The sequence below is a fragment of the Papaver somniferum genome, chromosome 8, assembly GCF_003573695.1.
Source record: "Papaver somniferum cultivar HN1 chromosome 8, ASM357369v1, whole genome shotgun sequence".
Taxonomy (NCBI): domain Eukaryota; kingdom Viridiplantae; phylum Streptophyta; class Magnoliopsida; order Ranunculales; family Papaveraceae; genus Papaver; species Papaver somniferum.
In genome coordinates this window covers 69,089,163-69,161,251 of record NC_039365.1, presented here as the reverse complement: position 1 = coordinate 69,161,251, position 72,089 = coordinate 69,089,163, and the positions used below count along the sequence as shown (strand labels likewise).

The window sequence follows — 72,089 nt, the reverse complement described above, 5'->3', positions numbered from 1 at the left end:
TCTACTGAGGAGCTTGGAGGAACTTCATCAACAAAAGGTATGTGACTAAAACTTATCTATCACTGAGAAGTATATTCCATTATATCTTCTAATGAGACTAAGTCGTATAGCTATATATACTTTTAAATTATACACATTTGATATTTCGAGTTGAGTTTAACTCGCTTATCTATTTCTCGAAATATGTGTTGGAAGCTTTTTTCTTTAGCTATGTTCATCATATTCTTGACGAGTTTAGTTGGAAACAATCTATTTGTTGGAAACTAAATATTATCTCAAAAGATGATCATGTGAAAATTACCTTGAACATCTTATATGATTTGTGTGAGACAGTCATTTGATGTTAGCTTGGGAAGTTTCGCATTGATCATTCGATCACTTGAAAATTACTCGAAGCTAATGGTTTGTGTGAGACAAACGTTGTCGTCTTCTAAGGATGTTTAAACGATTTAAATGAGAGTTTAGAACAATTACAAATGTCTGGATACGACACGGTATGCATACCTAGTATGCGAACTGTATTGTGATGATTCAGGTCCGGAACTCTTGTTTGCGTACCTGGTATGAGAACGGATTTACCTGAGAAGGTCTAAAACTCTTGTTCGCGTACGCAGTATAAGAACGGGTTTACCTGAGTTGGGTCCGTTACGGTTGTTCGCGAACCGGGTTTGCAAACGGCTTGACTATGCCAAGGTTCGTAGCGGCTGTTCGCGTGCCTGGCTGGTGAACACAGTGGTGAAGTTATAGAATCGGTTATGTATGATTCTCATACTCATGAACTAAAACATTTATGATCTAAGGAATGCAATCTTTGCAAACCGCATGAATTGATTCTGTATAAGTACTTTGTACGATTACGAATCAAACCGATTTCGATTCAATTTGTTCATATATATTTGTATCAGATATTGAACAATTGAACAACTCTATTTGAAACACAATTAGATTCATTTGATTATCTTTCATGATTGATCGATCTTCATATTTTATCTAGAAGTGTTAGATGAATATGGTTAAGACAAAAGTGTTCATATGACTAACTTTGGTTAACTGTTATTGAGCCAACCCAATATACACGTTTAGGTACGGTATCCCATACATATTTCCTGTGTTTGTAACAATCTAAGACCATCTAACGGTGGAGATTGATTGCTTTATTTTTAAGCAGACTTAGCTTGAATCTTAAATCAGGTTGTCATCTAACGGTGAATATTGAATGCTTTGTTACTAAGATATCTTAGCTTTGATTGAAAGCAACCCTGATTTGGAAGATATATAAGGGAGAATTATAGCAACCGGAAAACCTAATCCTCACACTTTTATGTGTTCCTAGTTGCGTACTTGAGTCGATTCTCCTTTAACCTAGGTTTTTCCAAAAACCATCATAGGTTAACGACTTGAAGACTTCATTGGGATTCATGAAGCCAGATCCAACTATTTTCTCTGCAGTTGCGTATTCTGATCTTACCTGTTTAATCGTATTAAGTTTTATCTTCTCTAAGATTTACTCGAGATTTATATCTGATAGGTAAGATATAAAAAGTAATCACAACAGCTCTTCGTCTCAGACTCTTGTGATTCCGAAATAACTTTTCAGGTTAATCAATTGGGTTATTGTGAGGTGACTGATATTTCTAGGCTGCTCTTCGGGAGTATAAGACCGGATTGTTAGTTGGTTCCTGTTCACCTTGATTTTATCAAAAGATGGAACAAAAATCGAATAAAGAATAAACATATCTATTGGAGACAAATTTGTTTATAAGTCTTTGACTTTGGATCGTAGAAACTCTTAGTTGTGGGTGAGATCATCTAAAGGAGTCAAGTGCGCAGAATCCGGCGTGGTTCTAAAGGTGTAGGGAATGCGACTGTACCTTAATCGGTGTGAGACTTTGTTAGGTATCAACTACATTCCAGTCCGAAGTTAACTTGTAGTAGGCTAGAGTCTGTAGCGGCTTAATACAGTGTGGTGTTCAAATATGGACTAGGTTCTGGGGTTTTTCTGCATTTGTGGTTTCCTCGTTAACAAAACTTCTAGTGTTTGTGTTATTTCTTTTCCGCATTATATTTTTATAATTGAAATATCACAGGTTGTGCGTAGTTCAGTCAGTGGCTAAATCCGCATTATCTTTTCCGCATTGGTCTTTGGTACCGTCCAAGTTATTTCTCATATCAATCAGGTTCGCAGATTTCTATCTGTTTGATTTGCTGATTGTATTGAGAAAGAGATAAAAAGAACTCAGTGATATAATTGCTGATTGAGTCTCGCTTTTAAGTTGGTGCTATCGGAATTACATTGGAGTTTAGTTCATACAGATTGTCGAACGAATTATTAGTTGTAGTTGTAGTTGTTATACCCCCGCTTTTTTTAGAAACAGTCACTTGGAATAAAGAAAACAACCAACATGACGAGATTTAAAGAAAATAAAGTGAGGCATCATGAATTAATTTCCAAAATATGAAAATATTTTCATATATGATGTGATAATATATTTTCAAAGATCGAATGATTTTTCGGAATTAAATGGACATTTCTCATAAAATGGAAAGTAAACCATATAAAGAATAATGGTTAACGTGGAAAGATTCTAGGACTTTGAATATAAACGATGACAGTACAAAGTGCCAAAGAACTAGAACTGTGAACCGATAACATAAATACCATTTTCAAAAAGGGATTGCGGCGCATCTTGTTGCTCGCTTGCCTGCTATGTAATTATTTTCTTATCAAAAAGCTGGACAAAAGTTAAATTAAACAAAAATTAGGTATTGTTAAAAATCTTGTGGTGAACAATGACAAAATATTGATAAAAATAAACCAACATAAACTGAATTGATGATGATAACAACTATAAATATGTTCACAAATACACTGTTTAGGTAGGAATTCGAGAGTGGGTCTGTATTTTCAAATTGAAAAGTCAGCATAGATGCAGGGAGATATTAACGGGGTTAGACGTATCATCCAGATGGGAAATCAAAAAATAAATACAAGATTTTTGGAAAGATAATATTGTCGTAAACCAATAAACTAATTAAGCAAAGGAGATACAATAATTTTAGTTTTGAATGAAAAAAATAAATCAAAAGAGAGTATATCAATCACTGATGCGATATAAGATCGATACAGATAAAACGCCCAATAAAAACAAATACCACCAACCTGTATATGTCTTGTTGGGGCTTAATATTTGTGAGTGAGTTATCAGTCAAAAAGAAAAAAATCATTAGCCAACCAATATTGATGTTGGAAACAAACCATGCAAAAATTTGAACTAAGATATGAGATTTTTGATCTCGAATAAAGATCAAAAAGAAATATTTGAACATGAATAAAATAAAAAGAATTTGATCAATCTTGGATATCCAAGATAGTAGTCTTTAAATACATATTAATTAATTTTTATTGACCAAATAACTATGCCGTATGAACAAGGCACAAATAGAAACAAAAGAATTGATAGAATATCACGCTTCACTGTGACATGCAAAAACACGTATCTTCTTTAACCGGGAACACAATAATGTTGCGATATATAGTAAGTAAAAGATTTTCCGAATAAAAACATTTACAAAATAAAATGAGTTTAAATAACCAATATGATGAAGAAAAATAAAAATGAGCCAATATGTAATTGTCTTCCGAGAAAAAAATGGAAAATATTTCCACAAATAAATTCGTTACCAGAACTTACAAGAATTTCGGAATTGAGTTTTGAATCTAATGTTCTTGATAAAACGAACATAAAAGAATCGAGACAAAAATAGAAACATTGTTGGTGAATCATAAATGATCAGATGTAGTGAACGGGCAAATCAATGTTCTTCACTGTTCACTTTATTAACAGACTACATGACCAATAGAAATTTTTTTTGCCAACGTTTAATATGATCAATTAGTTACTGAAATATATAAGCTCATGAAAATAGGAACGTAATGTAAATTGATGTTCCGATTCCGGAGAGGATCTAAAAGCAGATATATGTAGATCAGAAATAGTGAAATGAAAATATAGCCTTACAAGGATCTAACTTTTGAATTGCATCAGAGTCCATAAACGAAAGATGTATTGTTATAAACCTATTGTTGATATTATAGAAACCTACATAAAGGTCTTCCACATAAATAAAAGGCACAAGAATAATGAGTTTGAAGAGTTATTTGATGATAACTAGTCCGGAAAAATATTGATGAAAATGATAAATAAATAAAAAGTAGAAAGTGGAAGTAATATGGATCGAGGATTTCTGCTCTGATACCATCTTAAATTTTGATATGTAGATCAAAACTAAGAACTTGTTTGTTTGCAGCTGACTCGGCGTCTGAATCTGAGTCAACTCCTGACTCGGACCGAGTCAGCAGTCAGACCGTTTGTTTTCCATTTTGAGTCAGATCTGACTCGACCTCTGACTCAGACATAACCCCTGACTCGGACTCATTTGAGTCAGGCAACAAAATACCCCTGACTCATGGGACCAAACCACTGACTCACTTATTTCCGAGTCAGATGAGTCAGATCTGACTCAAAACAAACATATCGACTCAGATCCAGATGAGTCAGGTGATTTCACTCAGATCCAGATGATTCAGATCCAGACGACTCAGATGAGTCAGGAGTAAACAAACATGGTGTAAGATGAATATCATTTATGTTAGGAAATAACAATATTAAATCAATGATAAAAATGAAAAATCAAGAAAATAAATATACATACCAAAATCACAATGGAGACAATAACGTGGTTCGGTCAACTCGACCTACATCCACAGACAGAAACCCTGAAGGGTCAAATATATTATTGACCCTCAGAACATTCTTAGATAATTTTACAATTACATTTACACTCTTATCTATAGAGTCACGGACATTGTTAAACCTAATTAAGAAGATAATACAAAATCTAAATGATACGTAAGTTTTTAGGATACTATAAAGATTATCAGCAATATTCTTATCTTCCAATTTTTAATTATCTTTTATTCACGTACACTGCATGGACAACTTGGTGAGAGTTTTCTTTACGGTCACCTGAACTACTGAAATACGTGTTATATTCTGATAAGGTTTCCGATTTATCTACTTGTATGATTTGTTGATCTCAAATCTAATGAAATAGAAACAAGATGAAAATCTTGAGGTTGCTCCTCAATTGCTATCAAGAAGTATTTGGGAGATTGTACCTATTTATTCTCTCACGTTGATTTTCTTACCTGCTAATGTATTTGGCTCACTATAGTTTCAATTGATCTCTCATTTATGGATAAATCTCTTGCTTCTGGTGTTTATATAAAGCATATCGAGTGTTTGTGTTAGTACTTACTAGAATATGACCCGTGCCGTGGTGGGACTGAGAAATGGGATAGTATTAGCTCATATGACAACGGTCATGTACCTTTTTTTTTTTTTCTCTTTTTTCTGAAATATCTGTGAAAATATATTGATCCTGGAGTGCAGGTTCAAAACTAATCTAGCATATTCACCGCGGTTAGCCATGAACTAGTATAGTTATCTGCCATACTTTTGGTTGGGGTCGGGGGAATCTGTATCTTGCCATTTTCATCTTTATTTCACATGTAAAAACTTATATAATTATCATAGAAAATTTGTGAAGGTCGAAGAAGAAAACATGAAGTTGTGAACGGCAAGTCGTATGAGCAATATAATGTTGTCGGTTGTTTGTTGCCGCAACAACTGTTTTGCAATTACAAATTACATAAACATCACATGTAGTTGGAGATAGTTTAGATCATTCCTGTTTCCGCTTTTGTTTATTCCAGTTGGGCTTCTAAAGGAACATTTTAAGTTGACGATTACCTTGGAAAGAAATGTATGATGACCAAATTTTCTAGAATGAGGAAGTATGAGATTTAAGTTGATTAAGTTGAAAATAGGGTTTCCTCCCTTTAAAGTATGGTAGAGAAATTGATGGGTTCAATTCATGATCACACAAACCTTAACAGGGTTGAAGGTGCTAGATCAATTTTGAACTCGCATATTGGATGGTAACAAATGCCTAATCTTTTAATCACCTTGGAATTGGAATTGAAGATTAGGACATATGAACCATAGTCAAGGCAAAAATAATCTTTTAATTAATGTAGATTTCTCATTTCGTATAAACCAACTCCAGCACTTTACTAATTTGTGTAATTAGTGATATAGAAGAAAGCCACTCATCTGTTAGAAACAGGTATATCCACTTTTAAATTCAAATTCAGCAAAAAATTAAGCATAATTGCTGGAAGTATATATCCACTTTCAAGTACCCCTTCAGGATTCCAGAATGAAAGTATTTACTGCTCTATTCTGTAACTAATATGAACCATCATTTACTATACCTACCTAATAGCCACTTTAACTTAAATTTGACAACAACACCAAGAATGCTCTATACTTACCTTCAAGCATTCTGTCCATACCAACCAAAAGTATTAAGGGTATGTTAATGTACAAAGCACAGTTCCACGACATCTTACATATTGGATAATTTACAACTAAAGCACATTGTCTTAACATAATATTGCTAACCAACAATCAAAGGTCCAATAAGAAACCCACAATAATTCTGTAAAAACTCATGGATTTTTGAAGCATGTAAACATAAATTCGTCTCAGTTGAGTCCTTGTAGCTCAAAGTAGAGTGGCATTCTGCATAATCGAGTAAACTCAAATAATGGAGATAGAGTGTGTCTTTGCACTTCAATTTAGGTATAGGACGTCCACATCATTGATCTCCAAAATGGTCATGATAAATTTTTTACCGAACTTATGGCAGCAGCCTTAAGGGTATCTCTATGTGAACAAAGCAATCTTTCGAATTTTCTGGAAGAATCTGCATGTGTATAGGTTTATTAATCATAAGAGAAATTCAACTACAAAGTACAGAGTACTTGTTGGACTAATAGCTAGTAAATCAAAGATGGGATAGAAACTTACCTTTAGTAATAGGTTTTCCATTCTTTGGCCTCTGTAACCATAGAATTGTCCAAAAAGAAGCGGGAAATGGGAATTGCTTCTTGCACACTATATTACTCCACTTTTATCCAAGTAACAATTTTCCTTTTTCTACAAAATAATTACTTGATGATTCTAATCAACTAATCATTTAGATTGAAAGTAAACATTTGAGAGAGAGAGAGAGAGAGAGAGAGAGACGTTCGTTTATTGCTGTGTTGAAACAATCTTAGCCTGAGAAACAAATGAAGGTAAGGAAAGACCACAAAAAACACCGATATAACAAAGTAAAAAAATTCGATTGAATTCGAAAAAATCCCCCATATCTTTAAATCTTAAATTCAAGAACACATAAACATCATTGTGAGAGACTCTTACATGTTTCAAAGTTATACTATTGCACTAATGAGAGTGACACCTTTGTTTTTCCTGCTAAATCCAGTCAACTAAATGCTTCACATAGGCTGGAATGAAACAAAAATAGAGCTTACAAAATGTACCCGTAGGAACATCAATCTTTTCACCAGCTACAGAAAAAAAATAATCTAAGGATCAATCTTTTAACTGCTAATTATACCATGAGAAGGACGACATGTTGTCTGCCATCGCAATTTTGATTCTCCAATAACGTTCCAAGATATTCTTTTTGAAAAAAATAAATAATCAAGCCACATAAAATATACCGAAACTGTTATTAAAATGTGGCTAAAAATTGAATTAGGGAAACAAAAAGTTACTACAAATCAAAATTAGGCAAAAGAGAAATGATCAGAAACAGATTGATAAAATAAAACAGTAGGTAAGAGAAGAATCACCTTACTTTGGGCTTATCACAACATGACTTTGATCTAGCAGAACAAAAAACTTATATTCCTATCACCGTGACTAATCTTGACAAATTAAGCTTTAAGAAACATACTAAGATCCTCTCAAGTCTCTACCTTTTCTAGTGCTTCCATGCAGTTGACTGCGAATGTTAATAGCATTGAAGGATATATTTTGTGGTATAACGGATGAAGAATAAATATTTGATGATGCCATTTTAGGGAAGAATTTTAGGAGAAAAGTCACATTCAAGGCTTTATGAATGGAAATAGTAGTGATATAAACACCATTTAATGGGGAGATTCAGCTGGAAGAGGGCTTAAAATAGGGGTGCGTTTTCAGCAACACCATTCAATGGGGAGATTAAGGATCATTGGATGAGGGGTGAAAATAGGGGTGCATTTTCAGCCGAGATTTATCTTTTGCAATTCCAGGCACTTTAAGAAGAATATAAACTGTTGATTGCGAGAAAAAGTTGATTTAGAGTCGTCGGATTTTGAAAAACACATTTGTTTTTGTAAGATAGATGACACCATTTTAGGGAGAAATTTTAGGAGAAAAGTCACATTCAAGGATTTATGAATGGAAATAATAGTGATATAAACACCATTTAATGGGGAGATTCAGCTGGAAGAGGGCTTAAAATAGGGGTGTGTTTTCAGCAACACCATTCAATGGGGAGATTAAGGATCGTTGGATGAGGGATGAAAATAGGGGTGCATTTTCAGCCGAGATTTATCTTTGCAATTTCAGGCACTTTAAAAAGAATATAAACTGTTGATTGCGAGAAAAAACTGATTTGGAGTCGTCGGATTTTGAAAAACACATTTGTTTTTGTAAGATAATGAGAATCATAACTCTACCTAATGGTTTGACCCTATTTCATAGTTGACCAATAAATCAGCGACCCCAACTCAAAATTGAACGAACTAAAACATTACTAAAACTTGCGACCCAAATGTAAAATAACTCATCTTTATTCTAAGACAAGCAAGACACATGTGATTTTATAGTCTCATCACTAGTCTTCATCATTTTATCGGCCGTATCATTCTTGAAGAGATCATAAAATTCAACATATATATACAAATGTTGAATTGTTACAAAAATCAAAACCACAAATAAATATATTGATGGGTTTGATGTTAATTTGGTCACTTGCATAATTTGCACTTGTCGCTTCACTTTCCACTCTGAAGTCTAGGTTACCTTTATAAAAATACTCAAAAGCGTTCGACATTTTTAGGTTAGTTCTGCTGGTGTTTACAGGAAAGAAGATGTTGTCCGGAGATTTCATTGTTAAGGAGATGTTTGTTCAGTTAGTACAGTACTTAATTTAAAGGACGTTTTAGACATTCTGTCTTTTCAAGAGTCAATCCCTATATATATTTTATCTGTCTTTTCAAGAGTCAATCCCTATATATATTTTATCTGTCTTTTCGAGAGTCAATCCCTGAAATCCATAGTTTCCCTCTTATTAACAAGACTCGATTGTAGGCATGTTACCTGATTGTAGCAATGAACCCTAAGAAAATTTTGTCTGAGATTGGTGCTATCGTAGATGACAGTAAACAATGTTAGGAAGGATTTGACAAATTTAAGACCATTGTTAGACATCCTTATTGTGATGACATTTAGCAAAAATAATTACCAGGTAGATACTACAGCTACTGCGATTGAAAGGGTTCTGCAGCTGTCCGGCTAACACAACGAGGATACCACATTATGATGGCTGAAGCAATAGAAAGCCATGCAAATACACTCGCACTAAAACCAGTCATGCAAATACACTCACACTAAAACCAAATATATGTAAACAAACTGACCTGAAACCACAGCCACCAAGATACACTCAGACCAATAGCTGCACTAGGTAATCACAATTCCAACTTCATTATAAGTAACCAACAAGAGAAAACATCGAAAACAACTGTTTTGCTCACAGTAGCAGAGAAGGCAATGCAGTAGCAGACAAATTTACCACTACCCTGGGTTAAGAGTTTCATATGTAGTAATTCCTAACAAGAAAATGAAACAAAAAGAGGGAAACCAATAAACCATGGGTCATATCCATGTAGAACCCAACAAACAAGGAGTTGCTTTTGTATTCCCAGCTTTAACAACGTTTTATGACTATACTAATACATCCACAGGTAAAAAAAAATGCTACTGCTGTTGCTCACAGAAAGTGGAAGAGAAGTCATCCTCGTGTCTAGGAATAAAGAGTTTTTCTTTTTCTTTTTTAAAGTTACTTAGTACTACCTCTTAAGCACCATTTTGACTCTCAACTTCCACCTTCAAATTTTCAACTACATCGGCAACTGAGCAACACAATCTAGCTCCACATGCTAAAGACTTGACAACTCCATCAATCAATCTCAGGCTCAGCTCATCTTGAAACTCAGTATACAAAACCAGTTTCGAAAAATGTTCATCCAAAACCAACCCAAGATATTTCACGAGTTTTTTGAGAGAAGGAACCCAATCACAAGCTTTCAAACCCAGTTTCTTAGCAGCTTTAGGGCAAGGACATGCTTGAGGAAACTTTTCATATTTCTTCAACCATTTCCCTAAGTACTTAATCAAACTCAACATTTCCGTACCTCCCAATCTTGATAAACAATACGACAATGTCAACAGATCCAGATTTGAACTTGCAAACAAAGTTCAGATGAAGTAAACCCGTCATAAGCAATCATAAGTAATACCGAAGCTTCTTTTGCTAATAAAGATTTTTCATTTTGTTTCCCAATCTTCTCTATAGCTAAATTAGCTTGATTTTCCCAATCTTTTTTTACATTCATCATTGTATTGTGAGAACCTTTACCTTTGGGTGGGGTAAGAAAGTACTTGAAAACACTTACCAGATCACTAGATTGAATGTCCGAAATGTGTTTGATGCACAGACAAAGCAAATCTGATCTCCTTTTCTTCACTAAAATCTCAATCAAATCCAAACAAACAACTCCTTGAAAAATTAAGGCTTTTAGTACTTCCCATATCTCAATGAAGTTCCCATAATCAAACACAACACATCTTTACCGATAAAACCCCCTAACTTTTCTAGCATTAAACAAGAAGAAGTAGTCAAATCATCATCAGACTGATTCGTAACTAGAACAGAAACACCAACTTTTTCCATGATTTTCTTCAAAAATGAATTTAAAAACCCTAAGAACTCGTGTGTATCAAACGACAGAGGATTTTTCAGTTTCTTGTTCAATTTTTTGGTGAATTTGTAACCTGATTCAATGATTTCTGTATCGGCTTCTGAAATCTTCCATCCTTGAACGCGCTTGATAAGTTTGGCATCATCTGTTTTGTTTTTCTCGGGCTTCAAATCGGTTATAATTGAATTCCCGTTCAATATTATGGGGTATTTTGATTCAACTGATGATAAGTTTTCAGAATCAGCAGCAGCTCTTGTGATGAGTTCAAGTAACGACATCTCCAACCGAAATGAAGAACCCTGATTACAATTTCAAGTTTCGGGTGGAAGAAGGAAGAGCGAAGCTGGATACGGAAAACTGGGAGGAAAAAGATTTAGGGGTTTTGTGGGAAGGAACTTTGGAGTTGAGTTAGGGTTTTAGCAGTAGCCATTAAGACGTTGAGGAGGTTGGGCCCGATTTTGGAGTACTATCGTCCAACACCTAGACACGTTTTAGTCTCGAAAGCCCAAGCCCGGTCATAAGTACGGGAGACTCTGCTAAGAGAAATTTCCAGTTTGGTCCTAGGCCCATATAGTTATTTCTAATAGGGTCCGTCCATCCATATTAGTTGTTTAACTGGAGGTCCATAATTGTTCAAAATAAACGAAATGACTAAAATACTCTATGTTTCCATACGTGCGTGTCTACACGGTTCCCTGTTACCCTAATATCACCCGATCTTTTTCTTTCTCTTAACAAAAACCCAATCTCGTCTCTGTCTACTAAAGATGAACAAAATTATGAAAATCATCATAAAAATCTTATGATCATCAAAAATTGAAGAAATCCATGAGAACCATAAGAATTACTCTTTTTTTTTTCCTTCTAAATCATATGAATTTATTACCAAACTAAACCAAAAAGTTTTTTACAAGCTCAACTGTCTGGACAGGCCCAGAACAGAAACAAAATCAAACAAACAAATAAAAGGATACTTGACAATCAAAGCCCATAAACAATTAAGCCCACAAGGAGACCCCTTACATATTTTTCAAAATCTAAAATAAGATGTGTTTTCAGTTTCCATTTCTCCAAACAAAGCTGGCTTATAATCATAATACTCCCATTCTCCTCTTGCCATAAGTGCTCCTTTCTTTTCCATTTTTGTAGCAGAGAAATTAGTCTCCCTGTATAAAAGTCTGAAAGCAATTTTCCTAAGTTTATTTTTGATGATCTGCCATCTAGTCTTGACCATCCAAGGAATTCTCTCTGACATAAAAGCTGATAAAACTGCCTTGGAGTTCAGACTGAAACAAATGTTTATATATCCTCTTTTTACTGCCCATTCTCCAGCTATAACCAAAGCCATAACCTCAGCTATGTAGGTAGTGACAATTCCAATCCCTCCTGAGAAAGCACCAATGCACCTTCCCTCATTGTTCCTCCCTACGCAACCAACACATGCTTGACCAGGATTTCCTCTAGCAGCACCATCACAGCAAAGAAAAACTTGATTTAACTCAAGGAATTTGAAGAAACACCCCTTAACCATACTAGTTCTCACTGGAATATTTTTAATGCCAAATGTAGATAGTACTCGAAAGTCATACATGTCACTTTTACTTTTCCCCTTCAACCTGATGCTGCATTCCCTGGTAAAATTCAGTATCCTGCATTTTATTTGCACACTACTGGGAACTTGGCCCTCATACATTTTCTTGTTTCTACTGAACCAATTTTCTATCATTGCAGTACAAGCACTTACCAACCACACTTGTTGAATGATTGGACTTTTACTTTTCACCATATTTATTACTTCCTCAAAATTAGTAGGAATTAAAAGTTTAAAAATCCCACATAACCAATGCCAAATGGTTTCACTAAAGCCACATTGCCACAATATATGCTCCATGTTATCTTGAGCATTCCCACATAAGTAGCATTTAGAAACAGTGTTAAACCCCTTTTTCCTAACTGATTCTTCAGTTGCACAAGATCCCCTTAAGATTTTCCACACATTTAAGGATATATAAGGATGTAAGCAAGGATCCCATACCTTTTTTGCCCAAGGAACTGGAGGAAATTTAGTTCTAACTTGCTGAGTTGCATTGGCTACTGAATATCTTCCTGTTAAATCAACACTCCATATTCTTCTATCAGCTCCATCCCCTACTTGAGGTAAGTCATCAATCTTCAAAAAGTGATTTAAAGCAATTGGAATCTCCCATTTACCATTCTTTATCAATTTATCAATTTTTCATTCCTTATGTTGTTGGATGAAGTTGTTATGTGGATATCTTTCAGCTAAAGTATATTCATACACCCATTTTTCCATCCACACTGATATATCTTTTCCATTCCCTACCAACCATCTAGAACCTTCATTAACATCTTGAATTACCCATTTCAGTCCAGGCCATATAGAAGATTGTTTGTAGGACTGAATCCATTCACCATTCTTGGTCATAAATTTAGCCTTCATGAATCTTGTCCACTCCTCATCTTCAGTCAAAATTCTCCATAATAATTTCATCAACAGTGCCTTGTTTATTACTTCCAACCTTCTAAGACCCAATCCTCCTTCAGCAATTGGAGCATTTATCTCCTCCCATTTTACAGTTACTAGCTTCTTTTCAGAAGGATCCCCAGTCCACAAGAAATTCCTGATAATTTTTTGACATTCATGGATAACTATTTTTGGCCCTTTATACACAGACATTGTGTAAATTGGATAACTACCCAAAATCACAAGTGTAAGTCTTGAAGGGAATGCCAATAGTGTACCTTTCCAACTTGCAAGCATCTCCTGCATCATCTCCACAACACCCCAAACTTGATGCACTTTCACTCTTCCAGAATTGAGGATTACACCAAGATATTTATCTGGAAATTCTGATAGTTCTATTTGCAGTTGTTCTGCAATATTTTTTCTTCTAAAATCAGTTGTGCCTCCAACAAAGCATTTACTTTTTTGTTTATTTATCACCTGACCAGAAGCATTCTGATAGCTCATCAATAGTCCCATTAATTTGTCTAAGGATTTCTTATGTCCATTGCAGAACACAAAAATATCATCTGCAAATAACAAATGAGATGGTTGCACTCCATGTCTTTGTACCATTTTCTGAATTTTAACTTCTTGTACCATTTGAGTTAAGTTTCTACTCAACACTTCCTCAGCAATCACAAAGAGAATGGGAGAAAGTGGATCTCCTTGTCTTAGTCCTATACTCACTTCAAAAAAACCACAAAGACCTCCATTTACCAACACTGAGATTCTAGCTAAAGTGAATAAAACCTCTAGCCAGTTAATTTTCCATTTCTGAAAAACCAAATCTTCTTAAAACTTCAAAAAGAACTCCCAGCTCAAGGAGTCATATGCCTGAGATATATCTAATTTCAACCCCACATTACCACCTCTCCTCTTAATGTTCATCTCATTTATTAACTCAGAAGCCATAACTATTTTTTCATGTATAGTTCTACCTTTAATAAAGGCCCCTTGCTGACTAGATACCAATTGGTTCACTACACTGCTCAGTCTTGTAGTTATGATTCTGGTTATTACTTTGAAGCTAAAATTAGCCAATCCAATTGGTATAAACCGATCCACTCTTTTTGCCCCCTTCACTTTAGGTAATAAGAACAAGAAATTTGAGTTAAGACCCTTAGGGATAAATCTACATATCCAACAATGCTGAATTTATTTTATCATATCCTCTCCAACTATTTCACAAGAAAATTTAAAGAAACTTCCAGGGAATCCATCTGGACCAGGTGAAGAATTTGCATCCATTCCAAAAACAACATTTTTAATCTCTATGCTTGTAGGAACATCATCTAATATTGTATTATCTTCTTCAGTAAGTATCTTTGGGATCACATTAAAGATGTCACCTGTAAGTTCCACTGTTTGTTTCTTAAACTTGTTCTGAAAATGCTCAACAAGCATGTTAGATAAAACCCTTTGATTACTCTATTCTCATGCTGAATTATCTAAAAATTCACTGAAAACCCTAGATTTTCCGTGAATCTCCATTAAAATAGTAATAACAAGAAGAATCAGCAAAATATTGTGAGAAGAAGTAATTCTATTCCAAATTAGTAGAAGAAATACATCACAAAGTACGTAGTACGCAAAAAAGGTACTACAATTATGATCTTTTTCACTTTCTATTTTTCATTTATTTTCCAATCCAACAATATATATATATATATATATATATGTTACACTGAAAAAAAAACCCTATTTATGCTTGAAAACCATCACAAATAACACGCACTTCGTTTTCTATAGATTCATCACCTGATTTTTTATTTTTTTATTCCATGATCCTGGAGTGCAGATCTGCTATACTCATGTTTTTTTATTTTTTTTTATCATCCAATAACTCTTTTATTTTCTATGCTTCTTTCTCTTATAATCTGGGGGTGTAGATCGGTAGCAGAAACCAAGAAATCTCCAAAAGAAGTAACCAAAACACGGATGTTCCTCTTTTAATCCAACATTTTGTTCTAGTTTTTGATATTCTGTTATGTTCTAAAAGTGTAGATACCATATTGTGTGAATTTATGTCGATTATATGTGATTTTCCGTACATGGGAAGGCATTTTCTAGAAGTGCATATTGCCTATACTCTATTGATTATGTTCTACTATGTTATACTCTAGTAATTATTCGATTTTATGTGATTTTCCGTACATGAAAAGTGCAGATTGTTTATACTCTATAGAAGTTATACATTAGTTTTCAGTGTTACACTTTTGTGATTTCTTAGAAGTGCAGAATGATTATACTATATTAATGAGACTGCAGAATGCCTATACTGGTTTGATTTTTATACTTAGGTGATATTTTAGCAGTACAGATTGCCTATATTGTTGCTATTTTTTTGGTTTTTATACATGTGATGGAATAGTAGAGAGAGATTTAAGTTTTTCTTTGTGTTCTTTGGCTTTGTTATAGTTATGGTATGATGACATACTTAATATTTTCAACCACTGAAATTTTTGGAGGGGAGCAACCTACCAAGAGAATCCAGGTCGAACATTGAAGAAATCTCGATGGATTACCAAAGATTTATGGTTCCCATAGTACCAGATAGCAATATGGCCCTAAAATTTATATATGTATATTTTTATAGAGTGTATATAGACTATACTTGGTTTGTAGCATATGTTAATAAATTTTGAAACAATGTATAGACTCTTCAATGGTAAAAATATTATGTTACTAATGTTTGGAATTCTAAAGAGTGTATATAATCTGCACTCATAAAAAATGTGTATTTATGTTTGTATTTCAGTATGCTCGATAAGATTACTGTTATTGAGCATAAAGCTTTATATGAAATTGCGGATAAGTTGCAACGACATCAAAAAATGGATGGCGTTGAAGAGTAAGGAGTAAAAGAGGTGCGAGAAATGGGATATTGTTGAACAATGAATCCCATAGGTACGACAAAAGGAAAAATAGATGTTTTATGAAGAGGAAAAGCACGAAGACTTGATGTTAAGAAACCATAAAAGGTATACATATTCTTTTTTTTACCACTCTTCACATCAATAAGCATGTTTCTTCAGTGTATATCTTTAGGAAAATACATGGTCACTTGTTATCCTTTTTGTGCTTTCTTATCACACTGATGAACAGAAAATGAACTAGTTCATCAACTACATGTTTTGTCATTCTTTCTTGATTATTATAGTAGGACTATGCGGTCTGATGTGGTCTAGACTCTAGATGTTTCATTTTCCTGTTATGGTGACTAGCTAGCTTGTTTTGTACACTGTTACAATATTTCTTGTGAATTTGGTACTGATAGCGAGCCTTTGGCCTGCAATACTCAAAGCCCGCACTCCACATGTCAGTAGGATCGATATGTTTGTCTAGTGGTGTTATTCACATTATGACCCAACAATAACCTATACTGATAAAACCTAGCTAGTTTGGGTTATTTTTTACAAATGACTATACTGTAGTGAATCGGTTATTTTACAATCCTAGAGGTACAGATAACCTATACTGTAGGGATTTATAGTCAATCAGTATCAAAATCTCTCATTTTATTATCTTTTTAAGTGCAGACTACATATACTATATTTGTGTGTGTTTATGTTCTAGATATTATGTTATTCTGCATATGATTCTCTTATTTTCTGCATATTTATGTAGATTTCTTAGAAGTGCAAAATGACTATACTGTAGCAATTCAATTTATTTTACAATCCCATTGGTACAGATAACCTATATTGTAGGGGTTTGTAGTCAATCAGTAGTGAAATCTCTCGTTCTATTACGAGGTTTACTATCTTTGTAAGTGCAGATTACATATATTATGTTTGCGTTTAATGTTCTAACTGTTATTACTAGTTATGTTATTTATTTGTTGGTGAGATTTAAAACTTCATTTACGTTTTCTTAATAACATCGATATAGACTGTATTCGCATTCTTAATAGATCTCGTTTGTGTTTTGCTACAACAATAGCTTGCTATACATACTCACTTTGTTAACCACTGACATTACCGGAAGGGAGCAACCTACCAAGAGCATCCAAGTGTAATATTAAAGAAGTCACGATGGAAATTACCATAGATATTGAGTTGGCTGAGTACCCGGTGATACCCGGTGATAATATCACCCCTAAAATTCAGCCAAGTGTGTGTAAGCTATACTGACAAACATGTAGATAGTCTATCAAATATTTAATGATAAAAATGTATATATATTCGGCACTCGTAAACACAAAAATGTGTATTTACATCTGTAAAGGTATGCTATGCATAGTCATTGTGTTTATTTTTGAGATTCCAAGGTCTGTCATGTGTTTCTTTCGGAAGCTAGTTGTTCAAATGCAGGGATTATTCATTAACGGAGCTTACAGTTGTGTTGGATGAATGGCATCTGAAACATTTCCAAATAGCCAAATTTCTAATCTGACATACTTTTATTACTTTGTTTGAAAAAATATAGTTATTTTTATTTCTTTCTGCACCCCAAAAGATATCTCTAATTGTTAACATACACAATTTTAGTTTTTTTTTTCTAATGTAATTTTCTATCTCGTCAATTTCTAACAGTATAGCAGATTTGTACCTGATTCCTTACTACTGTAGCGGACCTTCACTCAATTCCTAAACAAATATATACTCGATTTCTAAATAGTGTAGCGAAGCCATATTAAATTACAATATAATATAGAGGATTTGCACCCATTCCTAACCAGTGTAGAGGACCAATATTACATCTCTAACCAGAGCGGCGAACATGTACTCCAATTTGTAATTAGTGTAGGTACCGACACTCGATCTCTAACTAGTGTAGGGGACCTGCACTCAGATTTTTACGCAATATAAGAGATCTGTACTCATATATAAGATCTCTAACCAGTGCAGCTGACCTATGCTCATATGTCCAAGCATCGCATTCATTGAGAGTATATATATATATATTACAAATAAAATTAGTACTACTTGTGTTCTTATACAAGGTTATACATGAACATAAATAAGATTTCCCTTATTTTGTTACACCAGCAAATTACAATCAAAATATACACCACAACCACATAGAACTTGGAAAGCTTCAATAAATATTATCCACCGATAGTCTGGGAATAAAAAAAAACAAAAAAGTGAAGAATAGAAGACTAGAAGAAAAAATTAAAAAAAAAAATACATGGAACTAGATCTTCTCTTTGGAAGCCACGTCGCTACTCAATTATATTAATGAGCGCCACCACTTGGTATTCTGCCACAGCTAGAATCTAAAAAACTGAAAGAAAAGAACAAGATGACAAAGAAAGATTAATTTCACTTTAGAAATGAAATAAGATTGTAGTAGTAAGAATTATATGCTATTTATACACATACTTTCAAATAAAGGCAGTATTAAGACATGAAACTGATAACAATTCTAATTATGATGCAGGTTTAATACTCGAATTTGTGAACAGTGTAGCTAACCCGCACTCAATTTTCTAAGTTATATAGCGTATTTGCACTCAATATTCTAAGTTGTATAGGGGACCTTCACTCAATATTCTAAGAAGTATAGGAAAACTGCACTTATTTTTTAACCATTGCGATAGACCTATACTAGATTTCCATCGAGTACAGCTGATTTGTACTTGATTGTTAACTAGTGCATATGATTTACACTCAATTTCTAAGATATCATTTCTAAGATATCACATAAATATTACATACACAAAACCAACTAGGTATCCAATATGACATCCTAATGTGTACAAATCAACATAGTATAGGGGGACTCACTATCTCCGAAACATCACATAATGTACGGAGGAACCCTATTATAACTTTCATATAGAAAATACATTTTGGTAAACATTCATGTTTATATATTATCATGCACGGTTATCATACTGTTGGTGTTATAAATAGTAATTCTTACATATGATTATGGAAAAAATTAGTTGTGATGTAGTCAGATTATTTACCTTATAACTACAGTATAACCAATATGCACTTCCAAAAAAATCACATAGTTATAATCACTACAATATAACCAATCTGCATCTTTACTATCAAATATTTCCTTAATTATCGGGTGGTGTCAATACAGTATAAGCAACATGCACTGCCATAAATATGCCACTAATAAAGTTTAGAATATAACGAACCACACAAAATTTCATGAACAAAAACAATATGATCGGGTTGGATCATAGTAAAAATGAACGAAAAAACAGAAACAAATCTAAAAAATAAACAAAATAAACTTGAAAACAAGAATTTAGATCAGAAATACGAAAATATGCACTGTTAATATATACCAAAAAAGAATTTAATGAATGAAAGACATTAAAGAGTAGAGTATATATGCAGTGTTACATCATATACCAAAAAGAATGGAATGCAATACTGAACTCTAAACTCTAATTCTACCAAAAATCAGATTTCATGTCATAAACTCTAATTATACCAAAAATAGATGAAAAAACAAACAAAACGAAAGATCAATTACTAATTCCACCATCACCAACAGTAACTAGATTATCCTGTCGTACTCTAATTTTTATACTAGTTTTTAATAGAGACAATGTTGTCTTTAAATGCTTAAAACCAAAGTAAATTCAAGATCTAAACTTCAGATTAAATATAGTGAAAATGCTGCACATCAAAAGCTTTCGAAAACACAACATTAACCACATCGTTAACATTAATAATTGAAACTTTTACATTTCCGATCGGGATTAAGATTTGAAGATATATAGATTTTCAGTCAAGATCCCTAAAAAATCAAAAGTTTTAGATCAAATTGTTGAGAATGAGAAGAGGATTACAGATATGAATATTAATTGGGAATCGAATCAATAATTAGATGTGAATTTTTGAGAACATTAAATTAGGATTACAAATCAGAATAATAGGATCGAAAATTTACCTTGTTTGTTGATTTTGTTGATGAATCATTCAATAAAACTAGACGACGATGCTTTCTTCATTAACAGAATTGTTCTTGAGAAGAGTTTCTTCAATTATTTAGCAGCAGAGCTCGGGCTGTAGCCTGTAGGAAGAGAAAATAAAAATAGCAATTTAGGAATGGATCTGATATGTATTTAGGGCAGTTATGCCATTTAGAAAATAGGCTTTGTGAACTTTGCACGTGTGATGGACCCTAGAATAAGTTTTTGGGTCCAGAAACATAAATTTGGACCTCCGAATACTGGGATCTTAATGGGTGGACCTGCCATTAAGTTATCCCACAAGGATATGATCTATCAATAATTCCTACCTCTTCTAATAGGGGTGTGCAACCGACAGATGGATGCGGATTAGGGGTCACCCGCATCCAATTCATCAAAGTTGCGGATTTGGAAAATCCAACCATATCCGGCTCAATCACCCGTGATAGGCACATTTTTGAGTCTTATATAATCTCAATTGTATATATTATTAGTGCTCGATTTTATATTTATTATGGCGTTTTATGTCCCTGTAGGTATTTTTGGAGAAATAAGCTTTTGCGGCGAAATTGGCTAAAAAAAATGGTTTTTACGCTCGTGGGAGAAAATTACTATACGGGCTCTCACTTTGGATAAGGGGTAACCTAATTACTAAGGGGTGACCCATTTCCAGGCATCTTCTAAAGGGAGACCGGGACTGGATAGGGGAAGGTCACATTTCTTCACGTTTTCAAACATTCGTTTTGGCGGGAAACTGGCAGAAGCAAGGAGCAATTTTTGTGAGAATCTTTGGGCAGTTTTAAAGAGATTCAATTGTGGAATTCGATTGGGCTGGACTTACTAGAGCAAAACAGGGTTTGTGTGTGCGTTTGGGTCGAACATATTGGGCTAGAATGGCCGGGAGAAGTGAATCAAAGTTCAACAGGGATACGTATTCTTTCTGTTTATTTTCAAAGATTTTGTGAAGAATTTTGGGAGAGTTTTACGCTGGATAAAGATGTACCTAGTCTTGTTCAAGTCAGAGGAGAAGTTTGGAGAGTTAGAATAGGCCAGAAGACGCGTACAGAGAGGATTGAAGTGAGATTTTCTCTCAACTGTTGACCGAAGAGAATAAAAAGAATATTCATAGATAAACTCGGATTTGTGGGTTTTGCTGGGTATAAAAAGGCTGGTTCGAGTCTTAGAAAAGGGATCAAGAGTTTGGGGAAGGTTTGGGACGCAGAGGAGCGAAGAAGAAGGATTAACAGCAATTCCCACCTGCTGCTGCTGCTGCCATTAGAGGACCTTGAAGAACACGAAGAACAGACTGCACAGAGCAGTCTTATTTTCCACAGCGTCAACAGCAGCAACAGAGTGTCGTTGTTTTACTGCAGTTCCCTGGTATCGTTTCTTTCTGGACGTATTTTGTGGGTCACAGAACCACTGTTTTATAACTTTTGACTCTTTTGATCACACTTTGATCTTTGAATTAATATTTTGAGTGTATGATTAATATGAATAGCTAAACCCCAATACTGGGATGATGGAAGAAACCATTCTTTATGCATGAGTAATTTTTATTTAATTCTTTTATGACTATTTGCACTATTATGAATGGAATTATGATTTTTATTGATTATTTGTAATTTTATCTGATGATATATGCTTAATCCATGAGATTATTGATACATCATGCTTATGATTTACATCTAATAATTTACAAAATCTATTTTTCGCAAAGAAAGGAGTCGATATTTGTTATCAGTATAAGCTATAATTGTCTAGAATTAATAGTTGATTCGCATGAGTATAAGAATTGGTGGAATCCTGAGTCCTAGTATCTCTTGATCCTGTGAAAAATTTTGTATATATTTTTGTTTTAAAAATATTTTCAAGTCCGAGCAACGAATCCTTATTTACCGCAATCGAAATATTTTCAAGTCCGAGCAAGGGTTCGGATTTCATCACCGTTCCCTTCTTGCCCGCCTTAGGTAAACGAAACCTAACGCGAACCCAAGCTTAAAATTTGATTAGAACGAGACCGATAGGGTAACGAGCTTGATAGGAAAATCTTTCGAAAAATATTGGTTACTCTTTTAGCATACTTCGAAGTTCATGATGGTTTCTGTGAGTTGAATGCGTGACTGCGCCGCCTTGTGATAGCGGTGAGGCCTTGGGTATCAAAGCTCCACTGAGCTTCTCTCGACTCGATTCAACTTACATTAGCTCGGATTGATTCCAGAGGGGTGTGCTCAAATTGTAACGAATTCCTTTTCGAAGGAATAGAAGCTGGTCTAGAAAACAATCTAAGTGTAGCCATCATGCTTTTTGTTCGCTAGATTCTGTAGGTTTGATTTGGTCGAGTCATCCTTGTTTGTGATTGTGTAGAATTCCCTTGCAATTAAGAATGTCGAACTGGTATGACAGAAGCCAATACAATGAGTATCGATCTGAATTTGAATATGGACATCATCATTTTTATGACCATGTTGGGAATAGTGGTTGGGAACGCCATCCTTTGGAAGGATATGGGTCATACCCTGGTGAGCCCAATTACTATCCACACATGCATCAGTCTTACGAGCAAGAAGATTATAGTACTAGTTCTTCATCTCTAGAGGATATAATCAAACTATTGAAAAGTAGTCTTTTTTATGATCCTTCTAATAATTCCTCTTTACTAGAGTCAACATGTAAGTTAGCTGAGTCGACGCGTAAGTTAGCTGAGATGAATAATATAATTATAGACGAAAGAACTACAATAACGAGTGAACCTTCTTTAGAAGACCACCTCAAGCGGATAGCTGAGACGAACGAAAGAATTGCTTGAAATTACTTGAATTGCCAATATAGTGTATCCAATAATACCCTTGAGAATGAACATAGTTATTTACTTAATCAAGATAACAAGGTTAGAATTGGTAGCACTACTTGTTTTGATGAGGTTCGATCTTTTTCATGTTATTATGATGAGGATAGTGTTGATGGAGAATCATACTTATGTAGGAATAGTGATCAGGAAATGGATACTCCAAATGATCTTTACAATGATAATATTATTTCTATTTCAAATCCAAATAATTTTAATAATTATTCACCTATTCAAAAGGACGAGGATTTGACTAGAGATACCCTCGTTTTAGACGATGTAGTATTTCCTGTCTACGAAGCCGATGATAGTTTTGAGGAACGAGTTTATTCGGAGAATATTGTTTTAAAGTCTAGAAATTTAGAAACATTAGACTTAGAAAAATAAAATGAACTCGTAGAAATGAGTGAGGATGAACCCGACTTAGAAGAATCAAATTGACCATTTTCAGGAATCCGATGACCTAGAAATTAGGGAAGTTGTGACTAGTCTTTCTAGAGACACAGAAAACTCTAAGTTTGGGGGTGATTATCAGTCTCCGGGTTCTTTAACTCTTAGAAAGTTCCCTCGTGTAGAACTTGACATTTGTGCCTCAACCATCTTACAAGATTATCTTCGTACACTTTTACCTGAACTTAATGATGTCCAGAGAGAAGCTCAGTTGTTAGAAACCCATCCTATGGTTGATGTGGTTAACCCAGGCTATGATACCCAGATTGACTTTGTTTTCCCACCAAATAGTTTTCTTCCAACTGTGGGAACGTTTCAAATGAGTCGAATATTAAGTTCTGAGACTAAACCTAAATGCTTTAGGAAATTAGAATCGACACATTTTCTTAAGAATGACCACTACTCTCATTTTGGTCAATTATGTAAGTCAAATATTATTGACTTAGAGGATCCTCAGTTATTTAGGTTATTATTGTGCGCTTCTAAGATCATATTTGAGTTTTTCCATAATTTAGGACATAATGATTCGGATCCCACCTATGAAGAAACACAGCCAATGAAAATTTTCTATTTAGTCCCTTTCATAGAACCTGAACCTGAACCACAATTAGATATAAATTTCATAATCAGGAAACTAAGTAAGGGCATGCTAGTCTTGTTCACTTTCTTGGTTCATTGCAGTTTCCTTTGGTCAGCTCTATTTAGTTTTGAAGATCCACAGTTATTTCGACTGTTATTTTATGGTTCGAGTTGACTAATCCTTTCCTAAGTCTGGCTGAAGACTTTAAACTTAGCACTTCTTGGGAGGTATCCCATGCTCATGCAACACGGTAATATCTTTCCTTATCTCTTTTGCTTCATTGGTAACACTTTCTCCTTGTTCATGCTTTCAATTTCATCTTTAGAACATTGAGGACAATGTTAGATTTAAGTTTGGGGGTATGGGAGAAACTTTTTAGTTGCAGTATGAATAAATAAACTCCAGAGCATAGAAATTTATGCATATTTAGGATGGCACTAACCAATCTAAGTGGATGGAAGCATTTTGGTTGTAGGAGTTGAGGAACCAATCTGAATAGATGGAAACATCTAAAGAGTCTATTCATAAAAGCACAGAGCTCAGGTGTTAGAAATAACATGATAGTTTCACCATATCTCGTTGAGTCATTTTCACTTTTATTTTTATTTTATTTTATTTTGTTTTTAAACCATGTTTCTCTAAGTGATAGGTGGGGCCCACGATTCAAGTTGTTACCAATGCTAGGATGAATTAGAGTGATTGAGTTACCAAAAAAAAAAAAAGTTGAAAAAAAAAAAATTGAGACCAGACCATTCGACCAAAAGGAATAAATTCAATAAAGTCGACCACTGGTACCCTTGTATATGCCAGTTGTGTTGACCTAGAGTTAGGTTATCGACCACTGGTGCCCTTGTATATGCCAGTGTGTTGATATTAGTCAGACTAGTATCTCAATCCATTAGGATAGGTTCATTTTGGCGGAGGCCTTCAGACAGATATGGGAAACGCCGTTCACTTAGTAAACATCAAAACCATCTATGTTTTTCTATATCCATCTGTTAATCTTTCCATGTGATTAGTTTGACTCTGAATATGATGTCTATAGTGCAACTATCTGAGTAGAGCTCTGTCACTTATATATGAAGTTTAGTATGCTTGAGTGCAAACTCGTGTACATCAATTGGAATTTCGCATCAGGGTACTTCGTCTTGTAGTCAATAAGTATGCCAACCAAGGAGATTCTTTAGTGCCTTCCAAGGTTCGTTGTAGATAGCTAGGGTCTGGAGTATTAAGGTTTTGTGGGTATATCTCTAGTAAGCCCTCCCGAGACTATAACTCGGCCACTAGGGACACCTAGGGGTTTAAAGGCTTATTGCATACGCTAAATGCAATCGACGATGCCTGCGACAGTGAGTTAGGATTTTATTTTCTATTTGATTTGCTCGGGGACTAGCAAATAATAAGTTTGGGGGTATTTGATAGGCACATTTTTGAGTCTTATATAATCTCAATTGTATATATTATTAATGCTCGATTTTATATTTATTATGGCTTTTTATGTCCCTGTAGGTATTTTTGGAGAAATAAGCTTTTGCGGTGAAATTGGCTAAAAAAAGTGGTTTTTACGCTCGTGGGAGAAAATTACTATACGGACTCTCACTTTGGATAAGGGGTAACCTAATTACTAAGGGGTGACCCATTTCCAGGCATCTGCTAAAGGGAGGGCGGGACTGGATAGGGGAAGGTCACATTTCTTCACGTTTTCAAACATTCGTTTTGGCGGGAAACTGGCAGCAGCAAGGAGCAATTTTTGTGAGAATCTTTGGGCAGTTTTAAAGAGATTCAATTGTGGAATTCGATTGGGCTGGACTTACTAGAGCAAAACAGGGTTTGTGTGTGCGTTTGGGTTGAACATATTGGGTTAGAATGGCCGGGAGAAGTGAATCAAAGTTCAACAGGGATACGTATTCTTTCTGTTTATTTTCAAAGATTTTGTGAAGAATTTTGGGAGAGTTTTACGCTGGATAAAGATGTACCTAGTCTTGTTCAAGTCAGAGGAGAAGTTTGGAGAGTTAGAATAGGCCAGAAGACGCGTACAGAGAGGATTGAAGTGAGATTTTCTCTCAACTGTTGACCGAAGAGAATAAAAAGAATATTCATAGATAAACTCGGATTTGTGGGTTTTGCTGGGTATAAAAAGGCTGGTTCGAGTCTTAGAAAAGGGATCAAGAGTTTGGGGAAGGTTTGGGACGCAGAGGAGCGAAGAAGAAGGATTAACAGCAATTCCCACATGCTGCTGTTGCTGCCATTAGAGGACCTTGAAGAACACGAAGAACAGACTGCACAGAGCAGTCTTATTTTCCGCAGCGTCAACAGCAGCAGCGGAGTGTCGTTGTTTTACTGCAGTTCCCTGGTATCGTTTCTTTCTGGACGTATTTTGTGGGTCACAGAACCACTGTTTTATAACTTTTGACTCTTTTGATCACACTTTGATCTTTGAATTAATATTTTGAGTGTATGATTAATATGAATAGCTAAACCCCAAAACTGGGATGATGGAAGAAACCATTCTTTATGCATGAGTAATTTTTATTTAATTCTTTTATGACTATTTGCACTATTTTGAATGGAATTATGATTTTTATTGATTATTTGTAATTTTGTCTGATGATGTATGCTTAATCCATGAGATTCTTGATGCATCATGCTTATGATTTACATCTAATACTTTAAAAAATCTATTTTTCGCAAAGAAAAGAGTCGATATTTGTTATCATTATAAGCTATAATTGTCTAGAATTAATAGTTGATTCGCATGAGTATAAGAATTGGTGGAATCCTGAGTCCTAGTATCTCTTGATCCTGTGACAAATTTTGTATATATTTTTATTTTAAAAATCTTTTCAAGTCCGAGCAACGAATCCTTATTTACCGCAATCGAAATATTACAACAACCCGCGGATTTGACATCCACGGATCAGCGGGTGATACGGATCGGAAGCGAAATAACGGCAAATTTAGTGAATGATTTTCAATAATGGGAAAGGGAGAAAATGGCTACAGCGGTGATCAATGAAGCAAATTTGAAATGTTCGTTGGTTTGTTTTCTGGTTTCAAGCTTACTATTTCTATGTCGAGTATATCTTCAGTTATTTGTAATCTGTTTTCATGGTAACACCCATAGTTTTGTTTTCTTCTTTTCATAAACAAAACTAAGCAACGGAATACTTTTCTGTAGCGTTAACTAGTGGTGTCTTATTAGTTTGTTCCAAACTTGAATGTGAGATTCTTCTCTGAATGGTGGCACCCATATTTGCCTTTGAAAAGCAAAATTGTTCAAGGCGTTTAAGGTTCATGATCTGCCCATCAGCTCCAGTAAGTTTGTGATCAGACCGAAACAGGGTACTCAGTGTACCAAGTCCAGGGTCGGTGATGTATATGTGAACAAGAGAAGGTAATCTTATCATTCATGTATACTTCAAATAGATCTCAATACTAACATAGGGAGAAAACGAACATTACCTTTTATTTTGCAGTATGTGTACTGTTTTGTTCTTCCATTTCTTGCTTTAAAACACACTTGGAACAACTTTTTGTTTTTCAGTAAGTAAGATAACTAAATTGCTTGAAGAAATGACAAACTGTTTAAGTTTTAGTTGAGACATCTGTGTGTCCGCACGTAGATAAAAAGTTTACTGTCCTACGGTGTGGGTGAATCCGCGGATTTCAAAGTCCAACCGTAATCAAACCGCAAAAAGTGCGGATTTGGAAAATCCAACCGTGTCTGGTCCATAGATTTTGCGGATTGGGTTTCACCCGCATTTTTACGGACGAATACGGGTAAAATCCACGATTCCGAACTTTTTACTCACACCTATGTGGGATAACCAAATCTAGTAGACTAGACTGACTAGGACCAAATTGGTTATTTTGATAGGTCACATGGATAAGCAAACCGAGAACCTCGAGATTAATAACCAAAAAGGTTATTTGACGGCCACTGTGGTTATATTTTCTTTCTCAACTCTTTTCTACTATTCTAAGCTCCACTAAGTCATATCGTCCGTACTAAAATTATTTTTTTACTTCGCCAAAAATTAGTATTTTGTATCAACAAAATATTTGGAGTTTTTATTTTGAAAGACATTCTCCTAAGAACCACTATAAAACATCACCAAGATAATCAATCTAGCAAAAATATTCATGAGTGTATTCTCCGTCGAATTAGATGATGAAGGACCAATTCCATACATATCCAAATTGACTGAGCGAGATAGTTATCGCATATTAGTTTGGAGGTAGGTGGGGTGAAGTAAAAGAAGTGTATGAATAACTACAACCATGAGTCAAATACATTAACTATCGTTGGACTAGATGCATACATGCTAAAGCACCCTGCAGAAGCAAGAAATTATCCAGTTTTTCATGTTCCACAGATTAAGAAACATATTGGTGTCAGACATACTCCTTCTCATACGCTGCCCATTATTAGTGGACTAATGCACCAACATAGGATACTAGTTGGGAAGATACGGGACATATTGCACGCCACTATCATAAATTTCATCTTTGAGGACAATGGTTTGGTGATGTGGGGGTATTGTCATGTACCTCTCAGTCTAGGATGCCCTTATCTTAGTATTTTTTTCATTATTAGAGTGTCAGGTACATGTTTGAGTAGCTTAGTTATTTTTGTGTTTATTGACTAGCAGATACTTGACATGTATCCGGCTAGGATTACTTTACCTGATTGGAGTTTTCTCACTTGTGGTGCATTTATATGTATCCGACTGGGATTAGATTATCTGATTAGAGTTTTTTTACTTCTGGTGCACTTATAAGTTGTAAGAAAACCTATCTGTTTTAGTTATGAAGTTATTAATGAAGTTCTATTAGGGTTGTTACGGCAGAGTTACCTATTTTCGGTCCATTTCCATTTCCGATTCATTCTTCTTGCAAATCGTATTAGAACAGTACAACTAATTACCAAAAAAAAACATTGTTTTCTACATCCTCTTGACCTTTCTTCGGACTCTCATTATATTAGTCATAAATTTTCTCTATATTGGTTTGCAAACTGCCGCCTATTACTATGTTTCGTACCTTTTCTACTTTCCGGGAAATTATCGTTTGGTCCTTTCTTAGGTGGTCCCAGGACGGTTTGGTCCAGCAGAAAAAGACGTTTCCTGTTTGGTCTATAATTATTCGAAAATATAAAATTGATAAAAATACCCTTCCGTACTATTTTAGTATTAATTTCCGTAACTTTTATATTTCAGTAATTATTTGATTTCATTTTCTTTGATGAACTCTATACTTCCTACTTATTTTCTTGTAGGAGTTCATTCTGTTTGATGAACTATCAGGTGTTTGGTAATGTTTTTTGTAGATTCGAGTTCATTCTTAAAAATAAATACACAACAAAAAATTCATTATTATGAACAAAAATCAGAGTTCATTCGTCAAAATGAACGCCCAATAAAAGTTCATTATTATGAACAAAAATCAGAGTTCATTCTTTCAAATGAACACCAAATCAGAGTTCATTATCATAAACAGAAATCAGAGTTCATTCGTCAAAATGAATACCTCAAAAACAAACTAATTCAAACCTAAAACAGAGTTCATTCTTTAAAATGAACATAAATAATAATAATAATAATAATAAAAAAAGAATGAACATCTAATAATTCAAGATCTAAAAACAGAGTTCATTCTTTAACATGAACACACAACCAAAGTCCATAAAAATGGAAAGTTAGTTTGAAATTGAAGAACAAATATCAGAGAAACGTAAATCTTCATCGTCTTCAATAGTAGCAACAAAAGAAGGAAAAAACACAAAAATCTTCGTCGTCTTCATCATCTCCATCACAAGTCTACTTTATCGTCTTCATCAAAAAAACCTAGAAAAAACGAAAGAAGAATTATCATCTTCATCATCGTTGTCGACGTCTTCATCATCATCGTCCTCATCACGAAGATCTTCATCAACAAAAGAAGAATAAACAGAGAGAGAAAGTAAATCTGAAAATAGGAGGAGAGGAAACCAAATCTGAAAATGATTCCCTTTTCTCTTAATAATTGAGTATATATATGGTCACAAAACGGTATTTATGGCACTGTCAAAACATAATTACATCATTGATGACGTTATCCCGCGTAGGTATTGTCCACCCTGGGACCAAATAACAATTTCTAGAACCAAACAGTAATATATATTTTAAAAAATGACCAAACAGACAGTTGACTTAGTCAACTGTCTATCATATTATTCCTAGGACCACAATATAACTTCTATAAAATAATAGGCTAGGGACCAAGAAATTTTATTATTTTAAAGAGGTATTATGTTATTGAAAATAGAATAAATTATTATTTTATAATTAATTAATATATTTTATTATTGTTTTAAAGAGACTAATTTTGTAGGAATTACTCTTTAAAACTAGGTATATGTATTGAATTTAGAGGTGAAATACAACTTGATTTATCATAATAAATACAAGGAAATTACTCTTTAAGACTAGGAATTACTAATCCTGGCTAAATTGGGGCCTATCAAATTTTCATTCTGACACCACCAAATTATTCTAGGCACCGAAACTTCTAAAAAATACTAATTTACCCCCACATTAATTCCTTAAACAATCTCATATAAATAGTAATCCTTACCATTTTCAGTAAATCCAAAACCAAAAAATCCAAAACCTAAAAAAACTTTCTATTTTCATCGTAAACTTTCCAAATTCTCAAAACCCTAATCAAAAAAAAAAATCCATCCTCTTCTCCGACGATCTTCGATCCAACTTAGAAAAAGGTAAATCTCTATCAACCCATTCTATGATTTGCATTTCTTCATTGATTCACATGTTTAAATCTTCGATTTTCGAAAATCAAAATCTCTGATTAACCCAGAATCGGTTTATATGATGATTAACATCAACCGATTCTGTGTTTTGGTTTCCGCCATGAAGAGCATGCGCAGTAATCGGTTTATATGATGATGAACATTGACCGATTTTAGGGTTAGAAACGAAAACATCACCAGAATCGGTTTATAAGTGCTTTATAATAATTCGATTCTGGATACATTTTTTCTTTAAATATGCCATCCCAGAATCGGGTTTTATGTGCCTGATAGTTTACCGATTATGTTTGTATTTTCATATTCCTATTCATAATCGTATTTTATATATGTACCACATAAACCGATTTCGGATGCTTATACTCATGTATATTTTTGTAGTCAGAATCGGATTACATATGATTACTTATGTACCGATTCTTAACTAGTTTTTTTTTTTGTTTTTGTTTTGTTTTATATAGATATGGACTTCTCACACCTAGCGTTTTACTCTCGAGATCTCACATTGGAGGACATTCTTAGGAAACCACAACGAGTGCCTGAAAGAAGCCTCTACAAGTTTGCTTATGGGCGTGAGACCAATCTTGAACAAGCCCTCGCATTGATTGACAAGCTTGCACTGGAGGAGCTTTATGAGGTCATGAGGTTCGCTGGGATGAGGAGAAACATCATTAGAGCTGAGAGGGAGGTCCATGCAGAAATGGAAGGTATGTGGGAACAAATGGCTCAAGCACAAGTTGCTGCTCCTGATGGTGCTGATGCTGGTGGTGCTGCAAATGCTCCCGGTGGTGGTGCTGCTGCTGATGTTGATGCTCCTGCTCTTTAAGTTTTTAAGTTTTTTAGATATTAAAAGTTTAAGATTATCAGACTTGTGGTCGCTTTAAGTTCTTAACACTATTTTAAAGTTTGTATTTTGGATGATTGTTGTGTTGAACTTAATGCACTTGAAGTTTTAATTATAATTATGTGTTGTTGCTCAATAATTCTTGCCTGACATGCCCACAATCGGTCTACTCGATATGTCAACATGAACCGATTGTGCAAGCTATTTTTTCTGTATGTTTTTCAAGCTAGAATCGGGTCACATATGAATATATATCAACTGATTAGTTTTGGTGAAAATTCAACTTTTTTACATGTCTTTAATCAGTTTATGTTGGTCACAAAAAAGACCGATTCCTGGTGGCATTAAAACACAATCGGGTTATATATACCTTTTAGAAGACCGATTATGCCAAATTATTTCACGTTTTTCAAAAAAAATAGTCGTTAGGGACTTTCTCTATAAATAGATACCTCACCCTTGGACCCCATTTTCCCCAAAATTGATCATTTTATTCCCTCTCACTCCATATACTCCACAACTAATATTTTCATACATATACATACAAGAAATGGCATCGTTTGACTCCGCAGAAGATTTGACAATCACCAAAGCATGGTATGCGGAAAATCGACTTAGACATCAATCCTCCGAAAGGGAGGATTCCACAACCTTTTGGGTTAGGGTACACAATAAATTTAGCCAAGAGTTTGGGAATCCCAATGCAAGAAGTGTTCAACAATTCCATGATAGACACCTAGTCATCGAAAATGCGATACTTGTTTTTTTAGCTCTCCAACCTCGGATTTTTAACACTCGCCCCTTCACCTTGTCCATTACAGAATTTGTAAGTAATTTTGTGGTTTTTTTTTACGTAACCCATGTTGTTTTATCTTCCAATGAAACACCACTAACAAATGTAAGTTTGTTTTTGTGTTTTTGTAGCACGAAGTCGTGAAAGCGCGTTACTTGGAGGAAAAGGGGGAAGCATTCTCATTCGATGCAAGCTATCACTTCTTGGCAGAAAGAATCCCAGAGAATAACCCGGACTACTTGGATGTTGTATCGTCTTCGGAGGAGGAAGATTGATGGCTTTAGAAGTTTTTGTATAGGTTTTGTGGGTAGACCTCTATGTAAACCCTCACGAGACTATAACTCGTCCACGAGGGTTGCCTAGGGGTTTAAAGGCTTGATGCATGTGCTAAATGCATCCTACAATAATAATGCAATGAATGATAATTGGTAATGAAAGGAAACAATCGGTTTATATATGTCACTAGGATATGGCCCGTGCCGTAACGTCACGGGTTTTGGTTCAGTGATGAGCTTTGCTTATAAACCATTAGCCCGACCATCTTTACATTTGAGCTTTGCTTATAGCCATGTTTGACTTCAAATTAATCATTTCGTTGATAACTCGTTCCGAGACATGTTTGTACGTCTTCCAGGGCATTATCAGTCGTGTCATATGAGCAAACCTCAAATGTACAGTCGCCGGAGTTCTTCCACCCTCACTTTCATAAGTGGAAGCATATACTTCACGTCATAAAGATACAAACTTAGCAGAGTGACCAATTAAGTCGTTTTTTTAATACTTCACAAAAGATCCTTTGAATACTTTACAAAAAATCGTGAAACCCTAATTTCCAAGTTGGTACTCTGTTTTTTGTGGAGCTTAATTTACTGGTTGTCTTACGCCGGTATTAAGCAAGCCTTTGGTGACATCTGGTATTACATACCCACACGTATATTGTGAACTCCAAAACTCAAAATGGAAGCGACGTTATTTTTTTAGCTAAACTGAAGCAACATTTAAAACCCAAACCCAAAGACCTAACAAAATTTAATCATTTTCCAAACAAACAGCAGCTTAAATATGCCAAGATAGACATGAATCCTAACTTAAGAAAAAAAACACAGGTATAAACTAAAATGTGAAGCGACCACACATCCCAATATGTCTAGCTCCTTCATTGATTCCGGTACTCCATGTGCTGGTATAATTTCTATCTTGCGGCCAGAAATTCACTGCCAAAATCCTATCCACCTAGTGTTGCTTGTTATTCGCTTCCATTTCCAAGACTAAAGTCCCCGTGTTTCTTCAACAGTGCTTCACACTCTTCCCATAACATGAGTGAACCTGAAAATCCCAGGTTATCATCACTATACTGAAAATCCCAGGTTATCATTACTATCCTGGTCCTGCCAAACATTTAAAATTATTAAGATATTAATGGAATAATATGGCTGAATATCTAATTTTGTTGAGACATGTGTGATTCATATGACTCCCCAGATAGGACGTCTGCATAGTGACAACCTCATGAGTCATGAGTCTCTTTTGAGGTTGATCCTGGAAATGGCGAAGTTTACCTTTCCGTATGTTGACATGGCAAAATTAACACAAAAATGATTTGGCTAAAAACAGACACAGATAAAATTACCTTTCCTTTTGGTTCTTCGTTAGAGTTCATGGCAAAGTTTACCAACACATACACTACCATTTTTCCTTCAAGAAAGTCCCCGACTCCCTGTTAATGTTGATATCAACCTTCACTACTTAATTCAAAAAAAATGTTATAAGATATCCGTTTAAAGAGAAAATTAAAGGGAAAAAAAATGAAGGGAACAACAACATTAACGTCATACAACGAAGGCTCATAGGCTACCACCAATAAATACTGGGAAAAAACTTATACAAACCTGATGATTCCGACACAGCGAGCAAGAAATTTTTTATAATGAATAAAATGTAGACTAAGGAGTTACATCCAGTTGTTAGTAACTGATACGGCATGAGTCTTTGGCGTTTGTACAACTGGAGGCCAAGGTATAGGTACATTGCAGAAAGAGAAACATAACACAAAATTAACATCAGAACTAAAACAAATGGAATGATCCATTTCCGAATTACTATGGCACATAGATTTTAAAATTTCAATTGTTGTATGATAGGGAAATTGCAGAAAGGGAGAAACATCTAACCAAACGATTTGCTCCCAAAAAAAAATAGACAAATGAAAGATCAAGGTATTATTCCATACGATTTACTACTATGGTTGGTATCGTAGTGCGCTCTTGAGCCTTCATCCCTGAAACCATTCGCCCTCCTCTTTTCATCCTCCGAATTTGGAAGATATCACTCATTAAGTGAAATTAATTAATTAATTACTTCTTTGGGTGAGAAAAAAAGAACAATATAAGTAAATTCTTAGGCGTGGAATCCATCTCTGATATAAATCATTCTTTGAGTCCACAAATCTATGATACCAAATGGTGTAAAACTGGGCAGAACCAACCAAAACATATCAGTAATGTTAAAAATAGGCCACACACAATTTGAGATTCAAATGCATACATAAGCAGAAACCATTCATGGTAATTGAATGGTTTCTTTGATGTCCTTTCCAGTGCATTTAGAGCAACAAATAAAATTCTAGGAGATGGGTAGTTTCATTGACGGCCAATGTAGAGAATTCCTGGGGACACTATAGACAGGTCATGTATCAGACTAAGAAGACCATATACTAAACTTCAAAGTGTCCTATCTTGTTTAACATTCTAACTTGGACTTAGAAAACAAAAGCACTTTTGTACAGGATGCAAAACCCGAAATCTATATGTTAGAGTTCTTCGATAGATCTACAATTCTTCAACAGAACAGGAAAAAAAAGGATGCAAATTATATGGATTATGGTCATTTGAGACATTCGATGAATAAATACAATGTTGAAAATAGGACAGTTGTCAACAATGGAAATAGAAAGGCAGTGGTCATGGCATTCAATTTTTCTGCACATTATAATGTCTTATTCTTGTGCTGTTAATTGTCAGCCAAAAAATTACCTTTTTTAAGCAAGGTGCTCACCTCTTTACCTGCTCTACTATTTTTTCTCCAAAAAGGAGTCATGCCAGTAAGTACACTCTCTCTTAATCTGGAGTAGAAGTTAAAAATGAGATCATACAGTTTAAAACCATCTCTATAAAAACCTCAAATAGGCCTGAAAGTTACATAATTTCTTGGAGATGTTAGTGTTACTTACATCGTCATCGAGCATGAACACATTCGAGCTAATGACATCATCGGTCCCCATGAAATTTAATTCGTTCCACTTTCGAGAGATTCCAACACAGGTCATTAGATAATTTCCTAGAAATGTTAGTGTTACTTACATTGTCATCGAGCACGAACACATCCAAGCCGGTGAGATTATATGTTTCCCCTGAAATATAATTCGTTTCACTTTCGAGAGATTTGAACACGGGTCATCCAAGATTTTCCTTTTTCCTCCTCCCTTATATTTTTGAAGGTTAGTAGGTGGTTGTGGCGAGAATCTGTCAGACTATTGTGATGCATATTAGATGAGAAAGAATAAAATGCTAACATTCCAAAAAAAAAAAAAAAAAAAAAAAAAAAAAAAAAAAAAAAAAAAAAAAAAAAAAAAAAAAAAAAAAAAAAAAAAAAAAAAAAAAAAAAAAAAAAAAAAAAAAAAAAAAAAAAAAAAAAAAAAACCACGAAAAAGTATTACAGGAAAAAATGATAGACAAAAATGCAAAACAAAAGACTAAAAATCAAGGATGTGAAGGACATGAATACAACATTTTACATCAAACAATAGATAACAGTCAAAACAATAACAACAGTTGTAGACTTTGCTGAACGGTATAGTTATTACAACTTCCAAATAATTTAACACAAAACATTTATCAAACTGATACGATGAATCACACAAATACACCATCTTACATCAGAAAACAATTCAAATCAAGTGGTATTCACATCTACCATATTAACACAGATACGTACCTGAGATAGATGTTGGTTAATCTCCAAATATGTCATGTACCAAGAAAATTCTGCAACAACCAAATGAAAGTCATTACAAATTTCTAGAAAAATTCCAAATAAAACCAACAAATTCTGCAACAACAAAATCAAAGAAATTTCTATGGAAAAGTACCTAATGAAAGACGCCCAATTGAATCTCAAAAGTACCTAATTGTTTGTCCTTAGGCCATTCCTTCTTTCCTAGTTACAATATAACCCCAAAGGGCCCAAACTAAAACTAAGGGATTAATCTGATAACATTTGCAGTGGGATTAATCATGCACTTCATGTGAGCGAGAGAAGCTATGAATCATAAATAAAATAGGGGAACGAAGAAATCATTTCGATTGCAGCTATCTTAAAAATTCTTAACTATGAATGCCTACACCTACCAAATGAAAAATGAGAAAAGAATCATCCCATTAGTTCCTCCAAGTCACGAAATGAAGAAAAGGAGATGTGGGTGTAACCTAAAATCTTAGAAATAATAACAACGGTATCAAAATCAGAGAGATTTCCATGAAAAAATAACAAAATCACAGAAACTTACATGAACAAATCTAGATAGAGAAAAAGAAGATTGGAAGCACTGGAACCTTGGCAACATAACTTTTAGAGGTTTATATAGTCGAATATTTCAAGATATTGTAAGCAGAGATAATAGTGGTGTTAATAGGTACTCCCTCCGTCCCATTCCTAAGTGACCTATTTGATTTTAGATTTTGTCCCAATGATAAGTGACCTATGTCACTAAACAATGAGATATTCCGGAATTATCCTTTTAGTTAATTATAAATAATATATGAAATATGTATAATTTGATAGGCATGTTTATATTCGTTATGTAGGTGTTTTAAAATGCTTTTCAATTGTATGAAATTTGCGAACATCCGTGGAGTATTTTGAGAGATAAACCATTTTTAAATTTCACTACTTATTATTCATAAGGGTATAATTGTAAAAAAATGATTAAAAATACTATTTTCCTTGCTTGCCTTAAAAATTGTGCAAATTTCAAATAGGTCACTTAGGAGTGGGACGGAGGGAGTATCATTTAATTTGGTAACGTCTGAACAATTGAATCAAAGGGAATCATGGTGGTGCCTTGGAGCCGTTACTGACTAAAACCCTAACCGTTACTGAAATCTGGGACGTTGGATGAGGGCGTGGGAGAAGGGTGCATTTTCATCCACGATTTATCCCCTTCAATTCCCTACATTTTGAAAGTAATGAGAACCGTCGATTGTAGGAAAAAGGCAATTCAAAACCGTCGGATCGGGCAAAAACTATTTATTTTTGTAAGAATGATAAGTAAAATCCGATTAACAAGATCGGATTATAAACATGTCAATGTTAACCGATTATAGATGTCCTCTGTTAATTCGTAAACACCAATCCAGAATCGGTTTACATGTGAATGAACGTAAACCGATTCTGGGTACTGTTTACGAAAAAAAAAATGTTTGATGTTTTGATGAACTCTCTAACATTAGTTAATCTCACATCCAAAACAAAAATTAACCCCTAATACGATTAATTAGTGTTAATTATTTAGAAGTAAAATAGGTAGTTAGTTAATTATTTTGATAAGGGGTGGAGTGTAGGTGATTTCTAATGACCTTTTTTTTTATCATCTAGCTATAGGCCCCAATTAAGTGGTATAGGCCCAATTTAGCCAGGTTACTAATATGTATTAAATTAAGTTGTATTTAAGTAATATAGTATAATTTACTAATACAACTTGATTTATTACAATATGTATTAAATCAAGTTGTATTTAAGTAATACATTATTACAATAAGAACGGGCATCTAGCTCAGCTGGTCATCCTCGTTCCTCAAAGTTTCATGCGTTCCAGGAGGTCCCAGGTTCGACGCCCAATGACGTAATATTGCAGAAATTAACATGGAAGGTAGAGTTAGTTTTCCCCCCTTATGACACAATCTCAGCCCCCATCCACTTCGGCTCCTTTAACTAGGTTATCCATGAGGCTCGCTGATAGGCTAGCACAGCAACCTGTTCAATTAATGTAATGTAGTAGTATGTCGTTGGCTAAGATCACTTCTTGCACTTAATATACTCTTCCGTTACAAAATCCCATTAACACCACCATAAATTAAGGGTTTATTTTCACCAGTTCTCCTCCTTTTTTGGCAAGTCATTCTTACAAAAACCATTATTTGCGGGTCCGTATCTTCTGTGCCAAAGCATTGGTGAGCCACCTGTGCCAAGCCAATAAATTGGTGACACCTGTTCCATTTGATTTGTAACAGCAAAGCCGGGTGGAGTTTTCTTTTTCTACTCTTCTCTGTTAGGTAACAGCATCAAAGTAATGCTTTGGCACAGAAATCAAATGGAACATTCATTCCCTTCGATTCACAACCAGATAATCAATTTCGTACGTTACATTATTTGCAGCATTCATTCCCTTCGATTCAAAACCCAATAATCAATTTCTTACGTTACATTACAACAGGAACCCAATAATCAAGTGCTCGACTATATAGAGTCCTCTAGAAGGGTTATCATCTTCCTAGGTTTCTCAAGTTCCTTCTTCAGCGTAATCTCTCAAGAATACTAGGTAAATTCTATATTAGTTTACTTTAATTAAGTTTGTATTTGATTTGTATTTTTTATTGGAATACTATCTTTGTAATCATGAAATCTGTTCAGTTGTGGATTCAAAGCTCATATTTTGAGATATTTCGTTAGGCTAAACTGATAACGTTGCTTCCGGCATATGGGATTCACTAAATGTACAAGCCGAGTTTTCTACTGATGTTGTTCATCGATGGCTTCTATAGTAGTTCAAGAGAAACCAAATTATCATCTCAGCAATGTTTTCTTATTTTCTTAGTTTATGAGTACTACAATACACATTATTTTCTTTCATTGCTTGATTTCGCAACTGTTAACATAAGTTTTTCATGCATAAAAACACTGCAGACACTTAAACAGGTTCACTGCAGAACTGAAATTGCTCACCTCGATTCTCCAAACTAAAAAAAAATTAGTACGACTTCATGTCCCTCTCACAGGTTCAAAGATGAAAAATGAAAAATGAAAAATGTTGCGACACACGAATTAAGTGTTTTTAAGAAGTTATCAACCTAATGAAAGGAACAATTAGACTAAGCGTATGGCATACTGATATTGCATATTCTACCCAAGAGCTATTTAAATATACTAGACACGAATGTCTGCATCATTCATATCATCATGTAGATAGTCATCATCATCATGATCACCATGCCCTATAAATTAGGTTTATTAGTATTTAGTTAGAAAATGTGAAACAGACCCTACTGGGTTTCAAAGGCCGACTTTTCACTTTCTAATATAAACCAATTCGTAAAGCGGCGCTCATAAGACCTGGAGCGCAAAAAAGCCCCTTAAAGCGTGCCCTACAAACGCCTTTTTAAACCATGAATTTATACACATATATATATATGTGTGTATGAGTTATTTTGAGATATGCAAGCTTACTTGACATATTAGATAGGTTTTGTTGTTGGTAAGCATAAATGTTAACAAGCCTACAAGGAAACTGCATCCACTCTTTAGCTGAGTGCTGCTGATAGGCTCAACAACCAACTTTGATGCTAGAATAGGTACCTGTGATTTTATAGAAAATTGTTGACTGAAGATGAGAGAGAATTAGAAGAAAAGGGAAGGTTGTATGTGAGGAGGAGTTGTTAGGTGAAACTACAAGCATGCAGGTAACCAGCCCTTGCTAGGAATTTCAAGCGATGCAAGCATGGATCCTTCAAAATGTAATATATGTACTCTCCAAAGTGACATGTATTAATTCTTCTATATGAAATTCCTTTTTAGCAAACATATTAATAGACACAATTTAAAGCATTATACAAAACCAAAATGACTTTTTTCTTTACCATATGTATGCATGTTTTAATTCTTCTTTTTTTTTGTGACAATTAGGTTATTTTCTGATTTGCTGAAAGACATAAAAAATTTTTTTTGAAGAGTGTTGAAAGACATAAAGCGGTTGAGTTGAAAGGAGTTTTTCTGGTAATGCAGGGACAATTAAAAGCCAAAGTGCAGTCCGCCTTCAACGTTATCATGCATTGAGAAACTTTCAGATAGCGCTGGGTATAACATGAAGAAACCGATGCCTCCTACATTTAAAGTTACCTGCATCAACCATCGTGCGGTGAATCAATCTGCACTTTCCACAAAATGTGTTACTGATAGCATGACAATCGAACCCAATGAGGATTTGGCTGATGAGATGGTGAAAGCGGAACTGATTGGTGTGAACTCTAGCAATGAGAATTGCTATCCAAAATGTCACCTTACAGTCTTATCGGATTTGATCTATTGCCAAATTGGGCATTAGATACTGCTTTAGAGCAACTGCAATGGACGAGTAAACCCAAATTTTCAGTCGAGTGGGCTGGCGTAGTGGGACGGACCATCGATCAAAATTTGATCAAAGAGTAAAATCCAGATCAAATTTGATCTGGGATCAGGACCAAATCCAAATATAGTCGGGCGTTGATATAATCTCCGCTACATATCGGGCGTTGATATAATCTCCGCCATTCATCGGGCGTTGATATAATGTACGCATGAAACGGGGCGTTGATATAATGTACGCCTGAAACGGGGCGTTGATATAATGTACACCCGATGGGGCGTTAATATAATGTACGCATGAAATGGGGCGTTGATATACTTAACGCCCCACTTTCACAAATTTTCACTTACATGGGGCGGGCTTTATACCTCCGCCCCATTTTTTTTTTTTTTTGGTTCTGAAGTGTATACTATACCAACGCCCCACTCACGCGTTATCTTTACCAACGCCCCATTCGGACGTTATCTTTACCAACGCCTGATCCCAGGCGTAATGTTTATCAACGCGCGACCAAATATACTCTTTTCCCACTACTCCACATGACGGACTAAACCCAAATTTGGTCTTTTTTTTTAGTCTTTGGTCTTTGGTTATACTCGCACCACTGTGGACGCTCTTAGTAGTATCATATTTTCTGTCTACTTTGTAGTGGTATTGTGTCAGTGTTTTCTTTTCATGAAAGTCGTATTTGGTTGTCTTATTTTGTGTCTTTTTCTTTTTGTGGTTTCATGGTGATTCAATCACTGTTATCCTTTCAGCATAAGTGAGTATCCTTTATAATATGATTCAGTGAATGACCATTACAGTAATCAACAAAATGAAATAATGTTATGTTGATTAATTACAGGAAATATGGATTACCACTATAGTGAATAGTGGTGGAGCTCTGCAATGTTAAAGTTTGTGGGAACTTTAACTTATCTTTCCGTAAATTGTATTGGTTTCAAGTAGGAAAAAAAATTTAATATGGAAGTCGGCAGCAGGATACGACTTACTGTTTTTGGTTCTGGTTAATCATTAAGAGAATCGTGGAAAGAAATGTTCTATTTCACTTCGGAGGTATCTTTATTTCAAGAAAGATTTATATAGGAAAAATTACAAGCGTCAAATGACTGACTGACAATAAATTTTGTAAAACTTTTTGTTTCATTTAGATTTTTGAAGGACTTGATAAAATTTCATCAAACAGTGAGCGTCTTGAATCAATAGAGCAACTTTTTGCTTGCCTTTTGTGCGTTACGCTATTGTGGAACACCTAGCCAGTGAACACAACGTATCTATCATGGCACACGGATAAAACATCCACCCACACATGGATACCTGTTACAGTCGATAACTTTTGGAACCAAGTTGTTGGCTGAATGGGAGTCTGTTGTCTTGCCATACAACATTAGTTAGTAATCAACACTGAATCCAAAGTAAAGCAACATTGATCTACCCCTCTAATCCAGAGTGAATGTGTGAAGTCTTGATGTGATAAATAATGCACGAGTATTAAGCCCAAAATGGGAAGCCATAACACCACACTCAGATAATGCAAATGCACTTTTTCCCTATAGATTCTACTTCATAAACTCCACGAATATGACCAAATCCGACATTACGAGGAAGGCCAAGGATTATGATCAGAGCAACATGGCTATCTAGGAGTCACCTCAACAACAATCAAATGATGACAAACTATCTATAAAGTTTGCGCACCTCCCCCGGGCGTTTTGTTAAAACAATTAAAGGGTCTTTGACGCTTTGATGTATCAGGCAAGAAATGATAAATATTGTAAATTTCATTGGTTTCATTTTGCTTTTTAAACAATGACTTACAGTGGTTGGTTAATTGAGACCTATAGAGACATTGAGAGATTCTCTTTGAGTATTGATTTTAGGGTACCCTTTGGGTCATAAGAAAAAAAAATCTCAGGTGGTTCATGAGTGAACAGATGAAGAGACATTGGTGATCAAATCACTCCCTTTAATTTCCAGTAAATGCGGAAGAGATAATGGTAGCGTCCGGCAATGTTACTGATATTAGTGGAAGGGAAAAGAAAACTCAAAGGTTAGACTTCCGTTTAATTTTTACACATTTGATTCTCTTTGCCCAAAAGCCAGCTTTCCCTAAAACATTTTTACACTCTTAGAGCCGCCCAAAATCAATATTTAAACGAAAATTAAATAATGTCTCTCAAAATTTCGCATATTCTGGATAGATTTTTATATTACTTCTAGCAATTCCCAGTTTAGTTGATGTTTTAGGATTTGCCCAAAATTATCGAGGTTTTTGTATTTTCCCCAAGTTTTTGTTATTTGTCCTTGCATCAAAATCATACACGGGACACAAAAAATAAAAAACTAGCAGGTTTAAATATTTTAAAAATTAATATAAAAGGTGTATTTGGAAAAACATTAGCCTCTTCACCTTTCTTGGCCTGCTTGAAAATACCTGCACCCTCAACAATATTGGACAAATGGAGTATAGTTTGACATCAAAATTTTTACAATCCACCAAAACCTTAAATCATTGATTTTGAAAATCCAAATCCAATAACAAAGAACCTTAAAAGCTTTTGAAAAGTCTATCTCCAATAATAAAAATTCTCAGAGTTTTTTGAAGACTCCATATCTACTGAAAAGAGATATGGAATATCTTTAGAATTCTTTGTATTTCTTAGTTCACTAACCACCTAATGTCGCATAATTATAACAACACTAATCCAAAATTCGGGCCGTTATGGCACGGGTCATATCCTAGTTATATAAAATTAACTATTAATGAGACAAAATTAAAAACAAATATGTCATCTAATAGTGGGACGGAGGGAGTATAATTTACATTAATTAAACGGGCACCCAGTTCAACTGGTCATCCCTGTTTCCCAAAGCTTCATGCTCTCCATGAGGTCTCATGTTCAAGCCCTCGATGACGTAATATTACAGGAACTAACATGGAATGTAGAGTTAACTTGCCCCCTTATGACACAATCTCAGCCCCATCCGTTTCGGCTGCCTTGGTTAGATTACCCACAAGGTTCGCTTGTAGGCTAAAATAATAGTGAACCTTACAACTTATTGGTCCCGACATGGACCCTTAATGTTAAAATAATAAATTCGATAAAATCATAAAGTAATACGTTCCAAAATAATTAACAGGTCCAGACAGTACATAAAATAAAATACTACTAAAAAGACAAAAATAAATTTTGATACATATTAAATTTTCTCATAATATTAAACTAATAATTTGTTAGATAAAGAGTATTACGTCAACTACTCGGAAGCCTATTCAGAAGCCACCGTAAGACAAGTACAGAAGTGTCCAGCGAGACTAATATGATGGTGCCTCTGTGTCTAACAGCCAACAGCAAAACTTGACCTCTAGGCTCTAGCCACAACAGTTCAGTGTACTCTTTAACATATACATCCATAACTTCGTAGATAGTGAAGGAAAGAAACACAATGAACCAAAAGAGGAGAGAAACATAACTTAACTCTGCGAACAAAGGGTAAAGAAACTGCAAAGATAGTTTCAGTAACCAAGGAGAAGTGACAGCGCTGTTATAAAGTTCAACAACAAGCACCAGAGAAACAGTAAAAAAAAAAAAGAACAATCCCAGCAATGAAAACAGAATCTAAAACAAGGAAATGGCAAGCAAGTATCCAGATGATCTAAACGCTCCCCATGGCTTGTTTTTATTACATGTAAAGTCCTTCCGGGACTCCCTCTTTCTTCTTGTACATAACCTTCTCCTTTGCTTTCTTGAAGTCCGGGTGTGTCACCTGAAAAAAAAGAAAATTAATTCAAAATTAGAATCAGACCTTTTTGCATTAAGACGATTCTAAAGAAAATACAAGTATAAGATGTTTTAACACGATGAAAATTATACCAGGATGACACAAAAGTGCACAGCTGACAAATTGTTCTCAAAATTATAGAGTGCAAAACAGCAATAGGAAAAAACATCACCTCAAAGAGACAAATCTAAAGATGGTGAAAACATAGATGCGCTACGTTTACTGCTATGCACCATGCAACTAATGAGTTTTATATTTTTTCCACTATGCAAATGGTTTTGCTTTTATTTATGGGAAGCCTCCGTAGCCCATTGGCATCAGGACCGAAAGTATGTTCTCCAGGATTTAACAACTGATATAGCACACAGATGTGCAAACAGCGGTTGGAGATTTGAGTATTTAGGTGTGTATGCAAATGGGTTGTTAATCTTCTTCATGTTTAGCTAAATTACAACCAATGCATAATCTAACATAACAATCTTTACAGCTAAATGTTTACCTTCATACGGCGTTCTCTTAAGGCAAGCAAACCGGCTTCAGTACATATAGCCTTAATATCAGCTCCAGAGAACTCATCTTTAGTCATCACAAATTCTTCTAGGTTAACATCATCTGCCAATGTCATCCTTGAAGTGTGGATCTGTATTGTCCAAATACACAAACGATTAAAACATGATCACGGAGAATGCGGAGGCATTTATACCGACAATGTAGTTAACAAAACATTATATTATTTGGGCCAAAAATACAATGCAGCAGTCTATGCATGAAAACAACAAGTACCTGGAAAATGCGTCTCCTTGTTTTGGTGTCAGGAAGAGGGAATTCGATTTTCCTATCTATTCGTCCAGGTCTTAGCAAAGCAGGATCGAGACTTTCAATTCTGTTTGTAGCAAGAATAACTTTGACGTCTCCTCTTGAATCAAAACCATCCAACTGGTTCAGCAGTTCCAACATGGTCCTCTGAATCTCACGTTCACCTCCTGAATGCGCATCGTACCTAATGAAACATGGTTAACAATCAAGAAACAGGCCAGAAAAACATTCACGCCCACAAGTATGTATCAAACATCTGTGAGTTTGTGAGGGTACCTTTTAGTACCAACCGCATCAATTTCATCAATGAAGACAATGGAAGGTGAAAGGTCATCAGCAACCCTGAACAGTTCCCTCACTAATTTTGGACCATCTCCCAAGTACTTTTGGATCAATTCACTTCCAACAACACGCAAGAAAGTAGCTGATGTTGAGTTGGCCACTGCCTAAGGGATACAATAAACATGCATGATCAGGGAAATATTCAGAGAAGATGTCCCAAGATGAACTTATTGCTTTAAAAACCAAGCCACTGAAGAAAAATATTATATCTTGAATCACGAAGGTGTAGCCAGATAAGTTAAATACCCCTACCTTAGTGCTACTTGGGAAGGACAGAAAAAGAGAAAGCTAAAAGAACGAACAGAAAGATTGAATCTGAACTTCAGTTTTTACTTTTCCAAGAATTATCATCAAGTCAAGGTCTTCTCACATCATGCACGTGCTGCTATCCAACTAATCAGCAACTAGTCCCCGAAGATTATTTACTCAGCAGTATTCCAAAAGTGGTGAAACTTTCTTCCATAACTAGATGTAATGGAACTAATTAATATGGATCAACTTTCTACCTAGTAGACCTTGCTAAGAAACATATGTGAAAGGATCACTAAAACATCATCTAATTGTCTCACCAGTTAACAGCAAATAGTTTTCATATGACTGACGCATTTCCAAAATCATAACAAGAAAATATCAATAAATATCTCTTGGTGATATTAACCCATTTGCAGCTAAAGAGTAACCAAACCGCTAGATCAATCTGCAGAAATTATATAATAAGGAGAACATTTGCACCTTAGCGAGTAAGGTCTTCCCTGTTCCAGGTTCTCCGTAAAGGATGACTCCTTTAGGGGGTTTAATACCAATATCTTCGTATAATTCGGGATGAGTGAGTGGAAGTTCAACTGCCTCTTTAATTTCCTGAATTTGTGCATCTAGTCCACCAATGTCTGCATAAGATTCCAGTGGAGCCTTCTCAACCTTCATAACGGACACCATGGGATCAACATCATCTTGAAGAAGCCCAACAACAGAGAGAACCTGAACAGATGAAGAAAACAGAAGAAGCACACTAAAGAGTCAGACTTGGAGTAATCTTTCAAAGCATAATAAACTTCTCAAGAGTCAATAACTAATGGTAGACACAACGAGAAGAAGCGCATACATAGACGTAACACAAAAAAAAAAAAAATCAGCTATTATTGACACAGTTAAGTTTCCAAGGAAAGATGACAGAAACGTAAAATAATATCAACACTTATTGGCTTCAATGTCTAGAGCTTGTTGAAAACCATCTTAAACAATGTGATGCATGTATCAGATTTTAAAAAAAAAAAAATTAATGTGCGGAGCGACCTCAACAAGGTTTATTGATGCTCAAATCATAAATTAGCTTTACCAAGGTAATACAGTAGTTGAAACTTTGAAAGCTTGACTTTGTGGTCAATGGTCTATCCTAAGATTGAAAACAGCCTGAGAAAATATTACATGATCATAATCATGTCCATATTAGACGAAGTGTTCGCATACTATTAGGCGAAGCATCACTTACTAGTACACCCAAGCATCAAGAAAAAAACTACAGTAGAAATCATTTAACTTCTCATTTTCCATCACCCACTGAACTTGCCCAAAAATCAGTTAGTGTATCCAATATGTCCACGAGACCGAAATCTACAGCAATAGATAGAGGGATGGTACTAGGCGCAGTAATTCACATGTTTATGAAACTACTTGCTCGCTACCAGATCCTATGATTTTTAGCTTTTGATCCTTTTGGAATACTTACTTTGCCTCCTAAGCATACATCAGTCCAACTCCTTCCACCAGCAGTCTTATCAAATGGACCTATACTCTAGCATCACTAAAAGAACCTAAACCAAACTATCTTCTAACACTCAGAACACCAATAAATTATAATTAATTTTCCAGGAAGACCTACAAATTCTAATAAAATTTCATGTGGTATACCCTTACTCAGAGAAGTACCACAACAAGCCATTCTCTCAAATTATTCTAGGCTTTCAACCCTAAAAATAAAAAAAATCCTACAAAAAATCCAAACCGCAAATAACAAATCAGTTGACACAAAACAACGACAGATCTAATTTTAACCTAGAAAAACCCCATCTCAAGTAAGAACACAAACCCTAACTAACAAAAATTAACACCAAATAAAGAAAAGAAAAAGCGTAAGTACCTTATTATGCATAAGAATAGCACAACCAGGTTCAAGTTGATCTTTATCAACAAAAGACAAAATCCCGACATAATATTCAGGCCCGACGGAAGAAGAAACAATAGCATGATTCTCATCAATAAGTTCTTCAAGACTACCAACACTCATAGGTGAACCTCTTAGATCATCAACTTTAGATCTATCTTCTTCATTTTTATCTTCCTGTGGTTTCAATCTCTCTTGATTACTAACAAATTCTTCTTCCATTAACAAATAATCTTTAATCCTTTCAAGTTTCAATAATCGAAGTTTACATTTAGTTAATGGTGTTACTGTTGGTAATCTTGCTGCTGTTTCTGATCCTTTTTGTTTTCGCTGTTTACGACCAACTCTTGTTGGTGGTGTTGGTTGTTCGAATTTCTTCTCCTTCTTGTTATCACCATCGTTTCTTCGATCCCCAGGAGCCCCTCCTCCCTGTCTGTTCAGTCCTCCTGGTGTTCCTTGACCCATTTTTCTGATCTATTAAAAATCCTTGAAGATGAAGAAATAACTGGTTTGAGAAATTTGGGGAGCAAATTAGGGTTTATATAGAAGGACAGTGATTAGCTTCGCAAGTTTCTCAAGTATTGTATTGGGCTGGGAGGTGTGGTATCGCGGGTAGTGCTGGCAATTGCGGACCCATCTCGCAGCTCGACCCTTACCCGGATAAAATGTAGGTTAAACGTGCGGGTTTAGGTATCGGACTTTATGACCCGTCCTATTTCAAGTTTGCACAATTCCTGAGCCAAGGTGGGGGAGAGAGATTTTTAGGTGTGACTATGCAGTTAAAATGCATTTTAAAACACATACAATGAATATAAAAATGATGAAATCACATATATGTTATAGGGCCTGTAGTTCATGGATATACGGTCCATTAGATGACTAGGTTTTCCCTTTCCTATATACAAAAAACATGGTATTATGTAATCCCTGATGCCTCTTTATCAAATAAGAAATTCTTCTCCTTCTCTATTTTTATCTCTGTCTCTTGCTTTAACCTAATCGATACTACAAAACGTTATCATGCACGAAGCTGTACCGCATAGCTATATGGGCCGATTGATTTTTTTTCTTTCTTTTTCTACATGGATGTTTTCCATTAACGCTGCAATCAAACATTCTAAGTTGGAATTTTCTTTCTTTCTTTTTCCTGTTTTTGATTTTGGCATGTACATTGGAAATATTAAATCTGCGGTGAAAATTGATTTAATCAAGAATTAGGGATTATTTTGATTATTATTTTGGTCATGTTTATGTACTAACCAGGAGTCACTTTGATTGATTAGAAATAATCAAGAATTATTTTGATTAATTAATCTAACTAATCTTAATCTTAGGGATTTAGAGCTTCTCTAATGGTGAGTGTGGATGTTTCATATGTGACATCACTTTTAATACATCCTCTAGGTATAAAATCCTAAATACCAGGAAAAAATAAATTTTATCTCCAACCCATTAGATTGTTTCATCTTTCTTTACTTATTTGTAGGTATATAATTGGTTAAAAAAAATCAGTTATTGTTCTCATTGATTTTATTAGTAAAAATGTGACTAGGATGGGAAGACATCCTCTAAGTGAATGTCTAAAATAATCGTGCTGATAACGTGTTTCAGTAGTATAATGGAGGAAAAGGAAGAGGCAGAGGAAAGTTTCTATTAATCAGGAGATAAGGTTACATGAATACTATTTCCTTTATATACATGTAAAGGTAAACTCTAGGTAACTATATGGACCGCACATCCATGGGCCGTAGGCCCTGTAACACTCCCCCTTGTGCGGTTCTATAACACGTTTTGTTTTTATTTGTCTTAAAATAAGTCAACAGCATATAAACGGTCAATTTAAATTATTTTTATTGATCTCAATCATTAAGAATTTTAGTCTTAATGCTATTTGTTCTCTTGAATATGATATTGGTTATAGTTGAATGGTGTATTTTGTTCAATTGGTTGTACCAACTCAATTCCAATGTATTTATTTGGGGTTTAGAAGTACTTGAGCACCATTATTGTGTACCTGATATTTTATTTCCAAATTTGAATGTTCCGTGGTATTTAATCCACTGGCTCGACTATTCAGAGTCGGTATTTTCAAAAGATACATTGCAAATGAAATCACATGTATTCTAAATTTTGTGGAAGAACTCACAAAAGATGATATATGAGTTAGAAAACTTTCATTCTATACTTCATCCATGATACTAATGAACCAGTATATGTTGAAATATGACAACAAAAGAACTATCTTTAGTAATCTATTCAACCTAAAGTAATTGGTTGACATGTGTACTGAGATTCTCTAGGCCTATTGAGATAAAGAAATTTCTAATTAAGCTAAATGTAGCAAAATTGAAAATGGAAAGAATCCCGAAGTCATAAGGGTTAGACGTAATGACCCATATAAAGCATGAGAAAAGGGACATATATATATATCATGGGATGAATCTAAAATGTAATTCTAGCTTCCATCATAAATGAAAGAGTTGGAAATGCACCTGGTTATAGGTGTTGGTATATATAATGTAATGTGTGCAACATAGTAGCAAGCAATTTTCACATCAACTTTAATGGCAACAAGAACTTGGCCTAGCCAATTGAACTAGATCATATGTCTGCCCTTACAGTGAGAATGAATTTGATTGCATATATAAATAATTTCTAATGAATGTGGAAGGAAGCATATTCTTAGAAAATTAATATGTCAATCTAGTGAATTGTAGATCACTGGAACTTGAATTACTGAATCCTTATCAACCCCAACAATGAAATGATTGGGATTGATTCATAAAGACTTTGACATAACCATAATGCACATTGGTTGTGACATGATGTTCCGTTTTGAAAGTACTTACACGAGCATCACTTCATTTGAGTGTATAAGAAAATGAACTAATAGAATGCGAAGTTACGACATCTATCATAATCAGTGATTTATAAAGTTACTAGATTTGCACTGCCTCTCCCCATTATGCTTTGGAGTAAGAAAGCACGTCACTCATCTTACAAAGTCTCTCTTTAGTGAAACATGATTGAGACCATCCTGTTTTACTTAGATGCAAATGCTAAATAACTCATTCTCCAAAGAAATAAAGTGTTGTTAGTGAACATATATCCATGCAGAATGCGGACCATTCAAGTGATTTATGGCTCTGGTGGATGATTCGACGCATTGAATCAGTTATTGTTCATAACAAACGATGCGTTTAATTTTTGTAGAATTCCTAGAACATATTACACAAAGCAAAATGCAAAGGCTCACCACCCTTGTTAATGCTAGAGAATTTACATCAAAAGGACTTGATGAATATTGCATGTTTAATAAGATCAATATAGAACATCTTATACCCAATGGTCTCGCAGAGGCTACCATCAAAGGTTACAGATGGTGTCTAAGGAATAAGTTATGCGTACCGACCTACCTTTTATTGCTTTGGGGATATGCAATATTACGCACATCTTTACTTAATTCGTTTTAGAACCAAATATTAGTCAACCTTTTCTGCGTACCAGTTGGTAACTGAATTTAAGCCTGATATTTGTGTTATTACGCATTTTTGGTTACACTATATATGTGTCATTACGATTCCACATTGTACTATGATGGGTCACGAAAATGATTAAGTAATTTTTGTTGGATATTTACTCTCAACAATTATCCCGCATTTTAAAAACTTTGGCAGGAGATCTCTTACTGCTATATTTGCAGGTTATCACTTTAATGACACATTCTTCCCGTCGTTAGGGGGAGATAAGAAAAAGTATTTTCTAAGGTAATGACATGAATTATCGTGGTGTGTTCCCACTGTGTCTCATATTGATTCGTGTACTCCATATATGTAAATGTGAAGTGACAAAGAATAATCATTTTTCAGAATGTACACTGATGTCGCTAAAGTGACAAGATCACACATACCAGCTGCGAATATTCCTGAAAGGTTATAAATCCTCGGTATGGGGTACACCATAGACTAAGGTGTTGCAACTACACTTGGTGGAAGTGTAGTTGAGTCCATGGCTCCATAAAGGAAGATGGAGAGACCACCAGGTTCGATCAATGATCACCTAGAAAGGAAGTAGATGGGTAAGGAACAAACTAATTTGTATCATTAATGAAATCATCTCATTTGATTGTCTCTGACTATGTCCATGAATCAATAATGGAGGACGCTCCGAAGTTTTAAATGATTCTAGAGAACAATGAAATCCTGTACGGATTATGAGAATGCATATGAGTCAATGGAAGGATCATGCGTGCACAATGATGATATAATCCATAAATAGTTGTTCCATAAATAGAGCACAATGAGATCGAACCATGCTTTATTTTGATTAATTTCAAATAAATAGCATATTTGGCCTATACAATCCAGGTAGAACTTAGTTCTTTGGCAAATATACGGGTATTTGGTGTGGTAGTGCTAACCAACCAAGTGTAAAGCCTATTTGGACATACATAATTAATTTTTCATAAAGCATAATGATAAGAAAGTAGTCTTAAAGTACAAAGACTCTCCTTGTGGCGCGAGGTTTCTCACAAAGCCCTGGAATTGTTCTCTTGTAATGAACGTTATAGAGTTCCGCTACCTAGTTAGCTTGGTAATTTCAAAAGGACTTGAAATGCAACATATGTATGTGATTGTTACGTATCTCTAAAAAAATCAAGAGATAGAAGATATTTACAAAAGTACTTGATATACTTTTGTTGTCCAAATCAAATGACTATAAAACACGGAGTGCGTTTACAGTTAGATAGAACACTCACTTAAAGATTCAAGCAATCATACGGATGTGATATACCCGTCTAAGTGGATATTTGATTTGTAGGGGATAGACAAGTAAGTTATTTTTCCTTGCGTGTTCATAAGAAAGTCCCTGATTTGGAATCGTAGCTATTTATGTTGATGGTACAGACATGATGTGTACTCTTGATGTGATAAGAGACCTTAAAAGCTATTTAAAATCTGAATTTGAGATGAAAAATCTAGGGAAAGTTCGATCGAATACTGAGCTTGTGGTATATTATTACACCATTTTGCATATGTCTAAAGTTGTCAGGCAATTTAACAAAGACATGCATCCTGATAGCACTCCCATGATTAGTCGAGTTTCAAATGTAAGTAAGTAACCATTTCGTCAAAAGGAATATGACGAACATGTGTTGGGAGATGAAATTCCCGTATCTAAGTACAATAGACGCATTGTTGTACTTAGTATAATAATGTACTAGATTAAATTTTACATCCTCAGGGAACTTGTTACCTAGATATAGCTCCGCGCCAATGCAACGTCATTGGAATGGTATAGTGAATGTAATCATGTACTTAAAAGTAACCATTGACATAAAAAAAAATTATCCCTACAAAGACATTAAAAGGAATGCTAATGAAAGTGCAATCCAAAAGTTGTTGATTATGAAGGAACAATAATATCTTCTCCAACGAAAGTAATCAGGGGGAGACATGGTAGATTATTTTCTAGGTTATTACCGATATTCAGTTTCGAAAAGTACATGACTAAAGGAACTCTCTAGAAAAACTCTGAAAGTAATTAGGGGGAGATGCCGACATCAGGGGGAGGATCCAAGGATATGATGTCGACATATTTTACTTCGAAATTGAAGTTGTGTTGTACTCTTTTTCCCTTCGACCGAGAATAGTTTTTCCCAAAGGATTTTGTTACTCGACAAGGTTTTTAGCGAGAGGACACTAAAAAAATCAAGTATGTTGAACGTTGATGATATAAAGATCGCCGTTGATATTACTGAAAATATCTGGATCAAAGAAATGAAGCGCGATATTCTGTTAAGCAACGTAACTTCCAGAATCAATAACATGGTCGTATAAACATTCATGTCACCAAAGTAAAGTGTGATAAAATCCTTTTGACTGCATCAGACTAATGAAAATTGTCTGACATCAGGGGGAGCATCTAATGGTGTGTTGAAATATTTTCCTTCACCGAGGTTACTTTTTTCCACAGGGTTTTGTTTCTTGGCAAGGTTTTTAATTATACAACAACAAACACCGGGAATTAACTTCCCAACTAAGGCTATTGTCTTTCCCACAAGGATTTTATTCCTTAGGAGTTGTGAAGCAACTAGTCAACTTCAACGGACCAAAGTGATCATCCGCAATAGATCACCTTTACTTGCATCGTACTATGAGTCCATTACGAGTCCACATCGTACTATGATGGATCACGAAAAGCATCAAGTATGTTGAACGTTGAAGACGTAAAGATCGCGTTGATATTATGGAAAATATCTGAATCAAAGAAATGAAACACGATAGTCCGTTAAGCAGCGTAACTTCCAGAATCAACAACATGGTTTTATAAACATCCAAGTCACCAAAGTAAAGTGTGGTAAACTCCTTTTGACTGCATTAGACTAATGAAAATTGTCTAACATCAGGGGAGCATCGAATGGTGTGTTGAACTCTTTTCCTTCACCGAGGTTACTTTTTCCCACAGGATTTATTTTTTCGGCAAGGTTTTTAATGGGACAACAACAAACACCTGGAATGTACTTTCCCAACTAAGGCTATTGTCTTTCCCACGAGGATTTTCTGCCTTAAGAGTTATGTAGCAACTAGCCAACTTCAATAGAGCAAAGTGATCATCTGCAACGAATCACCTTTACTTGCATCTATCACGTTGTACTATTTTCCCTTCGTCAAGGTTTTATCCCGCTGGGTTTTTCCTTGTCAAGGTTTTAATGAGGCAACATATTCGAGTCCAACTGTGTTCCAAGTTTGCTTAATATTGTACTCTTTTTCTTTAGTTCAGCTTTTGTCCCTATGGGGTTTTCCTGACGAAGTTTTAACGAGACAATTAACTTAGACTAGTCGGTCCTTGAAGATCGTATTGCATGTGATGAACTACATGTAAAGTACGAGACAACATGTGAAGTACTACATGTGAAGAGTTGTACCAAGATTTTATCCCACTGGGTTTTTCCTTGTCAAAGTTTTAGTAAGGCGATTGATTTCGGCACAAGCCATCAAGGAGAGGACGCCATTTGAAGAAATACATTCAAAGCACTATATGTGACGCATTATATATAAAGTTTTGTTATTGAACCGCACAAGGGGGAGTGTTACAGGGCCTACGGCGCATGGATGTGCAGTCCATGGGTTATCCATTTATATGTATATAATGTAACCTATGTAATAGAACTACTAATCTTCATAATAAGATTCTTCTTCTTCTTTCTCTCATCTCTCCATGTTTCACTTCTAATTCTCCTCGAACAAATCAGTTATTGTTCTCGTTGATTTTATTAGTAAAAATGTGACTAGGATGGGAAGACATCCTCTAAGTGAATGTCTAAAACTAGAGGTTCATCTAGAGGATGTCTAACTTTTTTTTTCCACCTCATCCGCTTATCAATGGGTTGGAGATGATTTTTTTGAAATATGATTGTGTATCCTATGTGGATTAAGACTTTTTCCCTCACATACATTCCATTAGAGAAGCTCTTAGGGATCTAAATTTTCGGTCCTAGTTAATGGCTGTGGAAGAAAATCATTAGAAATTTGATCCCGTGTGCTTGGGTGCTCCTGTTGGCCGTGGAAGAAAATGTGACCCCGTCTGTTGGATCCAACCGGTCCTTTCATGGACTCCCACTTATGATAATAATGAAATTAAAAAGAAAAAGTTTAATCTTAAGGATCTTTCATGGATAGTTTTGGTTAGATATTTAGATTTTTGTCTGTTATGGGTGTACATAATAGAATCCCCATGTCTGTTAGTAGATCGATGATGTGTTGGTTTTAATTCCCCTTGGACCAACTGATGCTCGTCGTTTTATTTTCTTTTTCTGGGCGTTTTTCTTATATTTTTTCACTGCAGATGAGATGATGCTGATCCATCAACCCGGCCGATCACTATCCCGATCCATCAACCTGACCGGCTCTCGTCCTGTCCTGATCCGGCTCCGGTCCTATCCTGCTCCGTCCCTTCCCTAAGTGTGTCATGTCCTGTTCGTTCTGGCTTGGGGCGTGCATGGACAAAACCGTATCAAGGTCTGTCTATGTACAGGAAGAACCAAAGATTGGTTTTGTGGATGTACTGTACTGGGCGGTGGGAACTAAAGCTCGGATTAAGGTATGTAACCAATGTTAACGGGTTTTAATATTAAATGCTAATGTGGTTTATTTATTTATTTATTTATTTTAAGAACATGCTTAGTTCTGTTTCTTTTTAAGATAAGTCCATAAACGGTCAACCTAAATTATGAGTGTTGATCTCGATCATTAAGAATTTTAGACTTAACGTTATTTTGATATCGGCTATAGTTGAATGGTGTTTTTTGCTCAATTGATTGTACCAACTCGATTCAAATATATTTATTTGGGGTTTAGAAGTGCTTGACACCATTATTACGTACTTGATATTTTTTTCCCAAATTTGAATGTTCCGTGAAATGTAACCCACTTGCTCGACTATTAATCTGTCAGTAGTTTCAAAAGATCCGTTCAAGTAAAATCACATGTATTCCAAATTTTGTGGAATAACTCACAAAAGATGATATAAGTCAGAAAATTTCCATTTCTCTACTTCATCCATGATACTAACGAACCATTATATGTTGAAATATGACAACAAGAGAACTATCTTTAGTAATCTATTCAACCTAAAGTAATTGGTTGAAATGTGTAGTGAGATTCTCTTGGCCTATTGAGATAAAGAAATTTCTCAAATTAAGCTAAATGTAGCAAAATTGAAAACGGTTAGACGTAATAAGGGTTAGATGTAATGACTCATATAAAGCATGTGAAAAGGGGAATATATATCATGAGACAAAAATGTATTTTTTCCCAGTAGTAATGACACCAAAGTACAGGTATCAGCTGAATATGGGATGAAGCTAAGATGCAATTTTAGCTCCCATCATAAATGAAAGAGTTGGAAATGCACCTGGTCATAGGTGTTGATATATACAATGTAATGTGTGTATCATAGTAGCAACAAATTTTCACATCAACTTTAATGGAAACAAGAACTTTGCCGGGCCAATTGACTATCTTATTAAATTGAACTAGATCCAATATCTACACCTATGGAATGAAAACACGAGACATAAATTCTCTGAAGCACTTGAGATATATATATATTGGGTGAAACGTAATACATATTCAGTCTAAAGTACTTGAGTTGATTCCCACTATTGTTACGTAATAAGGCCACACCACTTATTAAAACTCTCAAGACCCAAATGTCTAACTCATAGTTGTTTTTTCTTCCACTAGCTTAAGGAATTTAAACTAGTTGTTGAACTATTTCCTTATAATGTGACTAGGAGGATTGGATCATCGAGCGCAACACTGCTCAAGAATTTGTTTTTAAGATAGAATAATGACATCACAAAATCTCTATATGTACCAAAAGATAATCACACCTTGTTAAATTCCAAAGAAACGATGCAAATGGATATCATGTGGAACCTGACTGCGATGATAATGTAATTGATTGCATCTTTTATAGTCACTAATGTATTTGTAAGGAAACATACTTTAGAGAGATTAATGAGTCAATTTAGTGAAATGTAAATCACTATAGTATTAATTTGGATTATTGAACCCATACTGACTCCAACGATGAAATGTTGGAAATTGACTCATACAGACTTTGACATAACCATAAAGGCACTTTGGTTGTGACATGATGTTTCTTTTTGAAAGGACTCATACGTACATCGCTGTGTTTGAGTAGACGAGACAACGGGAAAAATATTGATAGAATGCGAAGTAACGGCATATCTCTCAATAAGTGTTTTCTAAAGTACCAGATGCACAACCCCCTCCTCCCTCCCATTATGCTTTTAAGTAAGAGAGCATATCACTCATTTTACAAAGCCTTCAGTAAAACAGGATCGAGACCATCCTAAGATGCAAATGGTAAACAATTCATATTACAAAGATAACAAGGTGAAATTTAGAAAAATATTCATGCAAAATGCTGACCATTAAAGTGACTTATGGCTCTGGTGAATGTTTTGACATTTTGGACTAGTTATAGACATATTACACAATACAAAGTGCAAAGGCTCACTACCCTTATTAATGTTATAGAATTTACATCAAAAGGACTTGATGAATATTGCATGTTTAATAGGATCAATATAGAGCATCTTATACCCAATGGTCTCGCAGAGGTTACCATCAGAGGTTACATATGGTGCCTAAGGAATAGGTTATGCGTACCAACCTATCTTTTATTGCTTTGGGGATATGAAATATTACACGCATATTACTTAATTCGTTTTTAGAACCCAATATTAGTCAACCTTTTATGCGTACCAGTTGGTAATTGGATTTAAGCCTGTGTTCTTACGCATTTTTGGTTGCACTATATATGTGCCATTACGACTCCATATCGTACTATGATAGGTCTTCAAAACTTTTAAGTAGTTATGTTGGAAATAAGTTCCCAACAATTATCTGTATTTTAAAACTTTTGGAAGGAGATCTCTTACCGCTAGATTTGCGGGTTATCGCTTTAACGAGACAATATCCCGTCGTCAGGGGGAGATAAGAAAAAGTATTCTAAGGGAACGACAAGAATTGTCGTGGTGTGTTCCCACTGTGTCTCATATTGATTCTTGTACTCCACAAACGTAAATGTGAAGTGATAGAATATTCGATTTTCAGAATGTACACTGATGTTGTTAAAGTGATGAGATCATACATACCAGCTGCACCTACCTGCAAAGCTACAAATCCTCAATATGGGATATACACCATAGACTAAGGTGTTGCAACTACATTAAGTGGAAGTGTGGTTGAGTCCGTGGCTCTATAAAGGAAGTTGGAGATACCACTTGGTTCGATCAATCCTCACCTATAAAGGAAGTAGGTGAGTAAGGTAAAACTTATTTATATCATCAGAAATCATCTTATGAGATTGTCTCTGAATATGTCCATGAATCAAACTGGAGGACGCTCCGAAGTTTTAAATGATTCTAGAGAACAATGAAATCCTGACGGATTATGAGAATGCACATGAGTCAATGGAATGATCATGCATGCACAGTGATGATATAATCCATAAATAGTTGCTCCAGAAGTAGAGCACAATGAGATCGAACTATGCTTTATTTTGATTAATTTTAAATAAATAGCATATTTGGCCTAAGCAATCCAGGTAGAACTTAGTTCTTTGACAAATATACAGGTATTTCGTGTGGTAGTGCTAACCAACCAAGTGTAAATCCTATTGGACATACATGATTAATTTGTCACAAAGCATAATGAGAAGAAAGCAGTCTTGAAGTATAAAGACTCGCCTTGTGGCGCGAGGTTTCTCGCAGAGCCCTGGAAATTTTCTCTTGTAATGAACTTCATAGAGTTTCGCTACTCAGTTAGCTTGGTAATTTCAAAAGAACTTGAAATGCAGCATATGTATGTGGTTGTTACGTATCTCTGAAAGAATCAAGAGATAGAATATATTTTGTTACCCAAATCAAGTGACTCTAAACCACAGAGTGCATTTACAGTTAGATAGAACACCCACTTATATATAGAAGCAATCAGGCGGATGTGGTATACCCGTTTAAGTGGCTATTTGATTTGGAGGGGATATACAAGTAAGTTATTTTTCCTTGCGTATTCACAAGAAAGTTCCTGATTTGGAATTGTAGCTATCTATGTCGATGACACATACATGATGGGTACTCTTTATGTAATAAGAGACCTTTAAAGTTATTTGAAATCCGAATTTGAGATGAAAAATCTGGGGAAAGCTCGACCGAATATTGAGCTTGTGGTATATTATTCCACCAGTTTTCATATGTCTAAAGTTTCCAGGCAATTTAATAAAGACATGCATCTTGATAGCACTCCCATGATTAGTCGAGTTTCAAATGTAAGTAAGTGACCGTTTCGTATAAAGGAAGATGACGAAGATGTATTGGGGATGAAATTCCCATATATAAGTACAATATACGCATTGTTGTACTTAGTATAGTAATATACTCGATTAAATTTTACATCCTCAGGGAACTTGTTGGATAGATATAGCTCAGCGCCAACGCAACGTCATTGGAATGGTACAATGAATGTAATCATGTACTTAAAAGTAACCATTGACATGAGTTTGTTTTATCCCTGCAAAGACATAAAAAGGAATGCTAAAGGAACTGCAATCCAAAGGTTGTTGATTATTAAGGAACAATGATATCTTCTCCAACGAAAGTAATCAGGGGGAGATATGGTATATTATTTTCTAAGTCATTACCAATCGGTTTTGAAAAGTACATGAATAAAGGAACTGTCAGGAACAACTCTGAAAGTAATCAGAGGGAGATGCCGACATCGGGGGGAGGATTCAAGGATATGATGTCGACATATTTTACTTCTAAATTGAAGTTTTGTTGTACTATTTTTCCCTTCGATCGAGAATAGTTTTTCCCAAAGGGTTTTGTTACTCGACGAGGTTTTTAGCGAGACAACACTAAAGGCATCAAGTATGTTAAACGTTGAATACATAAAGACCGCGTTGATATTACTGAAAATATATGAATCAAATAAATGAAATGTGATAGTATGTTAAGCAACGTAACTTCCAGAATCAACAACAGGGTCTTATAAACATTCAAGTCACCAAAGTAAAGTGTGATAAGCTCCTTTTGACTGCACTAGACTAATGAAAATTGTCTGACATCAGGGGGAGCATCTAATGGTGTGTTGAACTATTTTCCTTCACCGAGGTTGCTTTTTTCCACAGGGTTTTGTTACTCGGCAAAGTTTTTAATGAGACAACAACAAACACCGGGAAGAAATTTCCCAACTAAGGCTATTGTCTCTCCCACGAGGATTTTCTGCCTTAGGAGTTGTGATGCAACTAGTCAACTTTTACGGAACAAAGTGATCATCTGCAACTGATCACCTTTACTTGAATCTGTCACGTTGTACTCTTTCCCCTTCATCAAGGTTTTGTCCCCCTGGGTTTTTCCTTGTCAAGGTTTTAACGAGGCAACATATTCGAGTCCATCTATGTTCTAAGTTTACTTAATATTGTACTGTTTTTCTTTAGTTCAGGTTTGTCCCTCTGGGTTTTTCCTGACGAAGTTTTAACGAGGCGATTAACTTAGACTCGTCGATATTTGAAAATCGTATTGCATGTGATGAACTACATGTAAAGTAGTGACAACATGTGAACTACTACATTTGAAGAGTTTTACCAAGGTTTTATCCCACTGGGTTTTTCCTTGTCAAAGTTTTAATGAGGCGATTGATTTTGGCACAAGTCATCAAGAAGAGGACGACATTTGGATAACTACATTCAAAGCACTATATGTGAAGTACTATGTGTAAAGCTTTGTTATTGAACCCCACAAGGGGGAGTGTTATAGGGCATGTGGCCCACGGATGTGCGGTCCATTAGATGACTAGGTTTTGCCTTTCCTATATATAGAGAACATTGTATTATGTAATCCCCGATGCCTCTTTATCAAATAAGAAGTTCTTCTCCTTCTCTATTTTTATCTCTATCTCTTGCTTTAACCTAATTGATACTACAAAATTAATTTTTTTATACTTAGATTTTTAATAATAATAACCAATTAAAGGTTAATATTCGAAATATGGTCTTGTTAAATGAAGGATAAAATTTTAAAATGAAAAGGTCATCGTTGATAGGACAGAGGGGCTATATATTAACAAAATAAAAAACCAAGAATACCAAAAATCATTAATTCCTAATTTTTCAGTTTCCTCGTTTTTTCTCTTCTTCATTCTTCCCTCTTTTATTGCTCGAGCACCAAATACATTTGAGGGTTTTTCTACCACCACCTTGAACTAATATAGAGTACCATCAATTATTCAATCCTCCCAATACATGTTTTAAAGAGAATTAATATACTAATGATATATCATTTTCTTTCGAATTGTTTTTCAATTTTGAATTATATTTTTAGAATTTCACAAATACAAAAGGTATGGTTCATATGATTGGAAACACTATGGGGGTTGTTCATATTGGGTGTTAATTAAGTTTATTAAGATAGATTTAGGCGTTAGGTTGTTTTTTGGATAAGAGGGATAACTTTAATGCTCCATTAAATGATCCTGGGGTCACAGAAGCCCAAGGTAGTTTGGATGATGAGGGTATGGTTAGTGAGATTTCCGTTAGTGCAACAATTAGTGATAAAGACTAAATATTTTAGACGAGTTGGACACAGTAGATGAAGGGAAGATAGCTTTTCGTGCAAAAATGGAGGCCCTAAAGAAATATCGTGATTCAGACAAGAATGAAAATCTTCTCACCAGTGAGGATCTAGATGAAGCAAACAATATTAAAAATGTTGAGGTTCATGCTAATTTCATTAGAAATCCAGCCTATATAAAAGATTATTATAAAGAAAAAAATGAGCTAAGGGATGGAGGTTCAACTGAGAAAAAAGTTTAATCTCATATTAAACTTGTTCCTGGTAATTACGCTTCGGATGAAGATGAGTACGATGATATTTATGAAGTGTATAAAGATTATGGAGACTAGAAGCTTTTGGCAGAAATTCTTTTGGGTTTACAGTCTAAGAGGAGAAACTTTAGAATTGGAAATAAGGGACGCTTGAAAGGAATAGGATATAGACGTTACTAATTTCCTTGAGTTTTCTCTTGATGTTATTTATTTTGTGTTAGCTTTCTTAGAGCTTTTTGAGTTACCTTTGCAGTTATTTTTTTAACCCCTTTGGTTTATGGGGGTAGGGGGCCTTGAGCCCTCCTTGTAATTCTTGTAATTACGTTTTTTTTTTGCTTTAATAAAGTATTGGACTTAGCAACAACAAAAAAAATAGATTGTGTTTTATTTTGTATATTATTACTCTCGTTTGCTTAAATTCTAATGTTAGGGTTTGTAAACTTAATTCACACCAATGTAGTCAACCTCAACTCCCCCGGTTTTTCTGGGTCGGGAAGATTCTCAATGAAATCTCGAAATAACTTTCCGGAGTCGTTGCTTCTAAAATTTATACTTATAACAAATATCCCAAGTATCTTGAATATATACTAGTTAAACCACATGTGTGATGCACATGCTTGAATTTTACTCTTTTAAAAGCACCAAACTTGATTAATGATATCTATTTGGTAAAATAAAATTTAATCTTCTTATTTGTACTCATTACGTAGGTAATTCAAAGAGCTTTCCAAATATGTTAATTTCAGAAAAATTCGGCGTGGCTTTTGAAAAATATCAAGTTTTTAAAAATTTTGATATATTTTTAAAACAATGTTATTTCTATTAATATCTAAGATTGAATATGTAAATATTGATTTAATGTACGTTTTACTCCTGGATACATGTGAAGTGATAGTTATTATATTAGTAATATCAGGGTTACACCAAGTTATTTTGCCTTTTGTGACCCAACCAAAATACCTCTTTTCTTTATATTAGTACTAGCCCTTAACCCGTGACGTAACGGCACGAGCCATGATGTTGGTTCATTTTTAATATATCGTCTAATTTGTGTCCCGAATACTTACCAACTCCTTATGATTTAATATGAGTTTGTCATAAAAATAGTCGGGATTTTCCTCTCTTTTTTTCTTGTTTTTTTCCTTTAATATTTTACCGCCGGAGATTTGCTCAAACGAAAGAAATATAATCTTAACTTCCAGGCACTTTTTTATTTAGGTTCATTGCTTATAATGAGATAATGCTCTGCATGAACATGGAAGTTTAAATATTTTTTGGAAATATGTCGTCAGCAACGCTCATCTCAATGAAATCAAATAATCAATATCGTCCATAAAATTCTCCCCATGCTCCTATTTCGCTCCAGCTGACTCATCTATCATGGTCGTGTTGTCGATCCTCCAAATAGGCAGATAATAATATTTTCTTGCATCGAACGTATGATACAAACTCTCCAATGTGACATGATTTTCCTGTAATTTTTCAACACGCATTAGATGACAATTTTTAAAATGTGTACCAATTACCTTTTCGAAGGGATTGTATATATGCAAACCTCTGTCGTTAAATCTTCAACAAAGTATTGTGCCCAACAGTTCGTCTTAACGAAGGCTTTGGTAACTTCAAAATTCTTGGACATTATGTCACTTCCATATGTTCCTACCTTCACTTGGAATACAATCTGGCGACACATTACCTCATAAAGAACCTTGAACACATATCGTACTCCTTGATCCTATTTCAAATTTATAGGTTGTCAATAGATCCTTTACCAAAAGTTGACATCTTCTACGTTTAATATTTATAAAAAAAATTTATGGTATTGTGGATCGTTGCTTTCTAAGATTGTAGTTTTCAAAATTGGCCTCTTAAAGTCCCACGGCTTCGTAAGTTTATATATCCTGTTTGTTTTTAACATTTTAGTTAGCCATATTATGTTTGTTACTAACTTTAAACTTGATGTCATCTTCTATTGTGAACTTTATGTTATTTCAGAATCGAAATAGTTATACCTCTTTCATTCGTATCAAGTAATCCGTCGTATATCCCAACAATTATTCAACAACAATTCCTTTCTTTTGCCGTTTCCGGACCATCGGTAGCCATTATTATCAAACACAATCTGTCTAATTTTTGTTGATGTTATGTATTTGCAATGTTCATTTTTCCTAAATAAATAGATTGTGGAAAAACTAAAAAAAAAAAGAACATAAGTATTACATCGAGTCTAAGTTACAATATCCAAAATACTCCGGAAACTGCTTTTGGTGCCTTGTTTCCTCAAAGTCATCGTTGCATTCTAGACAGTACATGAAACACCAATCATTTGCGAAGTGAGCTATTTGCGCAAGTGTGGTCAGTGTATCCCTTACCTGTAATAATAATAACAACACGTCAATTTTTTTCAAGGCGTCCAGTTGTAAATGATATGAATCTAATAGATTTGAATTGTACCTCAATCTTAGATATCACCTTCTTCTCACATAACATAGCAATTGAGGAAGGACAAATCTTGACCACTCTATACATAGGCGGAGTTAGCCAAACTATGTTTTGAAATTGTCTTACGTGTAAATTATTATTAATCCATATTTTAGTCGGATCCTATCGAAGCCGATCTAATTAGTCCTATAGAAAGTTAATCTTAAATTTTTGACCTTATTTCTTGACCAAATTATTGAAGTATTCTCAGTTATGTTCTGCTTTGTGTGATCTACCCATCTTATCTACTCTACCTTCTAACCCAGTGAATGAAACCTATACATATTGATCCGTAATTTGATATTGTTGATTTGCAATCAAGAGGTCGCATGATTTGAGAATGTAAAATATAAAAAATATTCTATAAACATCGGAGGAAAATTTAGATTTATGATTTAGAGTTTTTATGATGATGTTGATGAACAAACATAATTTTCAAACAAATATTTTAGAATGCAAATACATTTTTCCGGTCAATAATGTTTTATATCGGGAATTGAGTGAAACTTGTTGTCTTTGTAGGTAGTTGTCACGAAACAACTCGACGTTGATGGTCTTTCAGGAAAAAAAAATGTAATAGTACTTGAGAGAGCGATAATGTTCTCTTACGCGGGTACACTAATTGCCTTTCTATAATACGGATACCGTTTCGGTGATCCAACAATCATGATCATATTGTCTTATACGTTCCGGTATCATCCTCGAAATATTTTATTTTTGTCCTTATCAATGGTGCTAAAAACAACCAATTACATCTTTCACAATACAATGTTGCATGTTTTGTGAAGATTTTTCTTTTTACTCGGTCAATAAAACTCACTAAAAAGCAAAAACTATTATTATCCACTACTATTACCAACACCCACCACCATAAAAACCATCCACCGCTACTATTTCTTCCACCAATAGTAATGTTACCGCCTCCACCATTCACAAACATCCGCCACCGTTTATACTAACCCTACTTCCACTACCACCATTAGAATTAATATAGCTTTTAGTACAATTATTTATTAATAAAATTATGTATTTATGTTAGATTATTAAAGGGACATTTATAATAGAAATTTAATTAATCATTATGAACAATCAATGAGACACTAATTGATAAAATATTTAAAAATGGTTAAGTTAAACAAACCCCAGCGATAAATTATCTTTGCCAAGGACAAATCCTGACCACTCTTTACATAGACAAATCGATAATAAATAATTTCATATGTTATGATCTTGATTCGTGTCGTTCGTTTATTTATTACATAACATGGCAATTGATTGCACCAATTTTTAAAATGGACATGTGTTTTATCGAGTTTATTTTAACATTAGAATGATCAACCACGTTTTATACTTTATAATATAACGTTACATATTTTGTGGCGTTACGAAATTAGCATAATATGTTTTTGTTCACCAATACCCACCACCACCATAAATCCATATGAATCCATTTTTTATCCACCACCACCTAGTGGAAGAGCCAAGGGTTGACTAACCTGGCTCTAACCCCTTAAATTTTTAATAATTACATACTTTTTTTTTTATTTTATTTTATAAATAGTACTTTGTCTGTATATATTTATGGTTTAGACCACCAAAGTTTACATGTTTTTTTTTTTTTAAAAGCAGACCTCCTCAATGTCAATTTTTGACTCTACCACTGCCACCATCACTTCCGCCCACCCCATGTAGGTTGTTGGACGCAATTCTAATTTTCAATCACAAATGCCATGTATGAGGTTTAGATTGAACAAAATGTAGTCAATTGATTAGTTTCATTATTTTTTTCCGTGTATATATTCTTTTTTATATTGCAATCAATTTTATTTTAACATTGAAGAATCATGATTTATACGATTTAGTACCAAAGATAACAGGTGTACCATTTGGGTGATCCAACTATGATCATGAAAATATTATCTTGTATGATGTCATTCCTGAAATATATGGTACCTACCTTTATCAAAAGTGTTAAAAACAACCAACCACATCTTCCACACTATGATATTATCGATGTTGTAACGACAACATAAAATTAATATTGTCCATCACTACGCACCAGTACTCACCATCACTAATTCTTCCACCACAAACCAGAGACGGAGCCAGGATTTTGAAGAAAGAGAGAGAAAAAACTCTTGGCAAGTTGGATACATGTGAAAAATGGACTTTGTATCCCATTTTATAATAAAAGAACAAAAATAAATATAATTGTGCTTGGCGCCGCCCTTAACCACCACTAATATTTCGGCCTCCACCTCTTCTACTACTCATTGTCGCCAAAAATGTCTATTGATATTATTTATCAAAATTACTTATGAATAGAAATAAATATTATAATTAATTAAGAAAACATTTATAATGAAAAAATGATTAGTCATTTATTATGAGCATTAGTGAAACACTAATTAATAAAACACTTTATAATGAATAGATTATTTATTATGTGCAATTAGTGAAACACTAATTAATAAAGCAATTATGATATTTAAGTTGAACAAACCACCACCGTTGATTTATCTTTTCTATTAATTCCAACCAAGGTGGAACACTGGTTAGAGGCCACTCTTATGACACAATAGGTCATGAGTTCGAACCTCCCTGTTATAATTTTTGAAAATCCATATCTTGACTTGAATATTCATTTTTCATTCATAATATTAGAATTAATGCCACGCGTGCGAGTTGTAGGTAGTGGTCAGGAGAACCACAACCCTTGATTTATCTTTGTCTGGACAAATCCTGACCACCACTAACACGAGCTAACTTTGCCTAGCTTTGTTTTGTACTAATGATAACATATAAGATAAGATATACATTAAGTTTTTATGATAAATATAATAAAAAAACACCTATATCATATAACATGTGTATATAAAATTTAGAAATCACACTCAAAAGCCTCGGACACACCGTAAGTCAATCTAAAAAATTGGGATTAACAAATTACCAAACATATATGTTTCATGCAAAGAGTTTTAGTTATTTTGATTTTTTTAAATTTCTTAAACAGGATATGGAGAGTCCTGTTTGGTTGGTTGGTCGTCTATCAATATCAAATATTTATATTCTGCTTTGACCAAAACCGAGGGTTTTACCATCGACAACAAAAATAAATAAAACCTGTAAAACCAGTAGGTTTACACTTCTTGATTTATTTTGTTTTTGATTATATGGTATTTTATACATATATGATATATTGTTATTCATGTTTTAGAATGATTTCGTATTTGTACAGGTCTAGGTTTTCCTTATTAGTTGAAAGATCTGATTTTTTGAAACCTTTTTCTCTATTTTCCTTTTTATTTCTATTGATATAACTTAATATTAATTATGTGTAGAAAATATTGAAGCAGAGAACTAATATAAATTATTGATTTATGACATGAAAAAGTTCCATAACAATGATAAAGATTGGAGATAATCTCGGCCGAGATTAGAACGATCCAGGCGAGGTTAGGAAGATTCCGGCGAGAATCTCGGGGAAATATCGTACTGCCGAGAACTTGAAATTCGAACCTTGCATGAGGGAGACCGGGAAAATCGTCAGATTCTCGGCCGAGAAAACCGAGATTGACTATACTGGTTTTGGCCCTCTTTTATTATTTTAGTATTCAATTTATCGATGTGATTTTCAGCAATTAGTAGAATTTTGTTGATAAGATAGTTAAATACAAATGGGTTTTTTGTATTGACAATATCTATCTTTTATTATCTTTTTATTTTAATTCTGCGATGATGACTAAGAATAATTTTTTCTGGTTTTCTTTAAATATTTCAAAACTTAAAACAGCTAGACTTGTACCTGGCCAACCCGACTTGGCAAAAAAACGGGTTAGGTGGGCACCGACTTGTTCTGATGTTGGGTAGGTTGTCAGTGAAATTTTCATTTACCTGTCATCATTAAGTAGGGTGACGAACTATGCCAACATAGTGGACAGTACTTCACCACCACCTCCATAGTCTATATTTTTCCGCTTCTTGACAACTTCTACTATGTACGAAGAATCAATATGTTCTCAATACGATTATAAGTTGATGATTTATCTAGCAAATGATATATCAAATTTACATTCACAAGTATAGCCCTAGTTAGCAATTCGTCGTCTTATTTGCGAATAATACATGAATTTTCCCTATCGTGCGGGAACCAATAGTTCGGCCGTCCAACTGAAAGTCCAAACCCAGTATGTGTATTTTGTCAACTTTTCGGATATAAGCGCATTATTCGTTCTGTATCATAATACGCCGTATCAACTCGACTAATTTGGGTATTATTTTTTCGTCAGTAATTTCAAATATCTACCGGGCCCATTTCTAAAACGTATTATTAACCCATACATATAATAACTCCCAATAGATCTTTCCCTTCTTTAAGATGTTTAAAAAAAAATTCTTCTTAGAATATTCAAACCAACAACTCCAAGCTTATTGGACGACCACTAACCCACCATACCACGCCTTTGTTACTGATTATGGTATGAATATTATATGACATATGTATACTTAAATTATATCATAAATTCATGTGTTTCTACAATAAACTTGTATTAATATGTGCTTTCTAATCATTTAGCATGCACCGAAATTTGAAAGGCGAATTCAAATCTCAAAAACGTATTATACACGTATGTATGTCGTTCTGAATTACTACTGAATCACGAACCGTTGACAATACTCGTACGTTTTTTGCTTCGTATGTTTCCCGAATTCAGAATTGCTAACTAAGGTATAGACTTTTCACATTAGTTCAAAAATTTCACGCTGAAAATACATCACTTAGTGATTTCTCGACCTTCTTTGCTTTCTTCCCCTAAGATCAACACATCATCTTCACCTTTGTGACCGAAATAAGACGTGAATGGCCATCTCTTGGTTAAGGATCGTTTTGTATGATTTGGATTTTCAAACCTAAAATGTACTTTCACAGTAAATTGTTTTTACCCTAACACAACATGTTTCAAGTGAGAGTGTTTGAAGTATCTCGAGAATGGTCAGAGGCTAAACAAAGAACTTGGGTTCAATTTTGCTGTGACAAAGGTTGAGTTTTCAAATGAGATAAAACATTGATTCGCGACGGTTGGTGTTCTTGATGTTTGTATAATGAATGAGTTCGAGTTGATAATCATTTATTAGGTTGTGTTTAAACTCGAAAACAGTGGAGAAGTTGGCTGCAACCATTGATTATCGTTGATTGATTGTGGTAGTTGAATATTGATCTATGAGTCGAATGAGCTGTGATTGATTAATGGAGAAGAAGTATATGGGTTGATAGAGCAATCCGCTTGTTTTGTGATCCCGAGTATAAAAAACTACGAAAAAAATAGTTCCATCTCGAGTAATGGAAGGAAAACATGGAATAATAGATCCTTGCTGTCATTATCATTGACTAGAAGATAGAAAAGAACTCGAGGATGGTGATTGACAGTTGGTTGCAAGATTATTGAATACTGTATAATGGACCCATGTACTTAGTTTCGTAGTGAACATTTTTACTATCATTATGATCAGAGATGGTGATGATTATTAGATGGGTTTTATTTTAGAAAATCATGGAAGTGTTGGGAACGAGTTGAATCAATATCCATAAAGAGACTAACCAAGGGAAAAGAAACCCATAAGAATTAGTTTTTCTCATACAAGTGTTGATGGTGTATTTTAAAAAGGGAAAACTTGTAAATTCACCTCTGAACATGTATCAGATACATATTTATAAGTATATATGTGCTAGGGTTTCACCCATACGAACTCTCAGTATTATGTAGATGTGAAAAGGTGAGGGTACCCAAATATACCTCAAGCTAAAACTTTTCCTACCTATAAGTCCTTTCTCTGAAAGTGATTGTCTATGGACTGAGTCGAGACAGTACAACTAATCGGTTCACACTTCGTGTGATCGTCTATGGATACGAGATCGAGACAATACAACAATGAAGTATGTTTACTTGATACAAAGGTTCGGACTTAACCAAACACAATAGGATTTCTTATCAAGTAAATAGGAATTAACATTCGTGGAATTTACTTTAATTATAATAAAACAATTGTAATGCGGAATATAAAAGTAAATGACACAACAAGATTTTGTTAACGAGCAAACCGCAAATGCAGAAAAACCCCGGGACCTAGTACAGAATTGAATACTCTCAGGATTAAGCCGCTACACAAAATTAGACTAACTTTGTATAGTTGAGACCAAGTAACTAACCCTATAGTTCACCTAGTTCCTTATGTATTCCCACGCCCGCAACTTATAAATAAGTCACGTACTTGGAACAATTCCTTTGGTTCGTATTCCAAACAGTAAAGGAACAACAAATATGTTTGGTATCAACTCTATTCAACCAAGTGATGTGAGTCGGACAAAGGCTCTTCCGTTTATCTCAACATAAACTCCTTCGTCAGGTCCTTAGATCTATCTCATATTCAATCACCCAAAGGTAATCGTTTAAGATTAATCCAACAACACCTTTAATCCGAAGAATCGTGTTGATGCTGATCTACTCAATTAGTCAATCCAATCTACCACAAGGATAAACCGATTATTAATTGGATCCTCTTTTACTGAAACATGTATTGTGCACACCAAAGATTATAAAATCCAAGTCACATCTTCAATATCTTCTTTGTCTTCAAATCTTCTTAAATTTTCAATAAAAACTTGCACACAATCACTTGAATCTCTTATGATCAATCACACACAGAACGGAGTCTGTTAACAATGGATTATCACAAGATCGTTTTTAGAACTAACAACAGTCTAAAGATCCCTGTCGAAATTCTGAACTAGTTTGAGTGAATCTTATATCAGAAGAGAAGATTCTCAAGAATAAACAAACTAGGTGCAATCAGATTTCAACCACCGTTAGTCAATCAAATCAATCGAAAACAAAAGATAAACCCCAATTATCTAGTTTCCCACCAACGACACACGCTAGAGATTCTCAATCCCAAAGAAGACTTTAAACTGAGCGGTCTTAAGAGATTTCGCCTAATTAGGTTACTC

General features: G+C 34.6%; 1 protein-coding gene, 1 long non-coding RNA gene and 1 pseudogene across 12 annotated transcripts; all 3 read right to left on the bottom strand.

The window, feature by feature from the left end:
* Nucleotides 1–9,658: 9,658 nt before the first annotated feature.
* LOC113304801 lies at nt 9,659–11,335 on the bottom strand (annotated as a pseudogene).
* Nucleotides 11,336–33,577: 22,242 nt separating this feature from the next.
* Nucleotides 33,578–37,329, bottom strand: LOC113301461. Of its 11 annotated transcripts, none has more exons than XR_003336329.1 (5): nt 37,249–37,294; nt 37,091–37,175; nt 36,832–36,899; nt 36,678–36,727; nt 33,578–36,213 (listed from the first exon to the last, which is right to left on the bottom strand). It is a non-coding gene; the product is annotated as an uncharacterized LOC113301461 (long non-coding RNA). The 11 variants fall into 11 exon arrangements; XR_003336334.1 differs by lacking the exons at nt 36,832–36,899; nt 37,091–37,175 and having other exon boundaries at nt 33,579–34,072; nt 34,315–34,426; nt 34,574–36,213; nt 37,249–37,329; XR_003336333.1 differs by lacking the exons at nt 36,832–36,899; nt 37,091–37,175 and having other exon boundaries at nt 33,578–34,426; nt 34,574–36,213; nt 37,249–37,329.
* A 7,201-nt stretch (nt 37,330–44,530) lies between these two features.
* LOC113301460 (26S proteasome regulatory subunit 4 homolog A) lies at nt 44,531–48,726 on the bottom strand. The gene is made up of 6 exons (XM_026550235.1): nt 48,161–48,726; nt 46,756–47,001; nt 45,958–46,127; nt 45,649–45,865; nt 45,365–45,505; nt 44,531–44,850 (listed from the first exon to the last, which is right to left on the bottom strand). Exons 1-6 carry the CDS (start codon nt 48,647–48,649, stop codon nt 44,767–44,769), a joined length of 1,347 nt encoding a protein of 448 aa, XP_026406020.1. The 5' UTR covers nt 48,650–48,726; the 3' UTR covers nt 44,531–44,766.
* Between the last annotated feature and the right edge of the window lie 23,363 nt (nt 48,727–72,089).

What these genes read in the sequence shown, in the direction of transcription:
- LOC113301460 (XM_026550235.1), bottom strand. Translation starts at nt 48,649, where the DNA reads ATGGGTCAAGGAACACCAGGAGGACTGAACAGACAGGGAGGAGGGGCT. An exon ending in CTATTCTTATGCATAATAAG is followed by an intron (nt 47,002 to 48,160) that starts GTACTTACGCTT and finishes TCATCTGTTCAG; the next exon opens with GTTCTCTCTGTTGTTGGGCT. An exon ending in CAAGGAGACGCATTTTCCAG is followed by an intron (nt 45,506 to 45,648) that starts GTACTTGTTGTT and finishes TGGACAATACAG; the next exon opens with ATCCACACTTCAAGGATGAC.